The 55,067-nt window shown below is 43.5% G+C and overlaps 1 protein-coding gene across 2 annotated transcripts; it reads right to left on the reverse strand.

Moving 5' to 3' along the window:
- Positions 1-2,733: 2,733 nt before the first annotated feature.
- Positions 2,734-52,084, reverse strand: CRMP1 (collapsin response mediator protein 1; the record flags this gene model as incomplete). 2 transcript variants are annotated; one of them, XM_082050597.1, is made up of 14 exons in its annotated part: positions 2,734-3,338; positions 5,057-5,222; positions 7,709-7,888; positions 9,099-9,269; positions 10,910-11,051; positions 15,203-15,359; positions 16,463-16,583; positions 18,355-18,423; positions 21,530-21,610; positions 23,262-23,323; positions 28,600-28,764; positions 30,298-30,482; positions 35,898-35,986; positions 51,713-52,084. In XM_082050597.1, 14 exons carry the CDS (start codon positions 52,082-52,084, stop codon positions 3,247-3,249), a joined length of 2,052 nt encoding a protein of 683 aa, XP_081906723.1. In that variant the 3' UTR covers positions 2,734-3,246. The 2 variants fall into 2 exon arrangements, with proteins under 2 accessions (XP_081906723.1, XP_081906724.1); XM_082050598.1 differs by lacking the exon at positions 51,713-52,084 and adding an exon at positions 49,127-49,261.
- Between the last annotated feature and the right edge of the window lie 2,983 nt (positions 52,085-55,067).

Below are 55,067 nucleotides of genomic sequence, written 5' to 3' on the forward strand. Positions count from 1 at the left end.
AAGCTTTGCACTGCTTTCTTCTTGCAGTTAACAGTTCCCCGCCCACAAGTTCACGAATTTAACATCTCCCAGCTTGGTGCTCTTACAATGGATCAAAGTCAAGTATAGTTTCCTATTCTGCAGATGCATTTGGGATCACCAGCTAATCCATATTTTATTTACTGTCACTGTTTTTTTTTTTAAGGATGGGTTAGTAATGTGGGGCAGGAGTATTGCTGTGAAAAAGGCCTGCAGATGGTAAGAGCAGCACCACTTACCTTGCTTGGTTTAAACATCCCCCACTCTCTGACAGTGTCACAGTAACCATCCGAGTGAGGCATCCTTCACCTCACCTGGTGACCATGCAGTAAGGTACCTGTGCTCCAAAAACAGGCTGTTCAAATCACATCCAGGTGGTACTGCACATCTCTAGAGGAGAGACCCAGGCTCAGGGCAGGATCTGTGAGCTTCCTGCAAGCTGTCCCTCAGCAGTGGCATGGAGGCAGCAGTTGGGCTCTGGGGACTTAGGAACATCTTGGGCATGCTAGTGTATTTCTCTTGGGAGAAAACATAGCAGCATTACCTTGACCTGACAAGCACAGTCTTATTCGCACAGAAGCACTGAACCATGAAGTGCCTCACAAACACCCACGTGTGTTTATTCACAGGCATTTCACCGTGGAAAAATAAACACATTAACAACAGTGGATCTTTACTATCTTGTAGGCAAAGGGTTCTTTGGTTTAGGATGTTGTTTAGCATGTAGGAAAAGTGGAATCTGTCAATACTATTTACACAATGATCACTTGTCACTTCAAGCATGACAAGCCTCCAGATCGAGTAGAAGTTTTACTCGGAGGTTAGAAATCATCACTACTTGCACAAACACGTGCAAGAAAATTACTGAAGAAATTGTAACCAGCAGTTTCAAAATTTTCACACTGTGTCAAATTTGCCACATAGTTTCACAAGCTAGCTTTATTTCTATTTTCATGGTTAGATTACCTGAACTGTTGCTGGCTCTATTAACACTCATAGCAAATGGGTTGGAACAGGACAGTGGACATGGAGACTTGGCATTTCAGGATTGCCTTACCTGCTAGGTGGTGGGTTATTCCAGGGCAGGTTGTCCTCAGCCTTCTCTGCTAGCATTATTTTACTTAATATAAAAAAATCCTGAACCACCAAGTAATTTTAGTTCATATGGAACAGCTGGACTACAAAGTGAGAAAGCAAGCCTCGGGATGAGCACAGTCTGCAGCCAATAGGAATCTGAATCCTCAGCAGAAGAGGCTGCTCATGAAAAGCTTTGTTTTTCTCTTATTTTGGGAGCAATCAGTTCAGTTCCCTTCAGTGTTGCAGTGTTTCTTCACTGGTTCAGGTCAGAGCCAAAGCAAAAAGAGAAGCTGCTATTCAGACCAGGTCTGCTGCCAGGTTTTCAAACCAAGCTGGCTGAAATGGAGTTTCCCAGATAAGCACTCCTTTCCCAGGCAAGCTGGAGGTAATACCATACTGACTGCAGTGACACGCTTCAGGTAGGCCCATTTCCAAAACATTTATGTCCCACACACACCTGGAGTGCACTGTGTGCCATGTACCAATACAATTTATTGATGCATGGAAAGGAAAGTGATCAGGCATCCCAAATAGATAAAACCACTGTACTGGCACCATGCTGCTGCAAGAGTTTGCCCTTGTCTACACTATAGAGCTGCACCAGGAAAAGTGCCACAAGGCCAAGGGGAGATATTTTGCTGACCTGTTCATAGCCCATGCCTCCCACATCTGCAACACAATCAATCAGACAAGTAACAAGTGGTAGAAAAGGTTTCTTTGCATAGTTTGTGAATGAAGGTATTTCTTAGGCTCTTACTAAAAGAGAGAATTCAAATCCACTTTCCTGCCCTTAACCTGCAACATGTCTTGTTCATGCCATGCCTAAACACTGTCTTAGTCCAGTCAGCAGGGAAAAACAATATGAAGTCAAATACAGCTTAGGTCAACCTGGAGCATTGCATACTGGTTCTGTACTACAGGTGAAGAGGACTGCAAACAATGACCATTTCAGCAAATCAGATGCAGTCTTGAAGGTCTTGGGAGAAAGATAATTTAGGTCTCATTTGGCCAAAATGGAGGCAGCTGCAATGTAAATGGTAAGTATATTTTTACTGTGAGGTTGATTTAATTTAGACAGATTATGGTATGCTATAGTATGCATATGCAGACATCTATACATTTATCACCCTTGTGATCTTGCGCATGATGTCAACCTAAAAGACAATTTCTCCTGAGTTTCTCCACTCTAAATTCTCCATCATTGAGCAACAGCACTGGAAAGCAGAGGAAGACGCTTACCCATGAATTAATTTCCTTTATTTCACAAGCTTTGAATTCAGAAATTGAACCACGACTAGTAGATCTTGATACGGTAGAGTAAGTAAAAATGCATGTGATTACAAAGGAAAAACTTTGTACAAAAAACTTTAAAAATCCGACGGCAACTTGGATTACCTGTAAGTACCAAAGTTCTCATGCAGAAGGAGAGCACTACTGCCCAGGTGGAGAAATCCCTGCAGGGGAGGCAATGGCATTGGTATGTATAAATTATGGCTCTAAAATGAAACAAGAAGGACACAGACTTGGAACGTACTGAGTGGGAACAGACAGGTGCTACAGAGACCGTTTGTCATTACATGTCCCGCTGATTTTCTGTGTCTGAGAGAAGTGCTTTTTGGGTTTATAATAAATTAAAGATGAAACAGAAGCTGCCTATACTACTCTACTACATACTTTCAAATGGCCATTTTCTTCCTTCATAAGTGTTTTTGGTGGTGTTTCTCAAATACGGACATTAATCTTGGCATTGTGTCTAGTCAATTGTTGGCAATGTGTTCTAAAGGGACTCACTCACAATGCAACTTGCATAAATAACTCAGTAACATGCATTAACTACTCTAATACAGCAAAAGGGTGCAAAGGAACCATCATTCAGTTACGAGACAAAGCTAAAACCTGTAGTCACTAAAGGGGCAATGGAAGCACCATGCTTTAAGGTGACTATGGCATGAAAGCACAATTGTGAGGCAAGTAGTTCCAAGCAAACACACCACACTATTATCACCTCTTCCTATACAAAAAAAAAAAAAGACATTTCATTTTTTATTTCCATTAGTACCAAATAAAACTGTGGGTCTGATAACACAGATGTTGAAGGGAACAGACATTCCCATGATCCTTCATCCTTGTGTTTCTGTCCATCATAATTTTTCAGCCAAGACTGGTAATATTAGAGCGACCACCAGGAGGTGCCACAATGCGATGGCCAGTGCGGCGTGGGTTGTTGTCATCTATCTGAGCTCCTGCAGCAACAGAAAATCAGGAAACAAAGCTATGAAAAGGAAAAAAAACAGCAGTGCTGAGATTTTACCCGTCTTGTTCCAGCTATGTGCCACTCACACCACCATCAGCTGGTTTCCCTTGAGCCAGACCCCTGATGGAAGGTGCTAAACAGACTTTCAAAACACATTTCTGTGCCTAGCTCCAGTTGTCTTCCAGAAGTGCAGGATGGAATTTTTTATGCTCACCCCACATGGGGAATTGTTTTCCACTGACTTGAAGAAGAGCCCATGCAGGGATGACAGCCTACAGCTGGCCTTTGCAAGGTCAGACCCTGACAAAAAAATATTACTGTTATAACTACACAAAACTCTAAAAACATACATGTGCAGAGTGGATTTTTCAAACCTGCCTCACTGATTTAGAATACCTGTCCCTCCTGAGTCCATGGGTCAACAGTACAGTAAATCTGATGTTAGCGATCATAAACCCAAGCAGAAAGGAACACCAACCCAATGTAAACTCACACCCACTCCAAATTGCATTTTAAAATTTTGAAAGGTTAAGCTTAAGGTGACAGCAAGCTTTCTGCTAGGATAAATATTGTCTGATCACATTCACCTTCCTAAAGGCAATGTAAGGCTACCATAAAAGTGTAGGATTGTTTGAAATGCTATCACGGTTTCTGGTTCCATTTACGAATAATTGCTTAAGAACACAGTAATGTGTGTTTGCCTGATTTGTATCTAATTCATACCACTAGATGCCTTGGTAGTACCCAGATGCAGCAATGAACTGTGAAACCACCACTTCAGATGCTTACGAAAATCCCACTTATCAGTTATTATTATTAGAGTTCACATTTCTAATAACTTTTTTTGCTTTATATAGGTTTATATATCTGTATGTGCTCACCATGGCCCCAGGTCTATGGGCAAAAATATACTTCAACAAACTACAAGTGTTTTTAACATATTTGCTCTCCTTGGGCTTTCCTCTGGAAGTTTCATTTAGTTTCTAAAGATCTGTCACGGAGGAAAACTCCACCATCAGCTTCCAGAGGGAAGAAAATCCAGTGAATTTCATAACATCATAAGGAGTCACTTATTTACCAATTGGGCTGTAGACTTCTGAAGGATAAGGATTTGACACGCTTGGCTTCAGGTGACGAGAATTATTTCCAACAACGCCAAAGCAGGATTTTCCAATCTGCTTCTTACGCACCACAGAAAATGGTTTGGGCACCAAGAGCAAAGACGACAAGAAATACTCTAATCTCCGTACGAATAGCTTCTGCCTGTGAGTTGCTGACCATGGACAAGGAGACCTGAGGTTTCCATGTCCAGCAGTTTCTGGTGGTGCAGCAAGAAAGAAATCTGAGATGTCTGAGCCACATGGGTTGCAACAGACCCAAGTCTTGAAGTCCCATCAGCTGTACACACCACCAAGGGGCCTCAGTCACACCAACCAGAGTCCTCAGCTAACTGTAATGGGCCAGGTAAATAATATTAAGGATGATTAGATTTTAGATTGCAAACATTTTATTCCTAGGGAAAGAATGTATAAAAACATACATACATTCACACACACATATATATATATATATGTAAATACATACAGGTATGTGAGTGTATATATAATCTTTCCATATTTGATTAAATAAGTAACTATAATTGAAGTGTATCACCAATAATCCATTCTCATGGCTTTAAAGCGTTTCTGAGGAGGCAGGCTGACTTACCTGATAAGCTAAAATTGGATTGATGGAGGTTTCTGATTGGTGGGGGCTGGTTTTTGGCAGGGGAGGATTTAGTTGAGGGTGCAGGAGTTGCATATTTTGGCGTAGCTGGGATTTCATACACAGGTCCATCATACATTCCTCTGGAGACTCCTTGCAGTCCTCCCACCTAGATCAAGAGGAGAATAAAAATCCAGACACTGAATGCTCTGATAATGCTCCCTAATGATACTCCTGCCAATAGGCAGAGAGCACTGAGCACAGAGCTATATTCTGCATTAGCTGAATTAAAAACATATCTATACTCTCCTCAAAGCTACAGTCTGCTTTATATATAAAGGAAATTATAAAACTTCCTCCCTCCATTTACGTGTATATATGTGTATATACACATGTATATAAGAGATAAATCATTATTAGGCTTACATAGTCAATGGGGAGAAATGGGATTCGAAAGAACTACAGGTCTGACCTAAGATGTTTAAGTCAGATTAGTCACCATCGCACCATCTCTCTCCATTCAGAGGCTGTTCAGCAGGGTTGGTTCAGCTGCTGAATCCCACTTGGGTTGTTGCAAGACTCATACCTGCTATACTGAATGCAGCAATTTCATCTCCTACCCATGTTTTCTCTGTTCCTCCTTTTCAGATACCTCATTATCTTCATTAGAACTCACTGAAAAGTGGTGGCAATTTTCAAATTAAAATTTCAAAAGTTTCCATTTCTTGTCATCAACTAGAAAAGCAATTGTATGCTAGGCTGTGGCATGGGACCCATCTTTCATTATTTGTCAATCGAGTATCTGTCATTTGAGCTCTCATTTCAGTTTGAGGTGTCTAGATTTGATCCCTGTTTAGTTCCTGGTTTCATCCAGCTCTTACAGAAATCAACGCATTTTCTTTGCTTTCAGTGATAGGGACATCAGGCTCAGAAGAGCCACTGTCTCGCAGGCTGACCCACAACGAATACCCAGAAAGGAGCAGCTGCCGATCACAGCAACTAATCAATCTTGCAGGGACCCACAAAGGCAGGAATTTATACCACCATCCCCGCTCCGGGATAAATTTATACTGCTATCCTGTGCCACTTACAGCTTTGCAGCTCCTTGTCTGACATGTTTTTCTATATTCCTTTGTCATGCAGTGTCATATTCAAATGGTGGCTGATATGACCGTCTCTGGTTTTTGTCTAAATATTTTTTATCAGTAAAATTTGATAGTGGGAAAAGAAATGCAGACATGAATCTGCTCTCCCTTTCTCTCGACAGGCAGCAGAGGGAGCTAAAAGAGCAAAAATATCTCATTTTCTTGGTCCTTTTGCAGACCTTTCCCTAAGTATCTAAAATCAAAGGTCTCTCCCAAAAATATAGAATCATTTCAGTTGGAAGAGACCCTCAGGATCATCAAGTCCAGCCATAACCCAGCCTAACACTAGCACTAAACCATGTCCCTAAGAACCTCTAGGTTACTTAGCCCAGTTACTTTTGTGCATACTCCTGGTATAAGACATCACTCTATGATATTTGTTTTTAAAGTGCTGTATTCACTATTGAAATTATATTTATATAATTAATATATAATGTTATATTACATTATATTACTATAGTAATATATCACATATAATTATCAGATTATAATAATCCAATTTGTATAGCACTCTCATGCACTAAACCCTTGAGGGGCAAGTGTGAAGAGAAGGCCCATGTCATCTAAGTGGATAATGTGAAGAAAGTGCAATACTGATTGGTATTTTGCAAAACTTTTGCAGATGCATTTGGTTTTTATAGTGCCTTTTCTCCTCAGAAGAACAGACCTTCTGTATCCCACAGCTTGACAGAATTTGTATAACAAATGATGAAAGACAAAAATCATGAGGTATTAATTCCAGGTGCCATCCCTGCAGGCTATGATATATGCTTGGTTGAAGAAAATAGGTGGTTTAATCAATTTGTCTTGTTGCTTGTCCTCACACAGTGACTTTTTTCTCAGTGGCAAAAAGCAATTTCCAAATAACCCCAAACTAATGCAAAGCCAATTGGTTTTCAACAGAGGAGCACTGAATTAATCCAAAACCAGAAGTGACCCAGTCTTAATCTTGGTTGTTTCCCAAGCTTTTTATTAAACACAAGAGAAAAGTTTTCTGAGCTGTGAATGCTGCTAATGCTCAGTTCGGCACATGCACCAAGAACAGTTCAGAGATGCCAAATACATTGAGTATCTCTGGCTTATGTGCTTTTTCTTCTCTGCAATGTGGCTGCTCAGTATGCAATGCATGGTAACAATTTAAAATTCTGTTTTTCTTCTGGCTAACTCTCCTCCCAAAGAAGCTTTATCTTTTTTTCTTTTTTTTTTTTTTAATTTTAACTAAAAGTAAATTCTGTCACTATTCCACCTCCCTTCAAAAGCCTGCACAGCTGGACATGAGGCAGTTATGTCCAACTGGCAATTTATATGCTCTACCCACTGAAGCTCATGATGTTAAAATTAAGTTACATCAGTTCAAACTTGCAGAGGAAACAGGTTTTTGGTCACATTTTGCATGTCATACACAGTCCATCTGATATTGACCCATATTAGTACAATAATAATAAAAAACCATGTGCTACTGTGGTTCCAAGAGTGTATGGCTGTAAAGAACATTAATATCTGACATTACCTTATTCCTGATTTTGATGCGCTGGTAAAGATATTCAGGGAAAGGTTTGCGAGGGATGAAGCGGCCCATTCCCTTATTTACATGCAGATTTCCATCTTCAAACACAATCTTCCCTTGGCTTATGACCACGAGTGGGGCACCATGGCACTCCATTCCTTCAAAGATGTTGTACTCAATGGCCTGGGGATCAACCAACACATTCACTGCAAATTTGGTACAAGATCTCTTTCAGTTAGTAACTTATAATCTGTATTTGTAGTCATAATTTTAGACAACTGCCATTAAGAGGTGTACAAAATTGTTTTGTCTGAAGGAAAAACAATGCATTTTGCTATGAAATGACTTTAAAGAATCTCTCTGATCAGATTTTTCCATTGCTCATTTTCCATCAGGTCTTTATCTCGTTTGCTTTTGAGGACTTTCCATATTTATCCAGAGCACCTAGAAGTGTGATAGCCTTAATAAGAAGGAAAATTGTGACTCAGCTGCCAGATACCCAGAGGATATGGTCCCACTACACATATGCTGTGAGTGTGTAAGGGAATTTCAGAGGGGCTGACATACATATTTCTGGCTGAAAAGAACCAGAACAGCCTGTGTCTAAATGGGAATGACTGTAAAAGGGCAGGTGATTATAAATTTCTTCAAAATACAGATAGATCCCAAGACAGCAAAATAAAAACTGAATCACCTAAGCTTACTTTTTAAAGGTTTCTAAAGGTTTCTGCCTTTTTAATAGGAGCCATATTATGCAATTTCAAGTAAAACATTTGGAAGAATTGCCCAAACTAAAAGACCAAACCACCAAACAGTAAGATAACAACTTTGAAATACACAACACAAAATATAAAACCTGTCACAGTCAAAATCAAAGCGACTGTGAGTCACTGGTACTCTGCACTAAGGGCAGAGAAATATGCAGCAAAGCTTTGGAATTAAATAGAAAATCCCAGCCGTGAAGCTGCTCAGACCTGTATTATCAAAATATTTAATCATATCTCATAACTTAGAATACTGTTGATTTAATTGTGCAGTTTATAGTATCAGGTGTTTTTCAGGTAAGCAAAAAAGTGAGCTGGTTTTAAATTCATCATCACAGCCTTACTAACCTCAGCTGCAGACCTGCTGATTCACACCTATTGACAGATCTGCCACAAGCATGTGAAAAATAGTGCAATGTTATATGCAGAAAGAAAACAAATCCTTCCTGATCCCAGTGTTTCTAATGCAAGATTTCAGTACTTTCATCTTCTGGAACATTTATCCATTTCAGAATACAAACAGGCAGTTCACATGATAGGTACAAATAGGTGTTCACATGAATTAGATCAACATTTGAAAAGCAACAGCGACATTTCTTTTTTCTTGCTGGTTTTCCTTTTCTCCTTACCGATTTATGGCTTTTAGCTGTGATAGTCTTCACCTTATCAGGGTCCCAAATAACCACATCAGCATCCGATCCTACGGCAATCCGGCCTTTTCTTGGATACAGATTAAAGATTTTGGCAGCATTGGTACTGGTGACTGCTACAAACTGGCTCTCGTCCATCTTACCTGTGGCCTAAAAACAATGAGGCTTGAGCAAATCATGCTTATAAAATGGGGATTTCGTATTCAGAGTGCCAAGCAATCAGGGAGATGTGGGAAGGCATGTGGTTCATATATATGGCGATGTTGCATGAAACAGAGTTTTTATCAAGCAGGGCTTTATACAAGGCACATTGCTTGTGGGTTTGTAATAAACGCATGTTATTCCTGGCATTCCAAAGAACAGCCAATAAAACCTGAATGCAGATGAGACCATCAGGTTGCTCAGTTATCTAAAGTCCCTTTTTCTGCACACTGGTGCCTACATGTGTTTTGTTGCTAGTCCTAGTAATTTCCAGTTCATTGTTTTAACCATTTTAAAACAGAGATGCTTTTATGAGTATTATGAGATTAAATAAATTATCAAGATTCAGACTCTTTCAGAAACACTTCTTGCAAATTAAGTCCATTCTACTACTAGTATTACCAAACCTATACATTTAAGTAATACAACCCCAATTATTATACATATATATATATATATATATGTACAGAGAGAAATGTCACCACCAATTGAAGTTTTTATACAGTCAGTAGCCATGCACAACAGCATCTGGATTTCTCTGTAGAGTATTTTGGGGTCTTCCATGGCAATAAACAAGAACAACGTTCCAAGGAAGAACAACAATGCCAAGCTTTTTAGTATTAAACACTGATTTCCTGCCTGGTAAAACATGAGATTTGCAAAATATAAGCTACTCAGTGGTGCAGGACTGAATGTTACCACCTATGAATCCCATGTTGCAGCCCTTGCTGCAGATCCTTCCCTTTGTGGGAGGAACACAGGGGAAACATCACCAGCTGGCTGCACTTTGCTTGCTTCGCTGCTTTGCTCCTACACACCAGATATCTGAAGCTGCTTCTGTGCTTGGAACATCAATATTGGTCCCTGAAGAAAGTGGTTATTAAACACAGCCTGGGAGCAGTGTTCATGAGAGCACTGTAAATACCATCACTTCCCAATTTACAATATGAATTCAAGGGCAATGCAATGTAAGGTAATGAGTGTGTGTGTGTGTAGAGGGAGCATGGGTTGTATATGCAAAGACAGACAATAGACAGAGAATATCAGTATATATTAGGATCCATGGAACCATCAAAAAATTGCTGACTTACACCGGCACCCCACCGCAAAATATGCCAGTATGAATTACATGCAATGTTCTCCTTCAAAGCATTTTATCATCTAGCCTCGGGCTCGGCTGCCATCCGTTTGTAATTTCTCAAAAGCAATGAGACACTTCCTAAATTCAAACAATCCATTCATCGTGTTTATATGGGGTCCACTTCAAAATCATTAAACTGCTCCAGATCCTACATCTCTGAGAAGTACCCACTCTGACACAACTGGAATATTAAGCGGTGGAGTCTGTGAAGCCTCACATCTAATAAAACACAGTGGTGTTGCAGTGTCAGAAGTGAAACACAGCCCCGAGTTTATAAAACTAGAGAAGGATTTTGAAATAAACAATTCACCTCCTAGTAGCGCTCTCTCAGGGAATTCTCAGAAATATATTAGAAAGTCACTTAAGTACTGGCCAGGAGTCTCCTGGCTTTCATTATTCAGCCAACACTCAATTTCTTTTTAGCCAATGAAAGTAAGTAATTACTTACTACAGCCTTGTCCCAGACAACAGTCATTCTTTCCTCAATTCCATTGACCCCTTCAGGAATCATAGTGAAGTTGTCCTTTCCAATGGCTTTCTGGGCAGTGCTATATGGGCAGTGTCCACTTCCCGTCACCTGCAGGTCCCCGCTGCGGAGTTAACACACAGAAGGTTTAGACCAGGCATCACCAAGGTTACCTTGGTCTCAGACTAGCCATGAATGGACTGTTCAAGCCTACACACCAGAGGCTGTAAATCATGTCAGCAGCCGTTACATGTTGGCTACAGATCACTGAAGAGCGACAATGACATCGGACATCTCCGCTTTCCCCCAGGAGCACCCTGAACTCCCAGATTACAGCTCCCTTGGGTTTCCAGCTGCTTATCGACAGAGATCAGGCACAAGCCCACTAACCAGGACAAAGGATTATTCCAGGATTAAGAAAATGATCAGAAGCTTGTATGAAATGTCTGAGACTCTCAAAGTAAATTAATTCATAACCATGTTGGAAAATAATAGCAGATTTTACAATATTAAGTCATAAGCATCAAGCTTGTTTCCCTGTATTTCTCCCCTGCACACATATTTTTCTTGCAATTCTTACACAAATATTTCTTATCTGACCTTCCAAAACAGAACCATGAAAATAAAAAGGAAGGAAAGTTTTATGTCAAATAGTCTTCTAATTAAATAAAATAATAGTGCAAGTCAAACATGTGCTCTGCATTTAGCTCACTTAAAAGGTCTTACACAGAAAAAGGCATGGAGTAATACACAAAAAGATCTACCAAATAATAATGCTTTTATTTAAGAAGTTGTTTTTTTCAGCCTAGACAATTTTTTTTTTGCAGAGAGCAGAACCAGATCACAGCTGCTCTTTGGAATAAGGAGGAACAACATAACCAATATATAAAATCTTGCAAAAACAGGGGGCTGGAGGGGAAGTCGGTTCTTCAATATCCACAGGGAACATGTGATATTTTTAGGTCTCAATTAAGCTTGCAGGAGTCAAGCACATTAAAACACACTATGATTTCTCTTCCATCACTCCAGAAGTGTGATGTCCCCAAGAGCCTGTCATCCTTTTTTTTTTTTTTTTTTTTTTTTTTTTTTTAACTGATTATATAAGTTCCAGCTCTGAAACATCTGACTGATTCTGGTCCACAAATTTAGATCCCAGCAAGCTAACAAATAGCCAAGTACAAAGGAAAAAAGGGTCACACATCAGTAATTCTAATGCAATTTTCTAGGCTGCCAGCCCTAATAATTGCTGATGGAGAAGAACCTTTGGCCTCTTTCCTGGTTCTTCACCATCCTCACATCCATCCATCCAGTTTTCAGCAGAAGGCAAACCCATGTATTTAATAGTGAAAAGGCAGCTACATTTTAGCTATTCCTGGTTATTAATGACTGCCTGGTGTTACTCCATAGGATTAAACCAAGTCCATCAGTTAAATACTCAGTTATTCAAACACAACAATAAAGTTGGAAGACTGCAATGCCATTTCTTCCTTTTTGTTCCTCTTGTGTCAGCTAAGCTCCTTGTGGCTTACCCTCTCTCTCTTTTCTGCACTCTGATGAATACAACCATGAAACCATGAATGCTGCAGTGAGGCCCTGTCTCACTGCCCATTTCCCTGAGGTTATGTTGCACTTCTTACACCATGTTATTAATTCCTATACTTGAAAGATATAAAAAAGGTGTTGCTTCCTCTGAACCCTGTTTTTCCTCTCCTCTCACAGTGAATGACATTTAATGACATGCACTGCACTCTCCGGTCTAATCAACAGAAGACTTCTGAGGCTGAAGCATGTTGCTTGAGAGCTGCCCAGCACCTCCTGGTCAACCACACATGCACTCCTACTGTCTAGATACACTCTCTTGTCAAATGAGGGATGAGCATCAGATGAACTGTAAAACTGAGAGACAAAAAAGGATCACCACAGAAAACACCTCCAAAGGAGTGGTGGGAATTAAGAGTGGACATATGTGTATATTTGATCATTAATATCTCATCATCTTATTCTTCACCATAAACAAGGCTTTCATGGCAGGTTACATCTTCTATGAAGCACCAAGATCTCACATCTCTGGTTCAGAAGAGATGGCATATGACAGCAGCAATAATGCAGCAGGACACCATGGACAATGAGAGCTACTTCATGGCCTCAGGTGAAACAAAGATCAAATCTCATGAGGCAAATCCAATCTGCAAACCCTATGAGACATGCTGGATTTTTACACATTCAGCTTTTCAGTGAAAAATCAACATTTTCTGTGGAAAACAACACAAGCGCTATGCTGTATACTTGCAGAGGAAGAATGCTGTACGGGTTTTTTTTAATGAATGCAAAATATTGGTCTCCTAATGAACAGGGCGAGAGAAAAGTGAAAAGCTGTCTTTACCATCATCCTTGCATCAAACTCCCCTCAAATGCATGGCAGACAGAAAAAATATACAGTTCTTTTTTTAGTTTCACAGTATAGATTTAAAGTATTAAAACCGAAAGCAGGCTAAGCTGCTGTCATTTAAGATCTAGGACTTTAAGCCACTAGAAAAAAAAAAAGTCATTTTTGCATGCTTGGAGGATAATGAAAACGCCTGTGACTCCTCAGTTTGTCTTTTTGATGCTAGTGTTTAAAAAAAAGTCATTTTTTGGATTCCAGTTCTAAATATTCTCTTGCTAATTTAACTAATCTGTTTTGACCCACATACTATTATTTTGGGACTCTCTTCTAGAAAACCATTGTCTGACAGAGTAAAGAGCCAAACATTTTGATACACATTCACATGTGCTGGCTAAGAGCCTTACCCTCACACAATGAGCTTCGCTCTTTACAGTGCTGATAGTGATGGATCAGACCAGAAAAGCCTTTTTTCTTCCTTGTCCTTATTTTAAGGAACAGAAAGCTCAATTAAGGAAAATCATTTCTGCCACCAGACCATCACAACAGAACAAATTCCTGCATATTCTTACCAGAACACCATGTAACTCAGAGCCCAGCTGTGCATTCATTAATAGTGCTGTCCATGCAGCATCGTTAGGACAGCTGACTTAAAATCTGGGTTTGTTGGCCTGCACAGCCTGACCCAGCGTGTGCAAGGACAGATACGTGCAAACTGCAACAGTAGCACTGATTGGTGGCAGCTTCCCATGACACATATGTGCCCATCCACCTAAAGGGCAGCTCTGCCCAGGCATGATTTACACTTACAAGGGCCTTACATTACCACACTTGCACTATCTGCCTTATAGCCTGCCAGTTGGTCATGTGGGAAAAAAACCTCAGGAGGAGATCTTTTCTGAAGACCGATGGGTCACTTTTAGGGCTCAAATTCTACTGGAATGCCTAGGAAGGGGAGGCAGCAGGTGACATGAGTGCCACCACCTTGCATTAAATAAGGTTTTGAACAGTTGAGTTCCTCACTCCAGTGCTAACAATCTGTCCTGGTGGGCCTCCAGCTGTGAATTTCCATATCATTTCAAAGCAGGAGGTCTTTTGCTTAAGCTAAAGAAGACCCATAGTTGGAAATAGGCAGATAAAAACACTTTCAGGGATGGGTTTATGGTCTGTGTTGCTGGCAAGGCATTGCTGATGTCTTCTGTAGGAGAAAGACACTTTTCCCTCTGCTGTCCACATTCCCTTCATCTCTCTAATGATAACCCTCTCTCTACCAACCTGGAGACAGTCAGCCCATACCCCAATCCTGACAAGTGATGACTTACAGACCTCCATGAGTTTTGACAAAAACTGCACCAGGACAGTTTTCTCAGTTCTACAGACCTCTGCATTCTGGGACAACCCTGATTTCAGGAACTGTGCTGCCAGATATGACCAGGGCTTAAAACTGTGTCTATTCTTGCAGAAGGAGGTCTATCTACTGGGCTGTTGCTTGGGCTGGATGGTGAGGATGCCATCGATCGCATATTAACTATTGGGCTGGAGAAAACAGAAGACCATGGAGAAAGCCAGTTTGAAGTCCTGGGCTAAAGACTATCTAGCAGTACAACTAAAAATCACTTGGAAAGCAGAAAGAAAAAATAATTAATTGCTGAATAGTCAGTAGTTTCCTCTCTATCATGCTAACCAGCAGCTGGTGAGTCCATGCCTGCTTATCTGTTTGACAGCCTAAACACAGGGATATAACCAGCTCTGGTTTTCTACATCCCTCTCTGCTGTTCTGTGTATGAGACTGTTCTAAAGGAAACTGAGCTGATCCCTAGATGCTTCATCCCATGTGGCTTTTGCGCTTGCCTGACCATCAGCCTGTAAAAAAAAAAAAATGAAGGTCTTACCATGCTAAGAGTGAATTTAAGTGATCTGGAGTGGTAGGATCAGGACTCAGAGGTGGTGAGGTCACGAAAGCTGCAGCCTTGGCCCAGTTTTTGCTCCAGTAATGTGTCCCATCTGTCCCCAAGCTGGCAGTGATCGGCTCTCCAAAAACAAGGGGACCTCAGGGAAAGCAAGGATATACAGGAACTGATTACAACCCACTCTCTCTTCAGCACATTCTACTGCTTGCTGCATGCAGACATGTATAATTTATGCGCTGCTACATGGCCAGCATAACTCCCAGAAAATTAAGCAGCCCTGGCTTTGTCTGTATGATAAAAAATTAATCAGGAGGCTCTCTGAGCTACACATACTTTTGATCAGCGTATTTACAAAGCTCCCCTTCTAATCCAGAAGGAGACAGTTCAGACCTGGTTTTAATTTGTACTGGTTTAATCACAGCCATGTTCTCTCTGTTGCTCTGACTGGGACTCCATTTAGGTGGAGGATGGGCTCCAACAGACAGATGCCTTTTTACTACTCCCAGCTTGGGCACAGCATCAGCAGATAGCAGCATATGGTCCCAAGCACCATACTCCAAGTCTCCAAGAATACAAATATCAAGATGATATTTTGCTCTTTGGCTTTTCCATATTGCTCAGGTGCTTTGTAGCACCAACCAGCAGAACAATCCAAGCTCGCAAATGCAGCTTCAAAAAAAAAGCTGCCTTCAGGCTCACACATCGTTTTTGGATGCTTTGTAACATGGATTCCTCCACGGCCCCAGCAAGTAGTGTGGACTCACAGGTGTCCCCAGTGCACATCTGCTGGGCTCAGCCTCCAGCAGCAAGGTCAGGAGTGAGCACCAGACATCTCTAACAGCAGGTTCACTGCTCAAGATACCCGTTGGAGGATAACACCCTGAAATACACCCAAAAGGCAGAGAGGATGTGCTAGACCCTGTTAGGAAGAAAATATCTCCATCCCATGAACCTTTATTCAGCAGTCTAAGGGAAAGGGAAAATGGAAGACAGGATAAAGAAGAGTTACACCACAGTCTTCAATGGGACAGTTTGTGGGGCAAATTTCCCAACTGAAAAATGTAGGATTTCCCTTCATCTTTCCCAGCAGTAAATAATTGGCATCTGTGATGGTGATATCATTCTTTGGTAACCTCTCCCTGTATCTTGTGATTTGGGTCAAGATGTACAGGTTTTTCCACTGAGCTCCTATTCAACACAAAAAAAAAATACAAGTTTAGGGGAGAAAAGGAAGTTTCTTGCCTTTCTTTCTGGCCAGTGCAATGATGTCAGCCGCACTCTTGCTCATCACCTTGGTGATGTACACTGGACAGTTTATTCGACTGGCAATGGTGATGGCACGGAAAACTGCTTCTGCTTCAAGCTGAGGAAAAGAAGGAGGAAAAAAAGTTAACTGTAAAAGAGAACTGAAGAAAAAAATAACTGGAAGACATCTCCATATACCCTAGAAAGGTCATGTCCAAGCAGCTGATAGGGCTCCTCCTTACCATCCTCCCACCTTTCTGCTTCAGACTTCTACCCTGCAGTTGGAAGGAGAACAAAGCAAGACAAAGTTGCCCCAGCTTGGAGACAAGCTCTGAGGTCTCCTGGCAGCTTACCCTGTGCAATCTTTACATAAGGGTAAGATGACAGTGAATGTAAAGTATTCTCAAACAGCAACTTCAGCACTATGGACTGAATTTAGCCCATAATCCATAGAAGCCTTTGAAGCATCGCCCAGTAAGTCCCCTCTGTCAGCAAGCATAAAAGCAATCCCCTTCCAGGGAGCCATCTGGGATGTGGGCACACAAAGCATCATCTTCAGACAGAGCCATGTTTCCCAGGGGCTCTGGAGATTCCTTTCCCCACTCAACAGTTTATACCTCCTTCCCGGATGGACTCACAGTTTCGCTATCTTAATACCTCAAACTCCACTGTCACTGAAAATACTGACTCGATAGTACGGAAATTTCTCTCAAGGAGTTGTGCTAGTAATGTTGAGCACTTTAGCCCTTCCAAAACCACATGGCTTAATTCTTCACAGGTTTTCCTAGGACTTTCATCACAACATTTGCCCTGGAAGCCCCAAAATCACCTGCAGAAGACCAAGGAAGGAGGCAGTACCTCTGTACATCAGCGCTGGGGCTGAGGTGGCCAGACACACAGTCAGAAAGATGCAAAATTCCTTTCTGGAACTGCAAATGCAGATTTTCCTTAGGCCCTTTTTCTCATTAAAAGGAAACTACTCCATTTTTTTAGAATAATTTAGGTGGAAGTTAAATGGCAAAACGAAACATTACATAAACAGTTCAATAGAAGAATGTGACCAATTAAGCTGATTCCTTTTGCCTTGGGGAGAGGTTATATAAATATCTGCAAACCACAACAATCTCTTCAAGTTTAACCTCAAATCCCCAGGGCCTTGTCTCTTTAGTCTTCAAGGAAAGCAGACACTTCCCACTACTGCCCTCCATCATCCCATTAACAGTCTGAACTCTGTACATTAAGAGACATCCACATGTCTCCACCTTTTCCTTCTCATTAAAGAAACCCTTTCCAGATGCCTGAGATGATACTTGCCAGAGCCTGTTTTTTAATGTAATAGAGTTGCATAAACTAAGCTACCTTGCAGCATCTTTCCCTTCTCACATATTTGCATTTCTACAGCCTGCATTTCTACTACAAATGTATCTGCTAGCATAAACATAGATTTATATGTGGGCATACACATATGCACAGTATATACATACACATGCATCTTATAGGAGGTTTCAGCCAAAGCATTTTAATGAATGCAGTTACTCCAAAGCCTAAACCACAAGCTGTACTGCTGATTTTTACCCTGATAAGACCTTTTTTTTTTCTTTTGTCATCGCAAATCAAATCACAAGTGTCACACTCAAAAAATACATGAATGTCTGTGCCTGGGGCAGCAGGAGCTGCGACTCCTGAGTATACAAGGATACACTCATTCCCAGGCCAAGGGAACCTGGATTTTCAAGACTTTGAATAGTACTGGACGAGGCTGTGGGAGAAGCAGACTGCTGCCCTCTCCCATGCATCCATCTATCATCTGCATATAAAGAAGCCAAGCTCCGATACTACATACTTGACAAAGTCTTTCCACGAATAACAGAATGAATGAATTTTCTTACCTCCTCGGGCCTGCTCAGAGCATGTCCCTCGGGTCCAGTGATTCCCATCTCCAGGATACGCTTTTGTTCCTGCAAGATAAGAGATAAATGCTGACAGCCACTCCAGGATGAGACCCTTGCACCAGGCATCGTCTGGCGGATTAAAAGCCACATTTTCTGACTGCCCCTTTTTTGTCTGTGTAAATGCAGCTGCATAAGCCTGCTGCCGGGGGAGGAGGACTGAAAACACTGGCTCTAAACTGGTCCCATGCCGCGCCAGCGTCTGCTCTGTGCAGCCAGCACAGATTTCAGGGGAAGATTTGTCACTGCAGTGTGATAGAGCATATTCATGGCTCAAGCCACCGGGCTGCACCATTAGATGTCTCTGCCCTCCAGAAAGTCTTATTTGACACCAAGACACCAAACCAGGGAACTTGTTTCAATCATTATACTACATAGTAATTATGGGTATTTCCAGCCTACAATTATTTCTTTACTCACACAAGTTCCTTTCTGGCTGCAATTCATTAAGTATTATTATCTTCCTTAAACTTTTAGCATTGCTGACACTTCATCAGATAAAGTCTTGCCTTTGGCATCCAGTTTCCTATAACACTTTTTTCCTACAGAGTGAATCACTAAAATTATGTTTTCATTAAAGCAAAACCATGCCCTCCAGTTGTGAGGGCACTTTGTCCATGCCAAAAAGCCCATCTAGGACCAACGGGGAATTGTCAGAAAAAAATCTGTGATATCCAGCTTCACAGCAGTGAGATCAATTTTTAAAACTACATGATAGTACAATATACTTCACATATCTTTTAATTTAAGGTCAGGCAGTGATATTGGAATAAATTTCTCTTTTTGTAGAAAATGGTGGTCAATCACTTCTGATCTGAGGTTGGTCCATGTCTGCCAGCAGAGCAGAAGTGGGACCAGAGCTGTTGATGCACCTCCTACCCTGGCCTGCCCTGCCCACAGGTCTCTGACAAGCCAACTTAACAAATGTAATGACTCTGTGATACAGACAAATGTCCCCTTGAGACCAGGATGAAGTTACTGAACACACTTTATTGTGTCAGCTAATAAATATTTGATCCCAGGTCCCTGAGGGTGAAAAGCTCACACATTACCAACATACTCCAGCAAAATGTGAGCAAGTTAATATTCACATATACTTTTGCCTTTGCTGCAGTCAATCAAGGCTGAAGAGGCGTTAATAGAAATGCGTTAATCTGACTCTGTAATTAAGATTATTTTGTTTAGAAAATCATGGTGTTTCATAGATATTCTTAAAAGCAGCTGTTCTGAATCATTAATGCAACAGCTCTGAACAGTGCCAGTTAAAGATTTCATATCATTAAAATACAAAAAACAATAAAGTTGCAACCATATAATACAAAAAACAGCAAAATGGCAAAGGATGTAACACAAAGTAAGATAGGTTTGCATCTTGAAGGAAGTCATAAAATCAGATCATATGATAAAACTATCCACTGTAAGAGGATTTGATAGCGCTAATAAGATAGAATATTTGTTTGATAAGATCAAATTTGGATTTTCACACAGGATAGTCCTGTAAAACCTCCCTGCAGGCAGCTTTCTTTTCACTATCCAAATAATCCTTCTAAGAAAAAGCATAAGGACAGATTGATCTTTTGAGACATGGCAATCGCAAAGAAGTATGTTGATCTATAGCATAATTTATACCTTTACTCCTTCCTCTTTTCCTAATAATTTTTCTGTCCTATGTGTTCATATTCCATAGCTGTATATTAAAGCTGATCAAAGAAAAATGTAAATGAAACAGATTTCTACCAGAAATGCAATTCCACAAGTGTACCTTGATTTTAAAGGGAATATATCAAAACATCACGAGTGCCATTCGATTTGTTTCATTTTGCCATTTCTACAGCAATTAATCCCAATGAGGGTTTTCACTGCACTGTATGTGCCTGTTGAGTCCTCCCTGATAACTTTTGAGCCCAGCAGTTACTTTGGCCAAACTTGAAGGGAAAAGGGAAAGAAGGCTCTCAAAGAGGCTAAATTCCCACTGAATGAAAAACAAAAATATAAACCCATGTGTGCAAGAGCCTTTACATACTGCCCGACCACTCAAACACTCACTTGAGGTTCTCCCTTAATCATGCGACGATATGGCTTCCCTAGTCCAGATCTCAAAGACAACTTGTTTTCAGCTGTTTTAATTTCCCTGTCAGCTCTGCAGCCTAGTCCTTAGCAGATAAACCAGCAGATGAAGAGCTCAGCAGATAAATCAGTCAGCTCAGTCGGAGCCTCATGGACCTCAGAGGGGCTCTATGCATGTCCAGGGATCAGAGGAGGGAGACATCTCTGCAACAGCCTTGGAAGATTCAGCTGCCACAGATGTAGAGAGTCATAACAACACCCAACCAAATCTGCCCATTGTTGTTATAGGAGAACCCTGACCTCTGAAAGATCAGCGGGAGGTTCCTATTAACTGCAGTCCTTGGGGTATCTCTTTGGATGTGCTGTGGCACAGATAAGACCTAAGGCACACTCCCAGGACAGTACCCAGGTGGGGGACCTGACCTGCAAAGAGTGCACTGGGGATCCAGGGCATTTTAACAGAACATACTGAATTTGAGTCCAGTTTCCCACTTCCGACAGGCATCTTCAAAGAGCATGACTTACACTTTTATGCACACTTTTTAAATGTTTAGAAGATGACGGTGGTTTCTTATTCTCAAACTTCAGAGATTTATAAGAATATTCTCAAAAATAAATTGGTCTGAGAGCTTCACCACCCACTCCAAACTCACTGTGCTGCTTATGCTGATAGCTGCAGCAAGAGGCATTAGCATAAAGCTTCCCAGCTCCACTTTTTGTCCCTAAAATCTCTGAGCAAGGCTTTACATTGTTCTGCTTCACTTGTCTCTGCCGGATTCAAAGAGCTCGTCTTGCTTCCTTCTGCCCCCCTCATCCAGTCCTCATCTGCTGCCAGGGCAAGGAGCTGTCATAGATGCTCTACCAAAGCACACAGAAGAACCTCCATCCTCTCATCCCAGGCTTTAGACCAGTGGTGTGTAGGGCATCAGGCTCACTTAAGGCACTTACCAGGTAGTTCATTTCTTCCTACCCACACACTGACTGGAGCGTTTTACTTCTCCTCTCTTGTGTCTGTCTTCTCATGAAGTAAAAATGACAGTTCACTCACCTGAGCTATCAAGTCTCCATTTTCAGCGTGGACCAGGATAACAGCCCCAAGACTTTTTAGAAAGGTAAAGGCTTCATAAAGCTGCAGGTAGTACAAAGAAGGAAACACTGCTGAATAAGGAAAACACATTACTTAACACTCAGACCTCTCTGTTCCCCTCTGTTTTGCACCTTCTATACTGGTAATTATCTAGGTGTATTGCAAATTATCTCCCTTTTGCACTCTCTGCTTTCTATACAGAGCCAGAGCTTCACTGCTTGGTGATGATTTACCCATCCCCTTACACATCAGCAGCCCCAGGATGAGCCCCTGCCCTTCTGCACCAAGACAGGCTCAGTCCGAGCAGGGTCACATCTCCCTTGGACATAGTTCCTCCTCCAGCCCCTTGTACCTCTTCACACCCTTCCACGCAGGCCTCAGTTTAGTTAATAGTCTCTTTTCTGCAGTTTTAGCAAATGTAAAATGGAATTATTCCCACGAATAATCAGTGGACTACAGACACTTTTAGTACAGCTAAAACATGTCTTTTCTGAACTGCATTTTGCAACCTCTTCTTAGAGAAGACAGTGTCAACCTTTCACCAACATCTTTAATTCTGCAATTAAAATTTGTAATATTTTCTTTACAGCATCCTTTTTTATGATTGCTTTCTAAGATTCAGACCCCATCCATGCAGAAAGGAAACAGCTGATCCTATTGCTTTTACTGAGAACTTCTAAGCATAGATCTACTAAAATTCAGTTCCCTTTCCAAGAGGTATTCAGCTAACACATTCCCTGTTTAAACCAGATGTCAGCAACACGGGAGAGCCCAGTTTCCAAACACAGAACACATAGTGAAGACAGGGTTTCTTCAGTGCCCACTTTGCACCAGGGCACTTCAGCTAGTATTGAATGGGTCAGAATACACAGCCTGCAACAGGAGCATTTAAGCAAGGTAAAAGGCATTAGTCTAGCCACATATTAAACAGCTTGATGTATTTCTCTTGGCAATTCCAACAGGGAACTGAATTTAACAGGCACTGCCTCTCAGAGAATATTTATATATTATTATGTCTAAAATTCCAATTAAAACCACATGGAATGGAGGTGTAACAACAGTTATTTAAGAGACCAAGAGCTATAGCTCTGGGAATACATAAGAAAGAAACATTTTCTCAACCGAATAAGCAAACATTATTATTACTAACAGATGCCATTGTCCATTTATAATGACCTGATACTTATGAATGGGAAAGCTGAAGAGTCTGGAATCTGTAATGAGCTCTGGACAAATAAGCTCATTGTTATCCCCAGCTCTAATGAGAAAGGGCCACCTCCCCCAAAGAGCAACTCCATTTAGCTGTTTGCAGCAACTGAGAAACTCTTGAAAAACTGCCACTGCCTCGAGTGCTTCATCTCTTCTTCCCTCTCTGACCTAGAGGTCATGAAAGGTAACAGCAAAACAAAGTGAGGGCAAAATCCTGAGCAGTGCTGAGTGGCTGCAATGTTGGGAGACACCAGAAAAATCTTTGCAGAAAGTGAATGTCACGCACTTGGAAGAACTCATACAGATGTTAATGACTGCTCAGCACTGACCTTCCACAGAGAAATCCCCCATTGCACATCTCCCTCAGTGCCACTCAGGTCAGTGGGAATGTTTCTCTGGGATTCAACCTTAGCAACTCCTCAAGTGTTGGGAGAACACAGAAGAGAGGACAGATCACAGCAATGAAAAGCACTCAGAACAATACCTGGCTGTCGGACATTTGGTAGAGATCTTTGTAGGCCATGTAGACTTGAAAAGAGTTCACACCTGTTTCAAGACAAAATTACAATGTGTTGTCAAGTAAGTGGATTCTTAACCTGTATTTGAACAAAAACTTCAGGAAAAATAAGTCATAGAATAGGCTTTAGAATAAGAATAATAATAATAGAATAAGTCATAGCCTAGGCCTAGGCTTTTCACCAGTGATTGACAGAAATAAAGCATAGCTCCACAGGTGCATTACAGCTGCTAGGACCAGAAGTCCAAATCCTCTCTTCTCTGAGGGAATCTGTTGGACTCTATGGGTTGCCCGTGTTTAGCCCTGGAGCAACCCAGCCACCACCACAAATGAGACTGCTTATAGCCAGATCACAGAGAAGTGATGGTGGCTAAGGCAAGCATGTAGAATTTGTAAAGTTTTAAACTGTTAGGTTCTGTGAATCACTGCTTTTCTTTTTAGCTTTCTTTAGCTAATCAAGAAAATACTTCACCTTGACCTGAATCTTCTTAATAGAAAAAACTTCTAGTTAAGTTTCCCCAGAGTGCCGAGAAGCTGTAAGAACTGTGTATCTGAATTTGCATACAAACTTGCTTTTTCTTGACCCACTGCCCAAAGCACCCAGCTTAGTTGATGGCAGACACTCGGAAGGAGTGGAAGCAAAGCCTGAAACCAGTTACAAGGACAACTCACCACGCCTCTCCTTTCACCTTCCAAAGATGGAAGGATTTACATTGGCAGTCATACAAAACCATGAAAGATGACAGCTCCAAATTTTAGCAATCAGTAAGAAATGCTAGTGTTGAGTGTCGGTGGCCAAGGCCCAACTGTATTCAAAGCACTTCAAGTTTTGCTATTTATTTCAAATATTTGCTCAGAGGGATTATACAACTTTGTATTCTAAAAGAACAGGATTCCAAACATCTTCTATTCATATCTTCTGTATATATGAATTCATATCAGTTTATAAATTTGCCTTACACTTTAGTCTACTGACAACATCCCCAGTTTGGTACAGGGACTGATCACAGACTTTGCTAGCTTAAAAGAAAAGTAAATTCTAAGATGTCTATGTCTAAGCCACGTATGCTGTATTTCAAAACAGCTGTAAAGAAAACTGTGCTTCCTGGGGCAAGGGGAAAAAGAAAGAGATCTGTTTGTATTATTCATGTTGGCTATACTGAATGAGTAAGGCTCTCTGTTGAAGATATAACTCCTTCATGAGTCTAGAAGGTGCAGATATATCCTCAGGCAGAGGCCATAGCTGTTCACACACAAAGAATTTGTTTATTCACAATTACATTATTAAAATACCCTAGGATATATGCAGGATAAAACCTTTACATGATCCCTGGTATTATGTCTTCCTGCTAAAGCCAGGCAGCTCAGGGAGAAATATGAAGCGGGAGCTGGCCCTCCCTTGCTGACTTCCACACTCAGCAAATCCAGCCTGCACCGTGGAGCCCCGTCAGCCTGGGAACCTGTCTTTTCTTCTGATTTTCTTGTTTCTCAAGTTCCCAGAAAACACACATGGGCTTTACTAACTGTAATCCCTCAGCCTATTCCTCATTACACAGTTTGAATGCACTCAGTGTGTCCCTGCTTTGAAACACTAAGCTTGACTACGCCTTCCCTGGGGCCAGCGCTTACAGCCTTATGTCTGCAGCACCATCTTCCACCCCTCTGACTGATCACAGCTGCCTGCCCTGGAGGAAAGCTCTGCTTCTCTTCACAAACCCACCCCATGTCTCAGATGTCAGCTGCAGCTGGGAGCCACCCTTCTGCATGGGTGACCATGCACACGTGAAGCAATGAGAGACATGCCAAGGCTGGTCCGAGCCATACCGACTAGCTTCAGTGAAGGCACACGACTGAATCCCCTCGTACACATTTCTCTATAAGCAACGAGCTGGGTTACCTATTGCTCTCTTATCCACTGGGATCTAGCCAAAGGTAATTCATTTAATCACAGTCTCACAGGAGATAAGGCAGCTTTCTCTGGAGACCATGGCTGGAAGACATACATGGACCCAAGTAATATGAATTCTCTTCCTTTTTTTTTTAATTGCCTTTATATCATCATGGTAAAATGACTATGAGTTTTGCTCCCACTAAGGTTAATGTTCGTTCTGCCTGAAGTCAATGAGAGCAGAAGGGATCCCAGCAGGGATCAGATCTTGAGCCTGCCCTGTACCAAGAGCTCTCACAGCCCAGAAGCAGAGTTCTCCCATCTAAATGCACATCCACACCCTTGGCTACCACACCAGATATACATACAAAGTGGAAGGGCATCTCATGGGCTGCCTTTGCAGCTAACAGCAGAGATGGTTTGAACCAGATACCTTTACCAGATATCAAGATAAAATAACAACAATTTACGTATACATTTATCCAAGATTAGACTCTGTGCCTAATGAGGTGTCTTGATCTAATCATTGGAAATATGTGGCTTTTCAAAAGACCTGATCCATGGTCTATTGACCTTAATGCTTAACATTTTTTGCCTACTACATTCTTCTTAATGTCCTGCTTGTTCGCGCACCAGGAGTACCCAACAGGATCCTCTCCAAATTTCATACAGTGCTACAGGTTTTTTTGAACAGTGACAAAGTACAGTGCTTAAAGGAACAAGTGAGGCACCTGCCAACACACTTCCTGCTGTTGTTCATTTGCATATACTGGAGAAGCCCAATTCCAAACTAGCTGCCAAAATGCTACAAGCCTGAATCTTTATAATCAACATTTGGTTCTACAAAATCCTTAGGTCCTTCCAAAGCTTGTGTCTCCTTAAATTAGCTTTGTATTGATTTAAAACTGATCAATTACTCAATTATGCCTCATGACAAGGCACCTCAACAGAAGCTCCCCTGTTATTCATGCCAAGATTGTATTAGGCACACACAGTACTGAAACATGATTAGCTGGGCCCTGTGACTCTGCTAACTCACCCACCAGACAATCAGCCCAGAACAAATTCAGTCCAGATTCCCAGCTGATGAAAACCGGTGTCTCTCCATTAACATCAAGTCTATTTGCACCAGCTGGCTCAAATGTTTCCAATTATCAGCAGATATTATCCATTAATTTGAAAGCCCCTGCCACACTGAAATATTTCCTATTGTGCTTGTGCTTTCATACTCATCCTTACTTTGTGTCTCCTAACACAAGAGTAATTCACATTGACTGCCTGAGACATACTGCAGCATCTGTGAGAACAAAGGTGACCTCCTAATGCTATTGCCACCAAAGAGGCCGCCAAGGGTCCCATCACACATTCCGTTTAAGGAACCAATGAACAGATTCCTGCTTGCCCCGAAGAGTGAATGGCAGGTCAGATTTATATTGAAAACTCAAATTTCTACAGTTGGAGAGAACTATTAACCTGTCTGCATCAGGCTTTTAATGTAAGCCCTCAGGCAAATTTAGGAGTGCTGAGCCATTTGTGTTCTGGGAGCTCTGGAAAATAGTATGCAACCTTTGAAACAAGGCACAGTATACTTGTCTGAGAGTACAGTCAGCTAATGCACAGCAGCATAACCACGTTAATGCTGATAGCAGGGAAACGGCACAGATTTGGCACCATCGGTGTTGACAGATGTCATCACCTTGTAAAAATCACCTATATAATAAAGAGCTATGTAAGATTAGCTGCCATTTGTTTAAATTATGTTTAATCTTGCTGATTGAAGGGGTTTGTTGCTTAAAATCTGGTTATACAGCATGTATACTGCTAGCATGCTGCAACATAGGATAAATTCCCCTACATGGCTGCACCTCCATTGTATCTCAGTGAAAAACTGCTCACTCAAAAATAGGATTTTGCTTTGTTTTTCTACTTTGATAGTATATTTCTATTTAAAGAGCATTTTTCAAATCAAAGTCATCACTAGCACTACACCTTACAAAGGATGCTGCATACACGTATTACTCAGACTTCCCAGCACAAGAGTCATTCTGATTTACCCAGAGTAACTAAATATCATTTTGGAAAATATTTCCTAATTAATATCCATGAATTTTCAAGGAAAGTATCAAGTGAAAAACATTTGAAAAAATTATGTTCCTGGACAAAAAAAATCCATGCTGTTAAGACAGAATTTTGAGGAACTAGATCAAAATTATTGTTTTCTGAAGTCTAGATTCAATTGCCCACACATATATATCTGGTTTCAACAAGATTCCCTTCATATATGAAACTGCCACACTGAGTCTGCATGTATGGAAAAGGACTTATGAGAGGTTTCATCTGTACTATTCTGGCATGGTAGCTGGAGTCCAGATAGGGTAATCTACAGCATCTCACATGATAGTAGACCTGTTAATGGAGCTGAATCAAGCCCATAAGTGTCTTAAATAGATTCCTAAATAAGTGACCTGCGTTTTTGTAAGTCTCGAAACAAGGAGTCTTCTAGTAACTTCAGGGAAAGCCACTGGAGATCGAGCACTTCAGAAAATCAGAACATTTTTTTCAATATTATGTACCTAAGTTTAGCATCACTTTTTTCTAATAACTTGAACCTATTTTAAAATATTTTAAAATATAGGCATATTTTATTAAAAAAATCTAGTCTCATAAGTAAGTTATCCTAAGGCATTGCTGAGAAATAAGCAATAGCCTGTGATGACTGTTTCTCAGACACATGTGCCTTTCATATTTGAGCTTAATTTGAGCAGATAAATGGGCAAGTTCCAGTTTAGTTAAAATCTGAACTGTTACTTTCAAATGTCTCATTCTCTCCATTCAAGAAACAGAGCAGGGGTATCCAACTCATTTTCACCGGGGGGCCACATCAGCCTAGCAGTTGCCTTCAAAGGAGTAGTAGGAGTAGTTACATTTACACAGTCCTAAAATTACATTCAGCTCTTTGAAGGCAACCGGGAGGCTGATGTGGCCTGCAGTGAAAATGAGTTTGACACCCCTGAAATAAAGGATCTAAGGTGACTGGCCTGATTGCCCTAAGTGCTGATCTCTGAGTTCTGTCATAAAATAAAACCTAACTATGAAATGTCTGAGCCTATTTCTGCATGTACAAACAAGCGTAAAGTGATACCTTTGTATCTGACAACATATATTGTTTAATTTTCTATGCCTGTATTGGGGTAAACCTTGCCCTATTGGCTGGTTAGCAGTAATGGGTGAAGTTTTAGGTCCATGTTACACAGCAGCAAGTGAATACCAAAGTTCGAGGCAGTGCAGAACCTTGGGCAGCAAAGCCAGCACTTGCGCGTTTCCATTTTGGATGATGCATTAATTAAAATACTTCAAAATTTTACCTCCATATATTTCATTAAAAGCAAAAAATACTACTAATTTTCAATCACTAACCTTTATCTTGGACCAGTACTTCCAGCTCTTCTCGAATCCCATCATACCAGCTGGTGATGTCCACATGGAGCGAGTAATCACAACAGGATTTGGTGTCAGCTGCCTCATGCCACTTCTCAAAGGATGTCAGTAAACTTGATCCAGGCTCTGGAAGCACATGGTCAACTGGAAAAGAGATTCAGTGTCTGTTACCCAGACTGCACACTGCTCAGTTTTCCTCAGCGCCTGTGAGTAAGTAGCTTTCCAGCATCTCAGCCAAAGCAGTAGCCTTGGAGGCAGTTAGTGTGTAGACTGTAACTTTGGGATGTTAGCCAGGTCCTGCTGTCTCAGGTACAGCAGACTTTGTGGACAGTCTATGCTAAAGCTGAGTCTGGCAACCTGCTTGTTGCAACATCAGCAGACACAAAGTGGGAGAGACAAACATCTCACAGTTTAGAGAACCTTTGTTTTTCCCTTTACTGTTTTGTAAGAGACCACAAGTTCTGGACTTATCTGTATTTATTGTCTGGAGTGTCCATTTCTATATATTTAATGGTAAGCATTATTATTAACCAGTGCCTCATAGTCACTGAACTGGCCCACTCTGCCTTACCAATATATCAATGGAGATGTCGAAGGCTTTCTCAGCAACCAGAACTGGGAATACAGCCAAAGGTCTGAACAGAGATGCTGTAGAGCACAAACTCTCAGCCACTCTATATGGCAGACTGAGTGTGCTGCAACTACGCATCTACACTGTCTCAAGGCTTTCTGCATCTGATGACGCCACAATGTTTACTGACATAAAATAAAGACATGAGTACTTATGCATATATACTTATCTTTGCAGTGCTAGGTCAAAAGCAAGTATGGGAACAAAGCAAGATGTGCTTACCAGTGACATTTGCAAACCTAATGCAGCACAGGAAGCCTCGAATGAAGAACATTCACTGAAAAAGTTATTAACAAAACGAACGGCAGTGTATCTTGTGCTTATTGCCACAGATCCTTTCAGTTGATACTTACTGCTGAACATAGGTAATTGCTAACACCACTCAGAAAAAAAAAGCCACATTCCAATTCAGTGGGAGTAAAACGCACCGGGCAGCTCTTCTACACAAGGAAGCTAAGCCCGTTTTGTATCACCTGAACAAGTGCCTCACAAAATCTAAGCAAAAGCCAAGACACTGCTACTAAGAAAGATATAAATCTTGTGCTGCCATCTAGTAGATGGAATAAGAGTCTCTAACAACTAGAAACACTTTGGCCTTCCACCGAGAAAGATGCTCCTCCAGTAAGGGCTTTCTCCATTCCAAATCCATAAATAAGCATCTTGTCATTTCCAAAACCCCTGAAATGTCACTAAGTGGGAACAAGAGGTCGTTGTCAGATTTTCTGTGTCACATAGTTACAGCACTAACGACATTGTTTTTCAAAAATCCCAGGAGCAGGTATATTATCCCTCAATGTTTGCTCTGCATTTCAGATGGAAATCCAAGAGACAATTCCCCATGATGCTGTTTCTTTCTGAGAGTAGGTTCATTTTCAGGCCAACCCTGGGTGACAATGATGAATGGATCTCCAACACATTGCCCAGAAATCTGAAGATTAATTGCAGAAGATCTCAGAAAATCAGTATGGAGCCTCCTGTAGCTATCCCCACGTGTGCCACATGAGCCTCAGCCTGAGGTGGGAAGAGTTAGTATTGCTAGTACTCACTGATCATGGTGGTGCCCCCAGCTAGTGCTGCTTTTGTGCCTTGATAGAAGTCATCAACAGTAGTCATTCCATGGCAGGGCTTTTGTAGGTAAGTGTTGACATCTATTCCCCCAGGAATAACCATCCGCCCATTAGCCTCTATGGTCTTGACTCCTCCAGGAACAATCAGATTCTCTCCTATTTGCCTGGGCAGCAAGGAAAACCAACATTATTCTACTTAAACAAAGAAGCACAGGGGACAGAAGCTATTTGAGGCATGTAGGGCAGAGGAACCAAGGGGCCATAGAGGAAGAACTGAGACCCCCAAAGGGAAGGGGAAGCTCAAGCACCCACTCCAGCCACGCTGCTCAGCACTGGCACAACAAAATATCCATGAGCCTGAGTAGCTGGGCCATGTGCTCAGGCTGCTTTGCATTGCTCTAGTGGCCAATAAAGAAGCTGTAATACACCAGCATTAAAAACTGATTATTTTTTTATATGATTCAGGGTGAGACTTAAGTGTCCTATCTTTAAACAATTACAAATATCTAGAGTTATCACTCTCTTGGGGGCTCTGGTTTTGTATATTAAGTTCTTAGATGAAAACAGAAAAATGTAGGTCAAATATGACAGCAGGGTGGAATTGTAAGTATATGGCAGAAGCACAGGGCACATCAGAAAGAAGGCATAATTACTTTGTAAATAAGTAATGCAATTTTTTACTTAAAAAGAAATCTAAAGACACTAAGATACAGAAATACATATCTAAAAGACCCAAATAACTCTAAACTACCACGTCACATATTCTTCATCATTCTTTTACAGCTAAAACTTAGTGAAACATTCTGCACAACTGTGCAGAAGAAAATGTTAATTAACTGCTGCCATGTTCTCCTCTTCAGTTCTTCAAAACAGGATATTTTTTTCCACTGTTAAAAGTATTAATCTCTCCCCCATGTTGATATCAAGCAAACTCCAGATATTCACAATCAAAATACTTTTAGCATTCATGGACACAACTATGAGTAAATTAACCTTTAACTTTTAAAGCCACATTACATTTTTATTTTCTGCTTCACATGGTGCCAAACAGGAAAAGGTACAGGTCTGTGTAGAAGCCATGGCTCTGCACTGTTACAGCACAATATATTTGGGCTTAGAGATAAGTATAAGGTAGTTTAAGTTCACTTAGTTTATCTCGTATTACAGACACACAGCCCTTGCCTTAATTTCCTTTTGTCTGGGATAAAATAACTTTTATCCACAGCTAAACAAATACCCCAGACATCTGAGCTGTTGAATCTGTTTCTCTCATATTAAAATGCAACTCCCACCTACGGAGCAAAATACAGCAACTGATTAACAGCCAATCGCAATAAGCTAGAACCGAAAATTAATATAGCTATTAATTAAACCCAGTGAAAAAAACAGGGATAATTATTCACATTGGAATTTGGCCAAACCACCAGAGTTAATAAATAGCCCCATGAGGTCGAGAATTTGTTTCATAAGCTATGCGAAAATGTCACCTCCAGCAGCTCGGCTCCCGCGGTGCTCTGGGTTTTGGCTGGAGGGAAGCACAGCCATCAGGTTAGCGACACTCCCAGCATCATGAGCTGGGTCTCAGCTGCTCAGCACTGAACAAATCCAAAAGGCCTTACTCGTGAGAGCTGGTAATATCACGGCTTGAAGCTGTACAACTCCATGTCTGGTGTCTAACAGTCATCAACACATACAGCACTGGGAGCATGTCATAACCTGTTTACAGCTCTGCAAAACACTTATAATACCATGACAAACAGGGAACTGATATGTGTGCAAAAGCCAGCAGCAGCCCAGCACATCCAATTGCGCAAACAAGATGCAAGAAGCTCCTCTGCTGGTAAAATCTGACTCACAAAGGCAGACCATAAGGCACTCTAACACATGAGCCTACAAGAAAGATGGGGACACACTTTTTAGAAGGACGTGCTACGACAGGACAAGGGGTAACAGTTTTAAACTAAAAAGAGGGGACATTCAGACTAGACATGAAAAAGAAATTTTTTACAATGAGAATAGTAAAATACTGGCCCAAGTTTCCCAGAGAGGTGGTGGATGCCCCATTCCTGGAAACACTCAAGACCAGGTTGGATGGGGCCTGAGCAACCTGATCTGCTTGCAGATGTCCCTGCTCATTGCAGGGGGGTTGGACTAGATGACTAAGGTGTCTAAGGTGGAATTGCCCTCCACGGACTACTACACCTTCTGAAAATACTAAAGAAAACCTACCCAAAAATGTAAAGCAATTCATTTTAATTTTCTTACACAATCACAATCTACAAGTTCCCTATTCAACTCTAATGAATTGAAAGAGTGCTGAGTATGTACTGAAGTTTTTTGATGACTCACTGCTCATTATTTTCAGTGTACAGTTGAGTAACAGCTTATTTGGCAACAGCTGAAGTCATCAATGCTGAATGGACCTGGGACCACATGGCCTGTGTGGATAATGCTGTGCTATTACCTGTCAGGAGCCTGTCTCATCTCTTGCCCTGGCATCAAGATTAAGGCTGGGAGAAGGCTGATCTTCACTGGCATTCAAAGTTATTTTTATTCTGACTGACTAGAACAGAGAGTAAGAGATAACGTGACAGAATTCCTGAATTGCTCACTCATTAATTCTAAGTGTAGGTTAATAAGAATGGGGTTCAGTTACTTGTGGGTGAAAAATACAATAGCACAGATAACTGTATTCTAGACACTGTATAAATGATTGAGCTAGTCTTCTGATGCACCAGCTACTAGAAAAATCAGACGCATGGAAAGTTGATGCTGTCTGCATCCTTCAGCTGAACAAACTGGTAAATTCTGTCGTACACAAGCTGATTAAAGCACAATGGAAAGAGCAAGCTTCAACTCTTCATAAGCTTAACCCAAGAAAGCTGAAATCCTCCCACTGGGATGCCATGGAGTTATTTCTGACATTATCAAGCCCAGATCTCTTTTAGGAGTCTGAGGCTCCTCTAACTTGGCTCATCTCCTGCCCAGCTCTGAAGACCCCATCCCCAGTCACCCATCTTGCACACTTGTCGGTCCCCTCCAGCCTGGAGGGACCCAACCTTCTCCTTGGCAGGAACAGAGCAGAGGACAACAAGCACCAGACTGTGTGACCTGCTGCTTGGCAGGGAAACCAGGGCTCATTTCTTCACATGGATAACAAAGGACAGGATAGATGTAGGCAAAATATATTATTTATGTGCCAACAGCAATTTAAATTACTAGATATCTAAATTACTAGATACCAGAGAACTGGCTCTCAGCTGTCATCTGAGTTTGCAGGGCTTCAGTTTCAGCTAAGAAAAATCCACATGCACCAGTGCTCCCTCATACCTAAAGAGCCGGTTTGAGCGTTGATAGGTACAAGAATGCACCTACCATCTTCCAAACTATAGCTAATCTTCAAATTCAAGGTTATATCTGCATTCCTCTCTGCAGGACAGTCTGCAGGGACACAAGCATTAAAAGACCCTACTGATTTCATTAGTCTGCAAGAGAAACCCAACCATCTATTTTTCAGTGAGTTTCCACTGCAGAATAAGGAAATTAACCCAGATATTTTATATCCCAGCAAAACCAGGACACTATTTCCTATTCTGGGCTGAGTGGTTTTGTGTCTGCTCCATTCTGTGGAAAGAACTCTGTATTATCAGCGGGATCTGCAGCTGGGGAGTTAGGGCATCAGCTGAAATGTAGATGCCCGAGGTTCAAAGTCCTTGCTCCAAAGGATCTTGAGAAACATTTAACAACAATGTTAAATATTGAGACACAATGGGCAATTCCAGCTGGAGAACCTAAAAGAGACCAATCCCAGAAAATACAATGCTTGCCTAGACTGCAGAATTTATCATCCAAACACAGTTAGGACCCAAGTCCATCTCACACCAGGCTGCTCTCACAAATTAGCAGCTTTTTCAGACCAGGACTTCTTGCCCAGTTTACAAAGAAAAATCTTGGGTCATCTAAATCCAGGAAACCAGGCATGTCTTGGGGTGTTGAATAGTAAACTTGCCTCCTTGGGCAAAGATAAAGAAAGGCATTTCAAAAACTAAAATACTGCCTGTTTACTCATTATTAATCCTAGCTATCTTGGGCTACTGAGATACTTTCTGGAGGTACGGATCCATGCACGGATTTCAGACGGAGTCTATGCACTTAACAAGGGCAGCTGAAAGCCTGGCATTGCTAACCTGCCTAGCAAATACCATTGCATTTCTACAGTCAAGGCAAAAAATCCACAGCAGTTTCAGACTCTCAGCATCTCATGCACTTAGTTGTTACATCAGTTCTGGTGCTTGTAAGTATTACTAGGAAATTTGCATCTGAACAAAGCAAGCACAGAAAAACTCAACTAAAATGCCTATCAAAGAGAGTACAACTTGGCTGATTGTTGCTATTAAAAAAAAAAAAAAAAAGATACATGTTCAAAATTGTGTGCCTTCTCCACTTGAAACAATATGCTCCTTTTGCCACTTCTGCAATGCAAGCAACAATACAACTGGAATGGCAGAGTGAAGCATTAAAAAGAAAACTGCACAGTCCATGGACAAAAGTGTTCAGAATTTCTTCTGTTATAATAACCTGAATCATGAATAATGTAAGTAGCCACAGATATATAAAGAATCAAACTTTTAATCTGATGGTATCTTCTCACAAAAAGGAGCTCTGAGAACAAGTAGGTAATTAATTATTTACCAGATAGCCATAATTATGTTTCTGTGCATTAAACTGTAGCCTCTGGAGACCAAACTTGCTAGGCCAGTAGTGGAAATGTTTAGCAGTCAAGAAAAAGGCTTTGATCCTTTTGTACGTCAGAGTGCTTTGTACACACTAGATAATTTTGTAAACGAGAGACCCCCATCTCCACTAAGCCAAGGTAAGACCAGTAAAACTACATAAATAGACATCTCAGTCACCATTTCCCAGGCTATCAGTAACATGTATTTAATGTTTATCCACCTAAGGAATAATTTCCCAGTTCCTGTATTTTATATCCTGATAAATCAGTAAGATTTTCTGTCTAACTGTGTGAAGATTTAAGATTATATACCTTTGCTAAATAGGAAAAGGGACATATAAGCAATGCATAACAATGTTGTAAGAACAGAACATGCTGCACTTCAGCATTAACCAACAGGAGAACTGAGAAGGAGCAGGTCCCTGTTAGCGCTGTGTAACACGGAGCATATTTCTGTGACGTACAGTTCTTCAGAGCATGGCTGCATTCACCCTGCTCAGTTGTGGAGAAAAAGGCTGTAATCAGCCCTCTGTCATACATGGACTCAAAAATATCCATTGTTCTTAGCATTACTTCTTGAGAAAGCCTACTTGTCTTAACTATTTTAGAAGAAACTAGGATTGAAGTCTTGAAAAGCAAATACCTTCAACTTGCAATAAAGAAATTGTCTACTTAGCAAAGATAAAATGGCAGAATTTCATAATTTAACACTCCTCTACTATGGCCCCACATCTAGAGGTAACCAAGATGCTGGCTGAAAGATTTCAGGTCAGCACCATCAAGAAATCACAGTAGTCTACACTAACAAGCATGCAAAAGAAGTTCAATATTTTAAAAAACCAACTTTATAAGTCCATCTTCAAGGTATATGTCTGCATAGAAGGAGTGGTCATCATTGATAATTCTTCCACCTTTAATGAGTAGTCGGTCACTCTGGGGGGAAAAAAAGAGGAAGAAATGTGGGTTTGTTGAAACTTACATTTTATAGAAAGCCATTAACATCAAAGCACTTACCCTATATAAAGTTCTATGCCATAGATTCAGGTGGATACATAGACAGTGGAGACAAAAAACATTGTTTTACTGTTTACTTCTGACTTTTGGAACATGTGGCCTCATGGCCATCACAGTCATTTTTTTTTCTTTCTTTTTTGTCAAAGCAGAACTCATTGCACATGAAAACACTTGAAATCCCACTACCTTCCCTTTTTACCACCACCTTATTGTACAAAGGCCAAAAAGGGAAGAGAAGCCCACAGAATAAACTGTCCAACACTGGAATGACCAAGCTGAGCTCACCTGGGATTCTCAGCAGCCCTGGATGAGCAACTGAGCTTGAAATGGGAGGGGACAAGGTCAGGAGAGACTGCTGAGCTCTATAATGCAGAAACTCCTGCTCAGGGAAACTGCTTTAAGCAACATCAGCTCAGCAGGGTCAACTCGGCTGCGCCACCACTTGTGCCTTCTGCACTGTGTTACAGACCGACCACAGAAAATCTTGTTTCTAGTGGGCATGAAGAATGAAAAGGTGTCTAATTTGTGATTCTTGCAGGTCGCAGGCTGCTGATTACTCAAAGGCACTCTGTACTGAGGCTCCACACACTGTATCTCACTCCATGAATGAAGCCAGGAGCGCAGCCTCAGAAGTTTGGTTTACCTGAAATATTCTAGAAATAGCAAAGAGTTACTGCCTCCTGGTATTTTCTAAAGTGCCAGAAAGCAAACATTTTTTTCCTGTGAAGAACTGTTCAAATATCAGGTCTGCTGGGCACTGTTCACAACAATCATCTGTTTCCATTTTTCTCTATTCAAATGGTTACATTCTGTTCTCAAAAAATACATTTTACAGAAAGCAAATTTTACCACTGCATATTCTGGAGAACCAATACTTAACTCTCTCATTGCAGAGGTCACCCTGGAAACAACAGCACTCTACCACCAACCCAGAGATAGGGCAAATCTGTAACTTCAGTACATGACACTTTTGGAAAGACTTTTGCCAAGTCACTGTAAATGCTGGAATACTGTATGGCAGTCAGAACCTTCTGTTCCCATACATATATATAAAAAGCCATTTATTGTAAATTATTTCCTTGGCTCACTAAACAATAACTCAGAATCTCCATTTTATCCTTTATTTATACTACTTACTCCAGACTTAATTCTTGGGTTAATTACAGGATGACTCACACATATAAACCATGCATGTCCCGAGTTCCCAGTTTAGAAAACAACTAAACAAGTTGATATGTTTCCTCATCTCTAAAACCAGGACAACACTAGAGACCTCCTGAAAATGTGTTGGTTAAAAAGTGCTAAGTCAGAGCCAGGGGTGTTACAACCACCTTTCTTCAGTTACATGTAGCATTTTCAGCTTGCATTTGAATATTTTGCAGGTTCAAAGCTTCAGTCGCCCTCCATATCATTCTAGGAAATTAAAAATGGAGAAGCAGACATTTTAAGGAGAGAAAGAAAGTGGAAAAAGACATTTCAAATACAGCGCATGACAAAACAGTATGTACACAGAAGGTCTGAGGCTGTTCTCCATGTGCTGCAGCAGCAAGATAAACTTTGGGGGAAACAAAGCCCAAAATACAATGAAGTATGTCCCCAGGACCTGCCTCAGATGTTGGTACCCCCTCCTTAAAGGACAGAGATGAATGCACGTCCCCAGCCTGGAATTTGCCAGAGCAGGCTCCCTGTTTTCTCCCCAGCCTCTCTGCTCTCATTTGTAATTGCAGGACTTGTTCATCAACAACCCAAACGCTAATAAGTTATTTTGCCACGTGCTGGCAGTTGCATCTCCTCACCAAGATGATTTACTACACTGCCTGCTGACCTGCAGAGACCACCATCTTGTGAGCCCTTTTTAAGCTCATTCAATTGCCTTCCTAAACATTAATACTGCCCAATTACAAGAGGCAAGAGCTTATTGACACAGGCAGGGCACGTTACCAGAGCACTGCATCTGTCAAAAATCTACATGCTCATCAACATTTTCCACATTTTATTTATTTTAAAACAGGAGAAGATGCATAATAAATAGAAATAAATGTAACAGGCTGGGAAAACAAGGCAGACTATAATAAAGCAGAAGTACAACCCCAGAAAAATAATCATTGACATAAGGATTTTACACATTTTTATATGTAAATATACATACACAAGTGGCAAAACCAGGCAATAGAATAATCTGAAACTTTTTAGTTTCAGGATTTTTAGGATACAAATGCAGTTTCAAGAAAGCACTCAATTATGTGAGTTATCCATTAAATTAAGCCTGTCACAGTTTATAAAGGATTACTGAATGTTTAGCTACAACATCTTGCCTTCTTCAGAATTTCGGAGAGTCTAAGAAATTCTGGTGAAGAAAACAGTACTTTATGCAGACTTTCAATGTTTTAATTCTTTACACCTTCCCACTCAGAAGAAAATACAAACCATTCAAAATTGTTGCAAAAGGAAGCAGATCCTGCAGCTGAGCTGGCCTGTGCCTAAGCTTGCCCCAGCCAGCAATAGGAAGCCATGGGAGACCAGGTTGCCGAAAAAACACAAATCTCGATGCGCTCCAGGTAGCCTGCCAAGCCACTGGGGAGATTGCCGTGGAGCTCTGCCCAGCTTTCATTGGGACTTCATAGATGCGGAAACATCTCTGACACATATTTCCATTCCAGCAAATTCAGAAGAAAAAGGGTTTCGTTGGCACTTTTCCCAACCAGCTCGAGCTGTCAGCATGTCTGTAGGACACATTACGGATCGCTGCAAGCCGAGAGCACAAGCGAAGCAGGGTGCTTTTACACAGACGGTGCTGATGGGCACAAGCAACCCAGGTGGGGTTTCAGTGCTCTGTGGCCACCTCAGCAGCACCTGTGCCCCAGCAAACAGGCATTGCCTGTGCACCCTGCTCTGCACCAGGGGTGACTGGTCCTGAGCCAAAGAGCAGTACCAAACACCTGCATGCACCTACCCATAGACACGTTTCCACTAACGCAATGGAAAATTTACACAAATGTAACTGACTAGCAGGGAGGCATGGGTTAACGTTGACAAGCAATTTGCTATGTTCTTGATGAAATAAACTTTCATACTCCCTTAGGAGCATGTGAGTATTCGGCTCCCACCATAGCCTAAGCATGGGCTTTGGGGACAGCCCTGGCCTGAAGGGAAAAGGACGCTGCCACGCTGCACCATGGCCATGGCCACTGATGCCTGCGTGCTCCTCTCTGTTTTAGGTCACTGGCACTTGCGGCAGTGAAATCCTAGACAGAAATCCAGGCACACACGGGGTCTGAGAAGTAGGTTAGCCTCCTCGGGCGCACAGCCCAGCTGTGCATGGTCAGGAGTCATTTATTATTTACCAGGGGCCTGATGCAGGCTGCTTGCAGTTTTCTTACCAACTGCCAAATGTCCAGAAAAATAAGGAACCAAAATCCTCTTCTATCTGGACAAGGTTCCAGGCTGGAGGACAGCCACGCTCCGTAGCAGCCTGCGGAAAGCACAGGGGGTTGGAGGGAGGAGTGACCTGAAGCTCATAAATCAGTCACACAGCACTGATCCATATTCCCCCTTCCCAGCTGTAAATCCCTTCAGGCAGGACCCCTTTTTTGCCTAGCTCTCAGATGTATCCTCAGCCACTCCAGTGACCTTTGGGCTCTCTCACAGTACAAAACAACACATTCATTACTCACCACAGGAGGTGACAAACATGTAAACCTTTCTAGGGTGGCTGCCACCTTTATATTCAGCTAACAGATGTCTCAGTCACTGGTGCCCTGCCTGCTGAGCCCTAAAGGCTCCATACCAAGTTTTCAGTGCATCGCCTGGCAGAAGCAGCTGCCCACCCAGGTCTCCCCAGTGCAAGGCAAGGAAAAGCTGCCAGGACCCTCTCCTCCCTCCAGCCTGCCAAGGAAACAGCACAGAACACAGCAAAACAGAGAGCAGGGTTTATATTGAACATATTAACTGAGCAATTCACCAGGTGCCAAGATTACAAGATTAAAAATACCCTGCTCTCATTCACATGTGAGGTGCAGACAGCACCGCTGCAAACCCACGCCATTGCTCAGCAATCACCGTGAGGTGTGGGGGCTGAGGTGTTTCTCCTCCGCCCATCACTGCTGCAATGATGCAACTACATCAGTGCAATGCTCTTTGCTTCCGGGCCTTGTGCCTGGCTATGACACAGCATCAGCACCGCAATGATGCTTATCTTCTGTCTCCCTGCAGCTCCATTTTACACGCGCTCCGGCACCTCCCAGCTGAGCTTGCTGTTTAGTACGATAGTCGTTCCTGTGTTCACAGCTCTTTACCTTCAAACCCTGCACACTGCTTTCCTGGTGATTCTTTGCTAACAACGATCTAGCTTCTCTTGCTTAATCTGGCAACAAAGCCACAGAGCTTAGTCTGTGACATGACAGCAATTTTCATGGCAGCAGAAGGAGATGCCACAAACTCAGCATCATTTGCTGCATGCAGGAGGAGGGGCTGGCTGCTCAGACACAAGGCTGTGGCTTTCACTCCCTTACAACTATTGTTTGCATTACAGTACGGGCAACACGAAATATCTGTAAGCTAGTGACAGGCACAATTTGAACAAATTGCCTATTTTGTTGAGGTTTTGAAATCAGCTTGTCTCAGCTTTTGTGAAACATGTCCTTATTTTCATACACTCCAAAGGTACAAGGCCAGCAGAGACAAGCAGCATCTGCATCAACCTGCTGGCTGATGAGCCCGAGCCCTGTTGCCGTCCTCAGTTCTGCAGTGGGCTCTGCACAGCTCTAAGAGAAGTCAAATTCCCTTGGTCAGTAAATCATTCTGCTCTGTGTTATTTGTAAATATGATCCAAATGTTAGATTCAAATGTTAGAGCAGGAACAATTGCAAAGAAATTTAAAATTAGCCTTTCTTTAATTCATCTACCCCACTCAGAGCTACAGGTATTTAAAAATATCACAAACAACAAAATTCAAATACATTTTTTACACATACAGTTCTCAATCTTTTTCTAGAACTACTGAAAAACAAAGTAATATAAGAAATAAAACTGCCATCTTCTGATAATTTAATAAACAAATATTAAGTTGGTGCAGCATGTCAAAATACAATGCAGCACAAGTTATAGCAAACCACACACTTCTCTACAGTATTGATATCCCTGGTACTGCACTGCAGGCACCTTCCAGAGAAAACCACACCTCTATCGGACAAGATGGAGCATGAGGAAAAAAAAAAAAAAAGAAAAAGAAGAAATCTGCCTTTATCTGTTCTAGCTATCTGAAAAGATTCAAAGAGAATTCAAGAGCAGTGTTTTCATCAAATAGCAGCATCTGTCCAGACTTCAATTCTGATATATGCTATCACATTTTTCGTTTTCTTCCATGAAAGGAATATCTACATATTACATCTCCAACTCCATATCAAGTAAATAACGTATTTTTAATTATTTATAATTTGATTTATAATTTAGCTACAATGAACTTCATACAGCATACCCAGCATATGTGTCTAAATGCTGCTTCATCCTTGGATTTGGGCTTCTACGATTGCTGCATTGCAGCCATGGCCAACTGAAATAGTCTTTGCAACACGCTTAGCCCCAGACTTTCCAGGCCTAAAGGAGTACAAAACACTCAACAGTGATTTAATCCTTTGCATAATTCTAAGGACTTACTAGAATATACCATTGTCCTTACATCTCCAGAGCAACAAGGGCTGTATTCTCTAAAATCCAGATTAGTCAATGGCCCTGAAAATGACTAAGGATTTCATGCTAAATAGCAATTTGAAAACAGTTTAATTTCCAAATCCACCTGTATTTCTGGTTCTCTGCCTATAATTAGAAGACATCAGATTAAGCAACACAACAGACATAACAAGGCATTAGGCTACATTATCACAGTTTCAGCCAAGGCATTCATTTGTCCTTTTTTTAGCATTTGCGAGGAAGAATCCTTTGTCGTTAAGGCTTTAAAAAGGTCACTAAGAGTTAGAAAATACACATCATCCCCAATTTAGAGGGAAGGTTCAAAAGCCACAGGCTGAAGTTTGTGTTCTCCTTGATCACCCAAATCTCCACAAGAACATAACTTGCAAGGGAGAAGTTTCTCAAAGGCAAATGTCCCACTGACAGACAACGGAGAGATACACTCAGAGCTCCTCTGTGCTTCTCTGCATTCCTCCTTGCAGAGTTATTTCCCATAATATACAAAAGATTTTTAAAATATTTCTTTTGTGGATATATTTGGTTATCTATTGTCAGATCTGTTCAGATTCAGAGCCAGTTGAGATACAATACAGTTAAATTACCTTTTTTTAGCAAAGTACTTACAAGTAAGTAACATTTTTTAACTTAATGGCAAAGGAAGAAAGACATCCTTCCCAAGAGGAATGCTTGGTTAAAATACTTTCATAAGGATCAAAGAGCTGTAAATGGGATTTCATGAAGTACTGTCTGCTTGTAGAAGATCTGCTTTTAATCAGCACCATTCTTCCTTTAGAATTTCACGTCTAGGTTACCCTCAATAGGAAGTAATTTTTAGCTAGGCATCATTTCCGATTCATCACTAACGGAGAATCCTGCTTTTAAGGGTTTTTTTCCTAACAAATGCACTCCAGTATATGGCAATTAATTTAGGAGGATTATGTGGATGGTAGTAATGCTCTACGTTGGTCTGTAGCCAATATATTAATTCATCTTTATTCATTTAAAAGATCTGATGTTCTTTTGTTTCCCCTTCTGAGACCTGACTTTCTATTCAGCTAGTAATTTCACTCCTTAATCACACAGTCTAAAAAGGCTACTCCTACAGCTACAAACTCCATGGGGATGTCTTCACTGTAAATGTCATCTTTGCTTTGTGTTTAGAAGGGAAGCACAACAAACATCTTACTGATGACAATATTCATTGGCATCAACAGGGGTTTCACCTAAGTATGGGCTCGAGGGTTAAACCCATTGCACTGTGTGTTGTTATAGCCATCTCTTGGGTTGCACACAGGTTACGTCAATTAGAGCTGATCTCAAAATCTCAGCAAGGCATTCATAGGAAAGGTTAAACTTGGGAAAAAATAACAGCAATTTACAGCATGGCTGGCTGCTGCGTGCCACTGAACTAAAGATGAGTTTTATCTAAGTTGCAGTTAGAAACCTGCATCAAGTTACTAGGACACATGAGCCTTGGTACCACTCAGTCAAAATCTGCCTAAGACCATAAGGAAACCCTTTTCTGACAGAGGAGGTGGGTGCAAGGGAAGCAGAACAGCAGAAAATGTCCTTGAATATGATGTTAGCAATGCTAATTCACGATAGACTAATGCAGTGGATACAGATGTGCATAGTTTGCACTTGGACACTTTTTGCTGTTGTGTTGCCTCATGTATCTACTTCCCTGCAATACATAGTAAGTTGCGACACTTGCTGCTCCATCTCCTGTGGTATCGGCACCAGCCCATGAACAACACTTCCACAGTCTCCCAGCTCTGAGCACCGCATGGTCCCTTAGCCAGTCACGTGCAAGGTGGACAAAGGTGATCAGCTTTACTTAGAGATTTTACATTGAGCGTAGATTTTCCTGAAATCAGCGGGGACATTTATTAGTTGGAGACATTTACTACATACCTAAGCAAGAGCTGAGGCCTTAACCTCTTCAGGGCATGCACTACAAATAGAAACTTTGCATTGTGACAAGTGTATCAAGGGACAAGCAAAAGTAATCCCCAAGTATCTCTGTCCCAAGGGACAATGCCATCAACTTTACATGTAGCAAGATCAGAAACCTGCAAATTATTTTGCTGCTTATCTCTGTTCCATCTTTCTCATGCCTTCAAAAACAGCAAGAAATTTTTTCCAACTCTCACAGTGTCCAAGTGCTTCACAAGCCAGTGGGCTACCCTGGCTCCCGCAAAGGAAAATGAAACTTCTCCCTTTTACTGTGTGTATAAATTTGCTTATGAAATAAATGGCAGCAAAGCAGAAAACAGACCCTGATCTCTTGTCAGGAAAGTGGTTCATTGGCAGTAGTCACTCTTGGCACTTGTAAGGAGGAGATTCAGACCTGCTGAATACCCACCTCACTCCACCAGTTATCTTCCCACACATCCAGTATCCCCTTTCCAAACCAGTCCAGCTTCCAGCAAAATTCAGCTCAGCTCCCCATGGTGGCATCAGCTATGATGCTGAACACCCTGATGCCCTACTGAGGGCACTGACTGACAAACTTGCTGTGGCACTTAAATGAATCACTGCCTCAAACCCTTCTTTCTGTCCCTCTGCCAAAAGCTTCAATCTCCATAGAAATGTCCCCAGAAGAACCTACTCTGAATGTAATTCAAGACACCAGATGGAATTGGCTTAAACATTGTGGCCACTTTTTCTCCTGTAGAAAAAGGAAAGGAAAAGATTTGACACAGAATCATAGAAATGGTGGTTGGAATTCCAACAACTTCTAATGAAGCAGCTAAAGCATCTCCAGAGCTGCCAAGTCCAGTGGAATATGCAATGTGAACTCACAAATGTTCACTGACAGACAAATTAACTGTGAGGGGCCAAGTCTACTAAACAGCTACAGGTAGAAAAATGTAACTTTAAGTGTTAAGCAAATATTCCAGAATAAGAAGGGGTCCCAGGCCTTGGTGTTTTAAAGCAAGACAAAAAGTGCTGTTTAAATCAGTCCAAGTCTTGCACCAATAGGAAAATAACAATGTGAGACATTGTTCCTATGCCCAGCACTCAGTAGGCTTTTCAAACACTTTTGACAAGTCACACGCCAATCTGTGTGTAGCTTCATACTGTAAAGCAAAGGTGGGTGGGAAAAAAAAAGCATGGTATGGGGCGATATGGAAGAGATTCACACCTAGACAAGGACTTCGATTCCCCATTTCTGGAACTCATCATGCCTTGCATCTGTAGGACATGTAACCCTGATGCCCAAAAAGTGAATTAGCTGGTGGCTAGCAGCTCTTGCACTGTCTCACACCAGAACACTTCACGTTACCCAGCACTTTGCTCAGGCCAGACAGAAGGTTTCCCGTCTTGACCCTCAGTAGCTAGCTTGAGACCAAAGTCTCACACAGCAAAAGTCCAGACGAATACATTTTTTCCTCCTTCTTCTCCCATGTTCAAGTCAAGCCTACTTATTTCTCAGCTCTCTTCAAATCAATCACTTCAAAAGGCTAAAACTAAAATTATTCTTTGTGCCCACTCCTCTGAATTTCTCCAGTCTCTCTTCATTTTTCTGCATCTGCTTCTTTTTTCTCAGCTTGTGCCAACTCTTCTTTTTACTTCCTAAGCTCAATAGTGAGATCCTTCCTCTGTAACACCACATTTTTGAGCTCTGTCTCCCCATGCCTTACAGTCTGCCAGCTCAGGACCAGCAGCTCCTTCCCCCAGTCATATGACAACCCTTGTACTATTCCCAGGAACATTATTGCCTTTTCTAAAAGATTTGGGCACCGTTTGCCTCTCCCATGTCTACCCTTGCATTTGCTTTGTTGACTAGCTATTCTCCCTTTGCTCAGTAGAGTTGTCTTCACACCTCCTCTTCATTGAGCTCATACCAATTATGTTTCAATAGTTGCAATCACTGCTGGATCAAACAAGTCCTCTAACAGACATTTTACATGCCATATGCTTTTTACTAAAATGTGCTCTGTATATATTGTAACTTCGAGTTCATCTGCGCTGAGGCCTTGCTGAAAAGTGCCAAGCACTACCAAAATACACACGCCCAAATAATTTACAACAGATCTTTCACTGTCATCATCCCCATTGATTCCCTGTAATACACCGCACAAGAGGAATATAATAGCTATGTTAAAAGCAATGGGTGGGGAGACATACCCTGGAAAATCTGGTCTGCATGAGAGCATGCCTGCACAACCGAAGCACAAAAGATTGCCATCTCATGCAGAAAAACACCTCAGCAATGGATGTGGCAGATGACTGTTCTACACAGCCTAAGAAATATGCTCCCGCAGATGCATTCTTGGCCATCCTTACATTACGCAAACCCTGCTCCATCCCCAGCTAACACTTCTGACAGGGGGAGTGAGATCCCCCCAAGGACTTCAATGCATTGCACAGGATGTGACCAAAGTGCTTACACTTACACTGGTTCAGTGCATCTCTATTTTACATCACCTGGAGACTGGTCTGGTGCTTCAAATAGAGGTCCTTCCCACAGTAGTTACAGTGAAATGGGCCCAGTTTCTCCAGTCTGACTCACAACTGAATGGTACTTTACACTGGAGCTGGTGCTCAGCTAACAACAGCAAGCCTGAATGCTGCATGGGATTCATAAAGGGCATGAGGAGAGTCACAAACAGGATAAATTGCAAGAAGCATGAATTTTCAAGGCCTGAAATTTAAAAAAAAGGCAGGTGCAGGAAGATGCTTGGTGCCAAAGTGTGCCTATCTGCAACAGTGTCTGTGTTGTCTTAGATACTTCCAGGAGAAAGGGGAGACGTGAAGGCAGGAATAAAGCTGTTTAAGAAGAAAGGAGTGGGGGGCTATCAGTCAGGCACTGCTGATAGTCTGAAGGGGCCAGGAGGTGAGGCATGTTCAGATGAAGCACGAGGAGGCAGTTATGTCTACGTGCACCAAGGGGAGTAACCCAGAAAGAACATCACAGGATTCTCTTCCCAAGAATGATATTTACTCCCACACTGATCAGGGCTGAAACCAGCCTCTGTCTCTTCCTTCACAAAGTTCCTGATGAGGCAGACCTGACCCCACAGGGATGTTTTGGTCAGGTACTGACCAGTGGCTGGCTGCTGTGGCAGGATACTGGGTGCGGTTCTCGTGTGCTCAGGGATGACTCCTGGACCCATACAAGGAAGACAGGCTTGCTACAGGAAAATCCACAGCAAAGTATCAGTGCACAGGACACTGAAAAATAAGCTCCTCACTACTCTAAAGAGCAGGAGTGTGTGTGAGGGGGAAAATTTTAAGCACAATAACAAATGACATTTTTATATGATTTCATCATTGCTGTTGTTGTTGTTGCATAATTTCACAGAGCTATCACATTTCCTCAGAGCCCAGAAGGCTTGAAGCTTCAATGTATTTCCTTAGTGGCAGGATGAACTGGAACAGGGCTTTCAAAAGACACATGCAGGCAAATCCAGTGGGCTCTTGTGGGACAGGCAGCACGTACAAGGTATAACAAAGAGTGTCTGACTTGCTTTTGCTAGAGGAGAAGGGCCAGAAGTGTAAAACGTTGAAACAGAAAAAGGCAGTCCAAGTCTGATGCCTGCCAACTTCACTAATGTTAATTTATGCCTTTGATTTGGTCACAAAACTCAACACTAGCATTAATGAATATTCATTTATAGAAGCTTCAACACATCCCATTTCAAAGAGAGCAAGCTGAGGTTTGGTCTTTCTTTTTCCCAGCAATGCTCTCACCAGCACAGAGAATGAAATTTGTGAGAAGTGAAGAAATTAAAACAAACTGTTGATTGCAAAGCAAGCACTCATAATTCTTCCAGTTTCTTCTTTTATTCCAAATTGGAGAGGAAACAACTAGCTATGGGTGGGAACCTGTTACACTCCAGCTGCCCTTCACAAAGCACCTGACACTCACCCAGAGAGCAGCCAGGCCCCCCCCAGTCCAGGGGTACCCTGAGTAACTGCAAGTCATACAATGCACTGAGGACCAAGGTGGAAAGAGCCACCACCCAAAAAGCCACTGCAACACCCAGTCTTGACCACCACACACTATTGCCTGTTGATAGTGGAAAACTGTAAAAATGCACCATTTTGGCTTTAGAATGAGGCTGTTCCCCTCCTGCCAAAACATGCTGGCTAAAGGATTTTTTTTTTTTTAACGTAATGCGAAAGCTTTGAGGTGCTTACAAGCCTTGTAACACTGGCTCAAATAACGCTTTTAACCATCAGGTTTGCTCATGAAGTTGCCACACCCACCAGTCAGCCCACTCCCCAGCTACTGAAACTTGCCCTTTTTCCCAGTGCCCTGATGGTGCCAGCTTTCCTGGGAAAGCTCCACAAGCCCAAGCCTCTTCGAGCTCACCCTGCTTCCTCGCTCGTCTCTGCCCCACAGCAGGAGTGACCCCATCACCCACTGATCTGCCCCCACCAAGAGGAAAGCAGGCACCAGCCCACAGACAGACACTAGCTCTGGAGAAAATCTCTTTGTGACCTAACTCGGGGGGAGATTTCCCCTGAAGCCCCCCTTCCCCACCAGCTCTGGCTATTCTTTATCCCCAGCCCCATCGATCCACTGTATCTAAGGGAAACAATATACCAAATCAGAGGATTTCAGATCCTTTCTTTCTGGCATGGAAAGCACTCTCTATTGTAGTCCTGCTCGGGGATAAAAGCATCTAGCAGGAGACAGGCACAGATAGGAAGAGGATGGTTATGATTAACTCTTTGACTTCTGATCCCCACCATGTCTGATGTATTAATAGCGCGCAGAGATGTTGGTGCTGGCATCATGGCGCTCTTTGATTTTCTACGCTTCCCCCCGCCATCTCTCCGCACCTCCGGCCCACCCTGGCCCACCGCACCCTGCCCCCGCTGCCGGGGGGGCTGCGCTGCCCCTGCCCGCTGCCGGGGGGCGGTGGCGGGGGCACGTTGTACTGCGGATCGTCCCCTCCCTCTTTTGTTCTACCTCGCCCGGCAGACGAGCCTCCCCGGGCCCTGCTCCTCGGGAGGGCGGCACCGCCGACCCCGACCCCCGGCCCCGCCAGCGCCCGTGGCAAGCCTGCCGCCGGCCCTCCCCGCCGCGACCCACCGCCGCCGGCCCCAAGCTGGCGAGACAGCGCGCAACGCTGAGCCCCGGCTGTGCGGAGAGGGAGGAAAGCCAAAACATAAAAAAATAATACACAAAATCAAATCACTCCCAGCCCGGAGCTCCAGCAGAAGGAGGAGAGGGCACCGGCGTCCGCACCCACCCAGCCCCGGGGAAGCTCGGCCGCAGACCCGCAGCCGGCCGGGCTCCCGCCGCCATCCGCCGGGCACGGAGCGGCCGCTGCGCTCCCGCCTCACGCCCTTCCCCACCCCGCTAACAAAGGAGCGAGGGCAGCGGCTCGCTGCGTGCAGGGATCGGCTTACCGTTATGTGAGGGATGCTCTTCTTGCCCTGGTAAGACATGTCGGCTCTCGCTAGCGCCGGGCGCACGCAACACACCCCGAGAAGCAAGCCGAGCCCGACTGAACAATATCGGTAGTAATACGAGGAACAATAATTCGGAGCCCGGTTGGGTGATGGGTTGGGGCGGGGGCTACCCGGCAGAGCTGTGTAATGGAAGCAAAGTTTCCTCGCCCAGAAGGGGAAGAGGAGCCAGGCAAACCAGGCACCTTTTTTTCCGGCTGCAATAAAACAGGGACGCAGCTCCCGAGGGGGTCGGCGAGCGCTGCCTCTCCCGGCGGCAGCAGCGCCCTCCCGGCTGCAGGTCGGAGCAGGATTCGCTCAGCTCAACCCAGGAAGCGTTTCCTTCCCTCCTGTCCCCCACCCCTACCCCCCAGCCCCCCTTCCCAGTCTATCAATCCAGCCGGAGCCTCCCTTTCTCCTGCATCGGCGCTGGGAAACGCCGCCCCCCAGCTCCGCCGCCGCCCCGTTCGCAAGCTGAGGTCACCGGCGGGGTCCCACGCGTGGGCTCCCGCAAGGTGAAGACCCGGGGGTGCGTCCTACTGCGCAGCACATGGCAATGGCACTGCCTTCTCTGTCCCCATGGCACTGACCCCGATGGCACTGCCCTGCTCTGTCCCCATGGTACTGACCCCAGTGGCACTGCCTTCCTGTGTCCCCATGGCAGTGCCTTAATGTGTCCCCATGGCACTGTCCCTGATGGCACTGCCCTGCCCTGACCCCACGGCACTGCCTGCTCTGTCCCCAATGGCACTGACTTCAATAGCACTCCCTGCTCTGTCCCACCAATGGCTGTGACCCCAACAGCATTGCCCTGCTTTGCCCTCCTGACTGTCCTAGTGGTGCTCCCTGTCCCCACTCAACTGCAGGAGAGGAAATGTGGCTAATTGAAACCCTTCCATCTTTTCTGACTCACAGAGTGCCTCCCTCCACCCATGGTGTTTGATTAAGGCTCCATGCACAACTGAAGGAAGGGTAAAAGGCACTGCAAAGTCGTGCCTAAATTAATCCCCAAACAACAAAGAACTAGTGGGTTTTAGCACACCTATCCCTGCAACGCGTACAGAAGTGCAACGCATTTCCTACCCAGGCCACATCCCTGACACGTCTCCCTCCCTCCTTGCAAAAAGCTCCAGCCACCACTGTACAGGGGTGAGGCACGTGGTTGCTGCTTACAGCAACCTTTGTAAAACAGTGGCCAAATCTTGCCAACTTCACTCCCAAACTCATCCTCACTCCCCTCTTCACCCAAGTCCAATCCAGAGCCAGACAACTTTGGAAGCACAGTATGATCCGGAGGGCTAACAGGCAATGTGGTCGCTAGCCTGAGTCTCGGGCTGAACTAGGTGGCAGGGAAGAAGAGGAAGAGGCATCAGGGATCTCCCAGAAGATGGGGGAACATTCAGGATGTGCTGTGCCCTCCCGCTGCCCCAGGGTGCTGATGGAAAGGACAAGGGTTCAGGTGAGCTGGGAAAGAGAAGACTGCACTGCAGCTGGCAGCCTCTGAAGGCAACCTGAGGTCGTTGCAGTGAAGCGGCACCATCGCAGGCGCAATGTCCCACCAAGCCCTGCCTGCTCGCTCCAGTGTCACACCACAGTGGGCACCCACTGGTCTACACAGGAGGCCACATATCACCTGCACCCAGACCACAGAACAGAGAGGACCCACACCCCATTGATGCCCACATTGAAGAGTAAGAGGAAAGAGAGGAAACTGTCGGTTTAGCCTATGGAAAGAGCAGAGCACGGACAGGCCATACAGCCGGCAGGCTGGGTGCTGAGAGAAAGGGTACATCTGTGCAGGAACATGACTGTAAGGCCGCATTTCTTTCTAAAGGAGAAATCAATGATAGCCCCGGTTCCCAGGAGGGCCAGCCTGCCGGGTCTGCCTCCAGCCTGCGTGCCACAGACAGAATGGAGAAGCACAGCTGGCAGGGGCTGGCCAGGCTCACCGGCCACACTTTTCCTTAAGTCTACAATATGAGCCCAGGTTGCAACACCAGAGGTGGAGAAGCCCCGGGCAAACGTTTCAGCAGATCCTCCTGCCTTAGGCTCTCCCTGCCGAGAAGACAATGAAGGCGCACGGGGAGCGGGGGAGAATCGGGGGCAGAGCCGGGGTCTGTGCCTGGGACAGGCTCCGCGGAGTTTCCCGGCGAGCCCGGAAGTGCAGCGGCGGCCGCTTTGTTCTGGGGGGCGGCGGGAGGGGCCGCGGGGCTCGGGCTGCCCTCCAGCCCACCCGGCGCGGGCGGCGTTTTACCAGCAGGAAGGAAAACGGAGAAAACTCATCACTATCACTTACAAAGGAAAACAATTTCTGGGGTCGTGCCCCCTGCCTCCACTAAGCGCTGGCAAGCGAGTTGAGGGGTCAGCTGGGCTCATCCTATAGCATCACCGTGCCGGCGACCGTGCCCCCCCGACCTCCCGTGCCGAAACTCCCCCGCGAAGGCGTCCCCGTCTCCCCGCGCCGTCTCCTCTGCGGCACGGCTCGGCTCGGCTCGCCCGGCGAGCGGGGGCGGCGGCACCCGCCCCCCGGCCCGGGGCCCCGCTCACCTGCCCATTGTCCTGGCCCTGCAGCATCTCTTTCCCCACGGGGTATCTGATCTCCACGCCCGGGGTCTTGTCCTCCCGGTCTCCCGGGGAACTGATGACAGAGCCGGAGACCTCGCTGATGTCGCTGGCAGTCTCGCTGTAGTTGTCCCCTCCGTCCAGCATGTCGTGTCGGCTGCCGCTCCGCGGAGTCCGAGACCCCTTCTTCCCCACGCTGTAGGCGTCGAAGTCGATGGTTTTGTTCTCATAGGCCCCCTCCACGGAGGCGAACATCCCCCCGTATTTCTGCCGCGGTGTCTGGGCTGTCGTACCCGGCCTAGCTAGATACACAGGCAGGTCATCTTCTTTATTCCAGTTCCTCTTTCTCTCGGCCATTCTCGCTGTCCGGATCTCTCCCTCTCTCTCTCTCTGCCTCCCACTTCTCTGCACCTTCTACTACCGGGATAGGCTGTTAGTGACCATAAAAATGAATGGATGGATGCAGCAGTGGCGAAGCTGGGTTGGCTGGTGCGATCTTTCCCTTAGGGAGATGCAAGCGTTAACCTTCCTCCCCCCCCACCCCCCGGAGGAAAAGAAAAAAAGAAAAAAGAAAAATTAAAAAAAAAAAAACAAACAAAAAAAACAAGAGATGAAAAATAAGAGAGAAAGATAGAGGAAGAAATAAATCCAAGCGGGATTTAAAAATAGCCGTGTTAGTAAAGAGCACGTGAAAATAAAGTACAAAGAGCGGAGCGGAGAGGGTGGCAGAGGCAGGTGATTGGAAAGCCCTTGACGAATAGGAAGAGCAGCAGCAATTCCCAGAGCAAGGACCGCAGTGCACACGCTCCCCCGGTATAAAGAATGATCCGGGGGGCGGGAGGCAGGGGGAGGAGGGAGCCCTCTACATGCACACAGAGCCGATGCAAACAGGGTCCTTCTCGGCGGGCGGGCGCCAGTCACCTGCTGCTACGTGGCTTCAGGAGAGAGAAAAAATTAAAAAAAGAGAGGAAAAAAGGAAAAAAAAGAATACCCCAAATCCCCCCCAGCCTCTCCCCCGAGAGAGCCGGAGGGAGTTTCTTCCACTTTGCACACTCACATTCCCCCCGCCTCTCTCCGCAGGAGGAGGCTGCGGCGGTGCCGGGCGGGGGGCGCGGCCGCGGCAGCCTGCGGTGCGGAGTGCGGAGTGCGGAGTGGAGGCGGGCCAACCCCGCACTGCGCCCCGCCGCTCGGGGGCGGTCGGCGACCGCAGGGGGACCGGCGGGTAGAGGAGGAGGGGTGTCCGGGGTGGGCGGTGGAAGCACAAGCCGCCCCAGGCCCCCGGGGCAGGGGGGCTGGCGTGCCCTCTCCCTGCCGCAGCAGCTGGTGCCCGGGGGGGTGTCGGCGGCCCCGCTCCGCCCCGCCGCCCCCGGCCACCGCCCCCCCGCCGCCGTGGGGGCGTCCGATCCCGGCGCGCAGGCAGCAGGCACGGCGGCAGCAGCCGGCCCTGACACGGAAGTGATCGCGCCGAGCGCTGCCTGCGCCGTTGGCTCCGCCACCGGGGACGGGGCGCCTGCGGGCGGTGGCTCCGCGGGCAGCGGTGAACAGCCGGCCCAGCCCGGAGCGCCCCGAGCGCCGCCCCGCCGGGAGCCCCGCAGAGCCGAGGAGGGCGGCGCGCCCCGCGGAGCTGTCCCTTCAGCACCCGGGGCGGCATCCCCGGCCTGACTTTGGCAAACGCGAGACAGCCACGGGAGCCTGACACCGAGGGCTTCGCTTCGCTGTGAGGGATGCCGGTTCTCAAAATCAAAGAGGGTTTTTTAAAGCAGGAGGAGTGGAGAATGTGTTACCCTCAACTCCTCACAGACCACTTGAGGAAGTCCATCTTTACACCTCTACCTGTCTTACAATGCCTGAGATCATCCACTGAAATCACAAAACTTTGGACACTCCTACACTCACAGCCAATCTCAGACAATTCTGACAGTCTTTGAATACACCAGCAGTTACATAAGGAGCATTTTCTATTGCTCTGAAAGAATGTATTGGAACAAACTGTTCTGAGATTGATTAAACAACTAAGCAAATTTGAAGCAGTGAATCAATCATAACACTTGTTTAGTGCTCACATAGAGCATGGTTATGCCATTTGAATACAAGCCCAGCCACACAGCCCTACTGCCTATGGCCCACAGGCATGCCTGGTCATCCCAGCACAAGAAAAATCACAAGCTGTATATTGATGAGGAAAAGTGAGAGGTGAAAGACAGAGGTCCATGGGACTTCATAAGAAGCAAGTCCAGATAACCATCTTTCTCATTAGATACTACCCATGCACCAAACCCATGTAAAAAGCAGTGATGTAAAATACCTGAGCATTGCCAAAACAAGTCAAAGGAAAACTTGATTTTCTCCATTTGTTAGAATGCAGTGGTGCCTTCTGTCTTGAATGTCCTGGAACACTGTTTGTTGTTTGCATGAAGGGAATTAGGGAAATAGTCAAAAGTTCACTGATTATTAACACACTGATTTTAGTAGCTGCAGCATCATGACTGGCATTTCTGAGAACATATTGCCCAGGATTCCACAGCTAACTTAATAAACCCTGCTACCACATTAAAACATTAATATCACATGGAGGTTTCACTGGTGTGTGGAAAAATAAGTACACCTTGTAGGACATTGCTTTGTTGCTTCCTCAAATTCTTCTCCTGTATTGATTTTTTTGTTCCTAATGGTAACATTTTATTTATCGATCATGTTGGGAAAGAAATTCAGTTTGCTCCTCCACAGGACACCAAATCCTGATAGTGAAATAATCAGGTGGTACACGAACTGCTATGTGTAACCTGCATGTCTTTGTCAGTATTGGAAAAATTATTCATTTTAAGAGATATTTCTTTCCAATCGATTGGAACCTCCAGAAAATATTTCTGGTGGTCCCATAATAGGTCCAATATGTTGTATGTAGTGCGTGCATCTGCAAAATGAAGACCATCTTTTATTTAACATCCATAAAGCTAAGAAAGATGGACTCTGTTTATCCTTGGATCTAGTTAGATAATAATTATTCAGGCTTCTATAACATCTGATTTTTTTTTTAATGACAAATAATAATGCTATTTTTTTTCAGTATTAAGCTAGCCCATTCATCTTAATGCTAATACATGAGATTCAGAAGATGTCAAATCAATGCTTTAGAATGCAGCATAAAACTTTCAAGTTAGAAATAGGTATAAAATCATATAAAAGTCTTTCTTTGTTTTTAAATGGATTTTTTGCACATTGTAGCCCTTACTGTTCTTCTCTTCACTAAGAGATAAAGCTGCAGTATTAGGTGCTACAGAAGCAGACCTAGTTACAGCCTGATACCCTGTCAGTCAGCTAGTTTACCTAAAAACATGTA

The sequence above is a fragment of the Streptopelia decaocto genome, assembly GCF_964273445.1.
Source record: "Streptopelia decaocto genome assembly, chromosome: 4".
NCBI lineage: Eukaryota > Metazoa > Chordata > Aves > Columbiformes > Columbidae > Streptopelia > Streptopelia decaocto.